Consider the following 72,089-nt stretch of genomic DNA (forward strand, 5'->3'; position numbering starts at 1 on the left):
TCTTCAATTCAAAACCCCTATTCTTGAAAGAGCAGAAGAAAAAGCAGCATTAGGAAGAAAGACCTATTCTACAGGTTTACCAGTTCTTTTATCTGACAACTAGAAGTTATGCCAGCTCCACTACGACAGTTTCTGGAGTGAAATAAAGTAACTTTCAAAGATCTTTCCATTTAAGCCGTAAAAGCATTAGCTGGAGAGCTGGAGAAACTGGGAGTGTTTTGGAAGCTGAAGAATCAGGAAGTGGAAGGGTTACTTGATTTTTACATTTTTGTTTTATGTTTTAAACCCAATTTGAACTCAGGCACTGAGATTCATCCCACTTGAAATAACACAGTTGAAATAATTGCTGTTACTCAGAGCTGCTACGGGCACTGATGGACACAATTTAAACTACCTGATGACTGTGGTGGGCAGATTACCAGGGAGAGGACCACTCACTGCTGGGGCCAGAGTGACTCTTTGACCTTTTGTGGAGCACCTGAACAGCCTTGGTTATGTCCTGCTCAATCTTTAAATTAGTCACAATCACCACCCATACATTTACGTATCTGAAAAAAAATTAAAGAAAAAACCTCCCTGCAATTTTTCAATGTTTTAGAGTTGGTTGTCATACCCTAAAGAAAATTTTCTTCTATGTATTGCTTTAAAAAAATTATGTTATAAAATAAATATTGGCAGCAAAATGCTGAAGTTTAGGCATCCAGAGTCTCTCTAAGCAAATGCTGCATAACAAGCTGCCAGGAGCCCAACAGCTGCATCTGATTTTCATAAAAGGGAGCAGATTGCTTCAGCTGCCCCCCGCAGGAAGGTGAGGCCCAGGGTGTATCCTGGCAGGCACAGCTCCTGCTGTCCCAGCCATCCCACGCACAGGACAGAGTAATCTTACATCATGTCCCACAGTCTACCAAGCCCCTCTCATGTGGAGTGGGAATTTCTCATTTCCCACACATCTGACTAACTAGGGAGTGAGGCTGTGAGAGAAATAAGGGCGCTTAGCCACTTCCTAATCCATCTATACTCCATGGATACAATTAGAGAGGATGGAATATAATAATTGACTAATACAGCCTTTTTTATGCGCTCTGAGAAGAAAGATTTCCCTAGACATTAATAGCTCATCTAGGTGTCACTTTCAAAACTCTACTCAGCCTGCTCAGGAGGACAAAATTCGAGGAAAGAACTACAGTGCACATCTTTAAGAGGATTTCTTTTTCACCCAAGTCTACAAAATATTATTTATGATTCCATGACCGCTACCAGTTGCTGATGATATCACACTTGGCTTTTTTACATCTTTTCTGCCACCTGATTTCCAGCTCTGAGAAATCCTACACTGCAGCAAAAGGCAAGAAGATGTCAGAAAGCATGTGCTATGACTTATCATGCTCCAAACATGCTGAGAACACAGACACTATGTAATGCCTGATAGAGTGCTTTTGCATTGGGACATCAACAGCTTTTCCTTTGTCAGTAGTGCTAAATGAATTGGAAGATCACTGTGCTACAGCTTCTCAGTCAGGAGAGCTGTCAGCAGCTCTGTGATGGCCATCTGGGGAAAACAAACGCTTGGCCCAAAGCAAGATGACGTAACAGATGAGAAGCACTGGCAGGGACATGGTGGATTATATTAAAAACCTATCTTATTTGTTAGCTAGCTGTAGATGACAGCATTGGAGTGCACAATAAAATGCATTTATGATGCTCCGTAAATCCCTTGGGTTCACCACACTTGTCTACATTGTGAGCTCATTTATTGGCCAGGAATGAAACAGAAGTCAGTTGTGTTTCATTCAAGATTAAAATTGTTAGTTAACTATATCTCAAATAGTAGCTCCTGCACAGTGCAGAAGTCTGTCAACTGTATTTTGCCTTTTTTTGGCATGCACATTTTCACATAAATTTCCGTGTACGTTTTTTCGGTAAGAGAACAGAAATGTTTTCCTGATTGCACCATATGATAATGTTCAATATGTATTATTTTAGTTCTGCACAGAAAACGAGAAAACCCAAACAGCAATAACAAATGCCAAAACTCATGCGTTTGCTACTACAGTTTTATGAAGAACAGAACATTCTTTGTACTTGGCAAGATTTAATCATATTAATAACAAATTAATCTTATTAAAAATAATATAATCATTCCTACAGAAGGATGATCAGTTCATGGCTATTTCACAAGCATGCAAACGTTATCTGGTTGCTTTTCTTTTCCATACAATGTTAGGTCTTCTCTGACCCATAGCAGAAGAACGCATGCGATATGGATCCCACTTGGTAGCTAAAGAAGAATAACTGTTTAGTTAAGTAAACTTACTTCAGATTAATGGAGATCCTAAGCTGGCAAAAAAAAAAAAAAGAAAAAAAAATCAGTTAAATCAGTTTTGCCCAAACATACAGCACAGCAACAATATTGATTAGGATGCAATGAATCAGCAGACCAAGTTGATTGCATTCCTTTTTCAACATGACACTGAGAAATCTTCACGGTTTTGGCCCAACGAGAGCCTCTTCTGACTGCAGAGATGGAAAAGGAAAAGGAGACAGATCCGTGATCCTACTTGTATCTTCACTATTTTGAAAACACTCAAAAATGGACAAGCACTACAGAGAGTATTTACTGCGTTCAGTGTTGGCCCATGCTTTGTGATGTGAAAGTCTGCACTGAAGAGCCTCAGCCAATAGACTTTTGTCCTGGCACTTTACAATACATGTGCCGTGTAACAAAATCCTATAAGTTGAAATGCAGCAAGACAGAAGGTGTAGTCTGCATTAGTAATCAAGCTTACATGTACTCATAGAAAGAAGAAGGAAAGTATCTTGAATAGATTTAGAGGATCGTGGGTCTGTCTCTGTTGAAGTCTGTCAACCAGGACTTCAACAGAAACACAGATTTAATTTACAGCTTTCTCAATTGAGAGTTGAACAGTATGGCATGTTCTGAAAATTAAATGTCAGGGATTAAAGACATCTATTTGTTACGTGTGAGCTTGTTTTTGGATTTTTTTTTTTTTTTGGGGGGGGGGGGGAGGGTTGCACATTTCAATATGATTCACTGAAAAAGCTACTGGAAAACACACATTTGCATAGCTCTATTTGCTTGGTCTGTTTGTTCAAAGTTACCATAGTTTTCAAGCACCTTCCTTAACAGAATGGCAAAACCCAGGTAAAAATTAGGAGCTGTGTAATACACAGTGTTTCCATAGTTCCCAACAGTAAATAGTACCTATGTCCCTACAAAGCAGGATTTTCCTGTGATTTCAGAGAATGCAGGAGAGTTTATTGCTCTGGTCTGGAACCCAGATTGGCAGGCTTTTGCTGCCAGTTCAAAACTGACCTTAAACCAATAATTTCTTCCTCTCCCTTTACAGGCCTATTCTCTTCCATTTGCTTGTAACTTCTTGACCATTTATGGTGCTCTACTCATTCATGAACAGCTGTCAGTTTGCCTGCATTCCTTCCCTTCCATCATTGGGATCAGTTGAGGTTTTGTTCCTAATCACAACCTAATTGGCTGTTTAAAATGCATAATCCTCTTCAGAAGATTACTGCAGCAGAGGCTTCCAGGAAATGCTCTTGCAGTATTGAAGGTCTTTGGCAGGAAAGCTTGGGGCCTTCTACCCAATTGCTCCCACCACATCAACAGAGACATTTGGAAGAAAGCACAGGCAGCTTCCAAAAGTCTTCTACACCATGACATTTCCTCTGGAAAGCAGTGGTGGCCTAAGGCTGAGGTCTAAGTTTACACTGATACTTTGGAGGAGCTGTTGTAGTATAAGAACAGACTGGGATAATAGATGTAATAAATTATTGAACTTCATTCAAAACCATTGACAATATGCATAGTTTAAATAACTTTATCAAAAATAGAAATAAAGTATTTACAAGAAACTGCATGTCTACCATCAGTGCTTTTTCTTACCCAAAGACTGAAAGATATGATACAAAAATCTACTAAAGTTCTTAATCAATGAAGAGGAAGAGAAAAGGTGAGGAGAAAAGAAAGAAAGAGAATTACAAAAGAATTAACATTCCTAACCTGCTAAAGACCCAATAGCCACTGTTGGAAAAGGGATATCTTCTATAATAACCACATTTATTATGCATTACTAGTAAAATCCTGACAGGTTTATCAAGTCATTATACAGAAACCCTACCACTAGTGCATGCTCACATACCAAAAGCCCACAATCTAAATTACATGTTTGGGCATTCATTGGATAAGAATATTCCAGGGGGGAAGACTGGTGAAAAAAAGAGAAGAGATAAAAAGAAGGAATCTCCTAATAACATGAGAAGAGTCAGGCATATCTGCAATTCTTGACAACTGCATTATTTCTATCATCATTATCTAGACTTTACTGTATAAGCTCCCTGAAAATACCTTGGAAAAAGGATACCTCAGAATCCCCTGATCTTATGAAATGATGAGTTTTAATTGCCTAAACCAACATTCTCTTTCATAATTTCTCTTTTTACAAAAAATCCTAACAGACTTGAATGTTCAGGACAGAAACAGGAGAACATTACAGATCACAGCAAATTTAAACAAAAACTAGTTTAAAATTTAACTGAACTAATGCAAGTTTTTGAACTGACTTCTTTGGAGCTGGGTGTTCTAATGGACCAGAAACAGCATGGATGGAAAATGAGGGTGTGTTTTTGGAGGAAAGGTTATGATGACACTTAAGAGTGACATCTGGTTTACCCAAGAATAAGTGCCAATAAACACCTTCAGATGGAGAATTGATCACAGGCCTCAGCAATCACGCTGGAGACATGTGAAATTTATTGTAGGCCTGCCTGTTATTTACCTCACTAGAAGAAGCACAGTGCTAAAAAGCAAGAACAAACAAACAAGCCAACCCACCAGCTCATGGGGATCTCAAACAAACTGAATCAGGAGATGAAGGCAGCAGACCTCATTCAGCACCACGACACAGTTGACATGGTGGAGTCTCTGGTCTGGCTCACAGTTCACATCTCTGACTCTATGTGTCCAAGGCAGTGGGGGCCTGGGAACATTATCTCCCATCTTTTGATGCTTATTTATTTGATTTGCACTGGAACAGCAAAGAACAAATCCAAAGCAAAGTAGGTCTCCTACAAAGTTTACTAATCAATGTGGTTGGATGACATTTCCAGGTCTCAGAATTCAACTTAGGTGGGTCCTTAATTAATTTCCTTGCTGAATTTGGCCAAAGCCTTCCTTGGTGGTGTGCTCACCAGCAGGAGCCCATACTGCAGCTACGAGTACGAAATTGCACAAATGTGTTCTAAAAATTAAGTTCCTAATGAAGAAGTTGAACAAACTGACCTGAAACAGAGTCGTCAGTGCTTCTCAGGGAGTATTTAAGCAGTGCCAAGAGCAAGGAATTTTTTTTCATGCTGGCTCTATTATAAGCAAAGGAAAAGTCTTAGAACAGTAAAAAAAATTATGTGTCCTGGTTTCAGCTGGGATAGAATTAATTTTCTCCTTAGTGTCTGGTACAGTACTGTGGCTTGTATTTAGGATGAGAATAATGCCGATAACACGCTGATGTTTTAGTTGTTGCTGAGCTGTGGTTACACTAAATCAAGAACTTTTCAGCTTCTCCTACATCCCTGCCAGCTGGGGGTGCACAAGAATTTGGGAGGGAAGACAGCTGACCCCACCTGACCCAAGGGACATTCCATAACATACAGCACCATGCTGAACAATAAAACTGTGGAGAGTTAGCTGAGATGTGCCAATTGCTGTTCGGGAACAGACTGGCAATCAGTCAGCAGATGGTGACCAATTGCATTGTGAATCACTTGTCTTGGATATTCTTTATTCATTATTATATTTTTCCCTTCCTTTTCTGTCCCATTAAGCTATTTTTATCTCAATCCATGAGTTTTACCTCCAAAACTGAGGTATCAGACTTGTCACTCAAAAACTCCCAACTTTTCTGTGCTTCAAAAAAGAAGTTTTCACTGCAGCATATATGTTTTTTCTAGAGTTAGAACTAATCAATGGTTTATCATGACACTCTTCATTCATCTCAGCAATGCCATCTGAACCAGCATGGCCAGAGAGCTCTTCAAACAGGCTATTCTGGAAGCATTTCCCTAAAGAAATCTGGACAGGTGGAAAAGAAATTTAATGCGCCAAAGTTTTTTTAAAAAACAAAGCATTTGCTGCATGCTAGGACAGAGATTTTGACTGGATTGAAAAATTATCCACAAGGAGTGTTCAGACATTGAGCCATGATAGATAGTCACAATAACTCTAATAATGCAGCTGTTGTTGACACTACCAAAGTTTACATATCAATTTATGACAGTGAGATGTTTCAGTATAGTATTGCTTAGTAGCAATTAGTTTTATTTGGAGTGATTAGGTGTTCAGTTACTTACAGAGGCCCAGGGTGTTAGGAACTGTTCAGAGTTTGCTTGCAGATTTCTGCCTTGAAAAGCCTTTGAGTATTACAGATATTTCTTGCAATCCAAAATACAGGGGAAAAAAAATCATTGTAACAATTCTTCCAATAAAAATTGTCAGACAGACTAGAATTAATGAGATAAGGCCAAGTTATCAAAAACTAAATTAAATCTCAGTGCTCTGCCAATTTACCAAAGAGGAATTGGTTTCAGCCAGAGCTACAGAATTGGCCCTCCTCCACCTGAAAAGCATTTCTGGGGCACATGCAGAGAGGAGGTCAGCTACAGGTAGACAAACATAAAGTCACCCTTCTTTTCCTATGCAGAGAATCCTTCTAACCTGTCATCCTGATCTGTTGGGAGAAAATCACACACCCATCCAGATAAGGCTCTGTTTGTGCAAACAGACCAAAGCTTTGAGCTCATAGGTACTGCACAAATCCAAAGGGGACTGTGCTAATGCAGTGGATCCTGACCACCACTCCAGGCTGGATCCTATCCAAAAACCCCTCAGCATAACAGCAACAGCATTATAATAATGTTACCACTTGTACAAGAGGGCTGGACATTTTCCTGTGGAGAGCTCTAAATTTCATATACAACCCAGTTCCCAAAGAGAGGGGGTGTTTTAACCATCCCATTAATAAAATCATAATTACCAATTTGCTCAGGTGCCAGTGATGCTGAAAGTTTTATCAATATAAACTGTCAAAATTATGAAATCCCATATGACTAGATACTTTACCAGTTACACACATGCATTTTGATGGTACTGCATCTGCCTCTGGAACAGAGACCCTTCCCTTAGTTAAACAAGGCATGAATTAATAAGATTAACATGGTGCTACTCTAATAATATTTGCCCTTGTATACCACTCATGGATAGTATACAGCATGTGATATACTCTAGTTCTCTGCATGTTAATTCCAGGTCACAGTTTAATTAGTCCATGCATAATATAGTTGAGAGACATCTATTTCTGATGTAATTGCTTTGTGTTTTAACTCATGAATAATTTTCCCCATCTCTGTTCTGGGCATGAGAAGACTATTTTGGCCCTAGCAAAGCACAACAGCCTTTAGAAATCCTTTGCCAGTGATGAGAAACAAAAGTGCCATGGTCTTCTGCCTTACATTCCCTTCTCCTCAAACCACTCTCTTAAGTTTCAGCTAGTCTGTGACACATAGACACTCATCTCTAGTGATTTTGGCTGTCTCTTTTCCTCCTTTTAAAGTCAAAATTGTTTCCAACACAATCTTTGGACCATAGCTGAAGAGTGGCTGATGAATTTCTTGTGAAAATAAGACCTAGTGTGTTATACAGAAAATTGTAAGCACTGACGCTGAAGCTTTAAAATATTTTACAGAGAATAGTTTCAAGAAGCAATCTGCGAAGTCCTCAGAATGAGCCACAAAATACTCACAGATATAAAAATAGTATTTTACTGATCTCCCTTCTATAATTTATATAATTTTTCTTGTATGAGACATGGTCTCCTGACTCTGTAGTAATTAGGATTAAGATTTTAAATTATTCAAATTACTATTATTTAGTCTTAGAAATAAAAAGTTGTTTAAAGTAATAATATATTAATTACTCATAAACAGATATTTAATGCTGTGATATATTTGTATCAATTCTTCTAAAATTAAGGAATTTCTGACTAAATTAAAGGCATCAAAACAGAATCCATTAAGTACAAAGACATCAAGAAAACAAAAATCTGAAGAGTCTGGGAGCATGACATCAAAAAGAGAGGTATATCCATATAATTATTCAACACCAAATGTTAATCCAACGAATAAAAGCACTAAGGGTTTAAAGTAATTTGGCTAGCACACAAAAATCACTTTGCTACAATGATCACATGCTCAGACTAATTGCACACCTGGTTCTATAATAAACTCACAGCTTAAAACATTAAGCAGAGGGTTAAGACACTGATACTGAAGGTGATAGGACACAATTATATGTTAACTGTGTTTTTGAGAGGCTTTTTTTAAACATCAATGCTAACTTGATCTACAGCAATCCAAGAGTCAGACTCACCATGTTCATTGGATACATACTTTTTTCCTGTTAATACTACAGTTTGCATACACATTGTACTTGATGGGGCTGTAGGGGAAGAAAGAAACAGAACAAATAATTGATGCAATATATACATTTTGTTTGTTTAATATTAAGTTAGTCATCACTACTTTTCTGCATTTTTGTGGTCACTGGTGCGGTTTCTCAGACAGTGTTGTTCTTAACACAACCTGTGCCTTGAAAAGGAAAAAACAAGATGTGGATTTCTGGAGATGTTCTATCCCTCCTCATGATAATAAGTTGCCTCTGAGGACGCACTTTAAATCACATATCTCTAATTATAAATTGTACCTTTACTTTGCTGTTTCCAGATCCTTCTATATGCCTTTGTTCCGAACAAGTGCCACCTGTTTCCAATAGTGAAATACTTTATTAGTCAATTGCTATCAATTAACCTTCAGAAACCACACACTGCATTACAAAAGGATTATGAATGTAGATCAGATCACAGTCCATCACAGGGAGGGAATTAGGTGTATACATAATCAAAGTCCATTACACCATATACTGTGTGTAAATTACCACAGCAGGGCAGCATCAGTGTTTCCACTATATCTCAAAAACCCTTGGTGCATACTAATACTTGGAGCTTCTCTTGCAATGAAGGGACCTAGAAGTAGCTAGCAGTCTAAGACCCTTGCTATTAGAATTTCAAAGAATTTTATTCTCCTGTCTTTCATCCACACTTCATATCAAAGCAAATGTGTTTCTTGTGCTTAAAGAGAAATATTCTTCCCCATAAAAAAACCTCTTATCTGTTAATGAAAATTATTTACATTACACAAAGAATTATGAACCTGAGATCACAGACCTCTTTTGCTACAGAAATTAACCCAAATTTGCATTACATACTAAGTATGAAGAATCCTTAGCTTTCTACTTCCCATGTTTTCCTGATTTTCAGATGCCACATTTTCTTTTTGTTCTTGTGTCTGCCAAATCAACAAATAGGCCTGAGTTGGTTGTCCATTCTAATTCCAGTGCCATAAGAAACCCTCAGCAGCAGTGACGTCAGCTGACAATTAAAAACATAACAACTCTCTGTTGAGAACTGGCAAGGGATGTACTCTGTGATCCGACACTCCTTCATTTCTAAAATGCTGCCTCAGCTCTTAAGCTGCATGATCCCTGTTAACACCAATACAAATTGAGAAGCTGAACTCAGATGTAATGATTGCAAGCTCTTAGAGATCACAGCCCTGCTACCAGACACCAAACTGAATGGACTGCAGAAACAAGTAATAGCAAAAATGTTATTAACTGCTCCCAGTAGTCACTACTTTGAGAAACAGATTAACCCAAATACGTTCTCTCTCTCTGAACCCTTGTGATAAAACAACATGCATGTGAAAAATCATCCTTTTTCTGCGGCTCAAGATTTTTGTGTCATCCATTGTATTTCTTGCTCTGCTTCACTCCTGACATTGCCATGTTTCCTCAGCTATTTGTAGTGTTGGTTGATATAAATAAAGTGAAAATCAAATGTGTACCCCTAAAAATAATTTCAAAGTAACAGGGTTTCTGTTACTTTGAAATTTCTGTTTAAAGACTATCCCAGACCCCTGGAAACAAGGGACACAGGACACTGAAGCCAGTGTGGCCCAGGTCTGTCCTACTTTCAAGAATCCTTACAGTGTTTTGAGGCAATACCAGCTGCTTATATGAGAACTGCTCTTGTAAAGAGCCATGACAGAAGGTACTTCCCTAAGATGAACGAACCTCAGGAGTTGGGCATCTTAGAGTGGAAATGTGGCTACTTTCTCGCATGTAGCTTCACCTCTTTATCTTCAAAAGCAAAACCAAACTGCATCATTAGACCTGATCCTGACAGAATTAAGGCTAACACATTTTTCTATCCCACCACACAAATGTATCCCACCACACACTTCTCCAGTTGTAATTTATATGTAAGTGTACAAGTGTATGGAGACAAATAAACCACATTATCACAGGTACCAAGCTGACTAAAACCCACACGAACATGAACCTACAGAAGGAAAAAGTCAGCAAGAGGAAAACATTATTTCTTAAGGTTCAGTTCCATTTAATTGAGGCAATTTTTGTTTCTGAAGAGAGAAGCAAAAATGCAGTTAGAAGACCTAATATATGAATGCCTTTTGTATGGTTAAGTGGAGATAGTACAGTGTTCTCTATTTAATCTTACTTTTTGCTGTCTTTCTGGTATAGCACAAATGAGAAATTGATTTTTTTTTGTTAAATATCCACGTGCTGAAATTGTAGCACTGTTTAACTGATAGTAGAGTTGTAAGTTGCATCATTTTCCACTCTCTTTTCCTACAAGGTTTTTAATGTCTCTTCCTAACAGGAGCTAGAAAAATAAGATTCAAGAAATGCAGTGACAGCTCAGACTGTGGATTTTGCTTCATACTTTCAAACTACTCAGTATAAGGAAAACACCCCAAAACATGTTTTTCAACTTTGTGGTGATATTTAGCTATGTTTTTTCACCCTGAGCATCTCCCTCTCTGTCCTGGTCCTCCCCATGAGTGGCTGAATGGAGGCTGGTGCTTGCACAGCTCCTGACCTGCTGCATCCCAGTTGCAGAGTTTTCTTGTGGCAATGCTGAACACACATGTGTCAGTAAATGTGCTGCAGAGGTACATGACTGGAAGCAAAACTGTGGGTGTGGGGAACACAACACACATTATGGAGGCTGCTGTTCAACAGAGTTTTCCCCATGCCCCAGCTGATATCCCTGTGATCTGTAAACAATGCCCACCAAGATCCAGCAGAGATGTCCTTGCTGTTGAAGTCAAAGATAAAATTCCCCCCTGTACTGGGGATGACATTTTAAGACTGGGAATTCAGGTGTACTTAATAAGGCTGTCATTTGCCATTTCCCAACTGGCTAAACCATTTTTCCAGATCTTCATTCCCAATTCACACCACTGTAAATGAAAGGAGAGCTATGTACTTAGCCACTTGGTTAAAAGCTAGCCATAGTAGACCTACAAAAATAGATGACTAATAATGAAGCAATTGATGAACATAAAAGTAACTCAAATGTTGGGTAGGGATGCACGTTATGCAATGTACACATAGCTAGGCTTCAGCCTGCAAAGAAATGGTGCAGAAAACCTTTCTTCCAAAATCCCAGGATTTGATGCACTTCCCATTGTCTTCACACATGAATACTTCAGTATTTACATCCCAAAAGTGTGAATGACAACAAAACATATTCTAGGGCCTGTCAAATTATCCTGCTAGAAGCTCTGAAGGTAAATCTCCAACTATGCAATGCTCTAGCACATCGTTCAGTCATACAGACATTAGAACTTTATTCCAGTATTAAAGCTGCTAACTTACTTTGGACATACCCTTTTCTATAACCTGTCCCTATTAAATTATTTCACTAGTCCCTAGCTCAGAGCATTCATCTCTCTATTACTCATAATTATTTCAATGTGCTCCCTTTTTGCCCTTTTCTTTCCACTAAGACAGCTGTAATTATGAAGCTGTTTCTTGCCCTGCACATCCTTGCAAGAGCAGTGGACCTCCATCAGGCTATGTTGTTAATCTTACCCATAATGACAGAACTTGTAATATTATGGAATCAAATCTATTTTACAGCTCGTTTTACAGCTCCAGGGTTAGTTGTAACAGTGACAGCTCCTGTGAGATGAGATTAATAGATCTTTTACAAAACATGTAGAGCATTTGATCTGATAAGGTTTTCTGGTAGTTTTAATGTTCTCCATGTCTTGTTTTTTTTTTTTTTTTTTCTATAACTACTATATTCCAGATAGAGGTGAAAAAATGTTAGTTTTTATACTGATGCCTGAAAAAAAAGATTCCCCACACTATCTCTTTTTTATTTTTTTGTCTAATTTTTTTTAACTGCACAGAGGCTTCAAAAGTCATTATGAAGGTTTCTGTTTTAATTCTTTTAAAGTCTGGTCTACAACATTAAATGCCTTTTATAGATTTCCTGACAGCTTAATGACTTGGACTTGTAAAATTTTTTTTCTTTATTAGTGATGCTGAAAAAAACCCTAACAACAGCACCGCTTCTAACAGAGCAACAAACAAAAAAGCCCACCCCAACTAAATGGGGATTGGACATAAGGAATTTCTTAAGTCTGAATTTAATATGCTTGTTTTCAGTGGCAGGTAGCTTTAGGAACCAATTACAAGTAACTTAAGTACATTGAAATTGCCACTGTGACTTACGTTTATGGGGTGTGATACGAATAAAAGACCAGCCTGGATTTTGAGCAGAATCATTCTAGGCAGCAGATCTGAATCTCTTTGAACTCTGGGGGATTTAGATGTAGGCTGACATTTGTGGCTTTGGTACCTCTCCACAAGGTTTCACAAACCCTGAATATCAAACCAAACTTCCTCAGAAACTGGAGTTGCTCTGATCTACCTCGGAACATCATGGAGGCAGTAAGCAAGTTGGGTTCAACAAGTGGTTTACTAAAGTTCAGTGAAGGATTTTAAAATTAGAAAACATCACCCTAGATGTAAAAAAAAAAAAAAGTTTATGGTTGCACAAGCAAGAAAGCCTATGGTTTATAGAGGGCAGAGTTCATGCAAGGATTACAAGCTGGTGTGAGAAAACTCATTTTAGATATCATGTACTTTCTCTTACTGAAATCCTTCTGTGAGACTTTGTGTTTCATAAACTGAACTAAAAAGATCCAAAGACTCTTAGCTTTACCAGAACTTTTCATAGGTGTTGTATTTGAAAACATGACTGTTAGTGCACAGATGCAAGCAATCCTTTTGATTCTTTTTCCTAGGACTATCCTCTTAATCAGCATAATAATATCATCAGATTGGCTATTATTCATCCCAAGAAAATCCTATTGATTTCACTGGGGTAGTGTATGACTTTGAACATCTACAGATGCTGGATTATACTCTTGGCAGCTTCTTATGGATCTCTTGCATCCTCCTCTAGTTTCCACCCTCTACGGAGCTTTCCTCGGCAGATCCACGTCCTCCACAATGGTTTCACCCAGAGGTCTTTGCTCTACCCATTAGAGCCCAGGCATCCTTTGGGATAGGAATGAGGCCAAAAGACAATCAAAGGTCGTTCTAACATCTATTACTGGAAATTGTGCCTTGTTATGCTGAAGAGTCAATTAGCTGTCAGAAATGCAATTAAAGCAAGCTATGTTGTGTCTCATTAAATCAGATATGAAACAAAGAATAAATGATTTAATTTTTTAAAAAAAAAAAGATTATCCTGGTCTCAAAAACACCTGAGCAGCTTCCATGAATAAAATTTATCCTGGAGCTATTTAGGATAATATTTCCAAAATATTGTGTGTCCTTCGACTCATTAACTTAAATAAGAGCTAAGTGGCTGAATCCTTGTGTATTGCTTAGAAATTTGGGATAACAGGAAACAAATATCTCTTTGAAAATATAGCATTGCATGTATTTTAATTGCTATATTAGCACTTTTTCATCAAGACAGGGCTAGAACACAGGAATAAAATAGGTAATCCCTGAAAGGAGCAAAGGACAACATGTACGAGTGCAGCACAAGCAGTCAGCAGAAAAAGTCAAAACTGTTCAGCTATCAGCACATCTAACTAATGCCCTGAAGATAGAAACTGATATGGGAATAAAGACATATACGAAATTCAGAATTTTCACAAATTTCATAGGATTCAATTAATAGAATACTCAAGATCTCACTTGTACAAAATATCTGAATCCTTCTTGAAGACAATTCTATACTTCTGGAATACTACTTATTTGAAACAGCCTGTTTCCACTGACTTCAGGCTTTAGCAGATGGAAGACCTAGTAAAGAAGCAGGTATGAAGAACTGGGAATACTGTCAGAGGATGTGGAAGAAACATAATACTATCACTTATAATTTAAGGTAAAAATTAATAAGAAAAAATAATATTGAAAAGATGGATCTGCACTATGATTCCCTCTTTCTTTTAGTTATAAAAAAGTGGTAGTGGGAGGACCTAGTAGTCTCTTGTGCCTCCCAGATACTTCAAGCAGTATCTGGTTATTGGCTTGATATGCCCCAGATGGCTGATAAGGACTGAAAACAAATAACACAGCAACAACAAGTAATTAAACATGGCTAACTGTGCTTGTTTGGACCCTTTTTCTATTGTGGATGTCTATTTTAAAACCTTTTCACCACATTAGTTGTAAATGTTCACATATCCTAGAGCCAGGAAATCTGCCAGGGCTGAAAGGGTCCAAGCAGTCACAGAAGTGTCAATGAGACTGCACATTTTCAAGTCTTCTTTTGGCCCATAACTATTTCAGTATTACCTGGATTTGGGCATTAATGAAAATCTGTCATAAAAGGCAATTTCTCAAGAAGGAAACAAAACCAAAGCCACGGATCTGGGAGCAAGTCATAGTTTATGGAGTATGGCCACCAGAGGTTTGAGCACTACATCCCTCTTCTGTGAGGGGGAATCGGCCTCCCCAGGCTTCTTACATTGTTTTAGGGGCCATGCAATGGCACCCTGATCCTTATCCTCAGAGCATTGCAAGGTTGTCATCTAGCCCTCAAGGATTAATTTGGACTAATTTAGCTCCTGCTGCGCTCAGAGGGGGACATGGTTGTTGAATCAGGATTTATCTCACATGTACGTTGCAGCTTCTCATTGCTTCCAGGGAAGATGCAGCAGTAGGATGCAAGACCTGTTGCTATCTTCCTACCAGAGGATAGACAAAGACACTTGGGATTGTGTCACCCACTGGAAGAGGCAGAAATGCTACTTTTGGAGGTTTTTTGCTGCGCTGACAGGAATCCTCAATCTGACACATTAAGAGAGCTGTAAATACATGATATAATAACCTGGCATTTCTGTGGGTAGCTCAAGTCTCACTGCTGTTACAATGGGCTTTGTTACCTGCTGATGGTTACTGCAAGTGCCATATGAAACTATGCTCAGGTCACTTGGATCAACACTTTTCTCCATTTTTAGCTTTCACCACCCTATTGAACAAAATGTTTATGACAGGCCCCTGGGCAAGTAAAATTTATCAGTTTATGGTAAATCTGTGGAGAATAACACCAAAGATAAACACAGTGCTTTGGTGACCTTTCAACAGGATGGGCTAAGTCAAATACATGGGTCAGCTGTGGAGAGGGATCAATGACAGAGCTTTCTTTCTAGCATGCCCAGTGCATGTGGCCACAGCAGTTTCCTGGGATCTCTGTTTTGAGGAGCAAGACAGGAGATTTTAGGTCTTGAAATGAATGCAGCAAAATAAGAAAAATGGGGGTGGGGGTGTGATATTACTTCAAACCATTGCAGGACTTGTTTGTTAAGTACTGTGCTGACAATCTCATGGGCAGTGATTTGGGCTGTGAATCTGCTCAAGGGCAGAGTATTATCTAGGGGATTGGGAAAACATGGTGTTATGCAAGTGCTCCCAAATGCCAGGTGCAGCTCAGATTGATTTCTTTATTTTAAATAATAAGCGTAGTTAACTTTTTACATTGGTGGACTCTGGTTACTACTGTTGTTGGAGGTAAACAAACATTGGAATTTCATTAAAGAGTATTACAGGACAAAACTCTTCCTCCCAAGCTGAATAGGACTGGTAAAGAATGAAAATACTAATCTTGCATTTCCACTCTTGCTTGTGAACAGTGGTAGCTGTTTTCTGCCCCTCCAGGCGAAATGTGCAGCTACCCATCTACACTGAGGTTTTCTGAGAGTCATAGAAGGGTTAAAACTGTCTGCAACCCCTCAGCATACCCCTTGTATCCTTTCCAAATTGTGTTTCACTTCTGTATGTTTCCAGTCATACTGAAATCAAACAACTCTTTAGCTCCATTAGAAAGACAAATTCAGTGAGAAATCCAGCTCAGTTTTAAGGCTGGGGATTTAGCCAGACATTCAGATGAGCTTAATTCAATTTATACTGCATGTAATTTAGCTATAATATTTCTTCCTCTTTTTATCTCATTCTTATATGCTGTCAAGAAAAATGTACAAGACACCTAGGCAGACTCTAATGATGTGTTCCTCTTGTCTGTGACCCCTGCTAGTATGGAATCTCTCACAAGCTATTACTCTGTTTAACACGTGCCTAAGTTTCTTGTGTACCCCTGGAAAGTCATTATGTTAATTGCAACGTTGTACAACTTGGGTTTCTTAAATGGAAATATTTTAGTAAACTATGCAGTTGTCTCTGTATAGCCTCAGCATAATCTTCAGATTAGGAGAGAAATGAAAAATCAGGAAGCAAACTGTCCTTCATTTGCTAAAAGTGGGTCTTTCACTGCTAAGATTGTAACTTTTAATTAGGCAAGAAATAAATATCTGAGAGTAGGACAGACTATAAAACTGTGATTACCTTTTTAAATTACTGCTAACAAGCAAATTAGCTGCAGCGCAGAATAGCAGCAGATCAATAGGAACAGTAAAACTAAAAAGATTTTGCTGATCGCCTGTGTCTTTGGATGAAAACTGTAAAAGAGGTCCCCACAGGCTTCCCAAAGATAACCTACAAAAGAATGAGACACAAAGGGTATTGAGCTCAAAGATGCTTCAATTTCCCTAGGTAGTGAGAGCTCGTCCTATCAAACCACCTATTAGTCACAAACTCATACAACCAAGAACTCTCAGGCCTCTTGAGATCTCCTGTCATCTTGAAAAAGGTAATACCAATGAGAGGCACTAGTTCCTCTTGAAGCATGTTCAGTTTATTATTTTTCAATGGCTCAAGCAATTTATGATGGTGATGCTGCCAAGACATATAAATAAGTTTACACAGCTACTCTTTAGCAAAGATCTGGTAGCTTATTGTAAATTAGTTAACTCAGAGAATCAAAACACTAAGTGGGCAGAAATATTTTAAAATCACAAGATTTTGCCACAGAACAAAAAACCCTTTATTTTATTTTTCGGCTTTAAACGTTATTGGCTGACTTATCATATCAATGGCTTATTTATAAATGTTAAGCATGATTGTTTCAAAAATAATTGTAACTTTGCTGCATCCAACTTTGTTACAGCACACTTTTAGTTCTTTCTGAAAATGCTGAATAATGCGGCTATGTTTTCTAAAAATGTCCATTCCTCAATACTTAATACCAAGGTTTGTATTTGAGAAGTGGAAAATATTGCCTTGAGATACCTGAAAGTAGGTTTTATATTTTTCTTTTACTCACTGTACACTGTACCCAAAATAATGCCAACAGAGAAAATACTTGTTTAGCTATACAACGCAGTTAACACTTTTTCAAGAGCTATGTTTGCATCTTTGCATATGTATACAATTTAGGCTTTATACAAACCACAACAACAGGTTTATCTTCGAGTAAGTTAAGTACACACAACACAAAATACCCTCTGTCAATATGTTTGCTCATCAGGAAAGTAATAAACAGGCTTAGGAAATCTTTCTGATAGGATATTAACTGCAATTAAGACTGAATTAGTTATATGGTTTACTGTCAGAAACTGAACAAACAGCATCATCATTTCAGGGTGTTGTATTGGCAATGTTTTGCATTCCTCCTGTTATTCTGTACAGGCTGAAAGGAAGGAATAAGGCTGATATTCATCATCATATAAATAAATAATATTTCTACTACTCCAATTAATTTAATTTATTTTTTCATTTAAAACCCTCCTGCTTATTAATTAGTCAGAATATGTTTTAAGTATCTGTTCTATCAGTTGTCTTTCCTTGTACAATGTACAAGGAAGATATGAACATATCATCAATTAAAAGCCCCATTGGCATTTTGAACTCCTTTTAATTACCTTAATTGGGTTGTCTGTTGTGTTCCACAATGTGAAAAATACTAAATGCTTTCAAGTTCACCAGATACATTCAAACATAGGTGATTTCCTGAAAAGAGCTTTTAGACAATTCATCAGTCCAGTACTGGAACCTGGGCAAATGGGAATGCTGTAGGAAAAAAAATAGTGCATGGTCATATATTTAAAGATATAATACTTCTGGTAGCACAACAGTAAAACTTAATTCTGCCATTTGTTACATATTGAGCACTTGCTTTTGCAAACATAACAGAGCTTATATGCATTTGCATATTTGTTTCTGTGGTTTAAAACCACTGAGGAAACACAGTACGACAGGGCAGCTGCAGGAAAGAGAGAGAAATTTTCAAAAGACAGAAACCCTCTACGGAGCTGCCCACTCGGACAAGTCAAGAAATTACTTGAGTCGACTGAGGCCCTCTTTATTCTGGCTAAGGCTCCTATCCTGTGCAGAGCTGATGTGGACAAGAGGGGGCTTTTCCTGATGGGACTAACTCTGCCCCCATGCTATCAGCCAGGTGGTGGTGGAGCAGCATCCCCAGCAAGAGATGCTGCAGGCCCAGCTGAAACAGCAGGCAGGCTCTGGGGTCAAACTCAGGACACTGCTCTGGGGGTGACTCCCCAAGTATCCACAGACCCCATGGACCAGAGGAGAGCCCTTAAACTGTGGTCAGACATCACAGAGCCTGTTAAAATTCACAGTGAAGGGAGAGGTGGATGAAATAAAACAGTGCCAAATGTCCTGCAGATATGAAAAATGCTGACTAGGTCTCAGTCAGTGGGGCAAATAATAATTGTGATTCAGAGGTTGGTATTGCCTCCATGGCAATATTCAAGGTATGCTTCAATTCATTTTTAATATAAATATCTGTGTTACGCTATGTGCCTGTGGTTTCATATTCCCGAGAGTGAGACTGGGGAAGAAATACCTGTAAAGGTGACTACAGGGCTTAATTTTTAAGTCCCTAAAGCCTGGGAGCTTTAGGCATGGGCTTGAGCCATATGTTTTATTTATTTTAGGAAGGGTCCCCTAGACATATTATTGAACCAGCCTTGGTTACTGTTATTGATATCTGACATAAGGTTATACTTAATCATCAACATTTAGTACTGCTACTATGAGGAATCTGAAAAATTCAGTCTGACCAGCCAATCTACCATTACGGGAAATCCTTTCCAGACCCCAACAGGCAACTGCATAAATAAAGCACACAGCAAAATATCAAAGAAATGAATAAGCTGTCATATAAACAAGCTAGCAAGAAACCACACTAGCATTTAAAGTAGGAGTACAGAGATCTATGCCATGAGAATGAGGCATGTGAATCAGGACAGCAAATGCTCTTTCTTGCAAGGGATCTGACAATGGAGGGGCAGGCAGAGCGCATGAATTGGAAGCTCTGACTCTCTCTTTGTAGTCATGCACTTGAAACAATAAGCAGTACTTTTTTAAAAACAATAAAGGAGCAAATATGTGGTTGTAGTGTAGGACTCGGAAGTGTGTAGGAGAATAGACAATCCCCTTTTCTTGCCTATAATTTTATGGAAGGAGTTTTTGACTATTTCTGTCTTAGACCCATGCATTGACCATTCAGAAAGCAGATTTTTGTTTTTCAAAGTTATTTAGGTGTGGATTTCAAGAACTGGCAAATACTGCCATGGACTTATATGCTCTGAACTAAACTTTCCAGTGCAGTGAGGGAGATTTCAGGAAAACCCTCATGTTCTATAGCCAGATGAATATTGTATTCTCCTTTTTCATCCCTTCAGGGGTGACAACCACACACACCTTTTAAACATGAACAGAGCTGAACAGGTAAGTGACCAGTTCACCCAGTACTACAACTCTACACCACTTGTGACAATTATTCGTTGTTTATCTTAAACTGGATTCATATTCCCAAATTTTAAAAAGTCAAGGAATTTTACATTGCTGGAGAACAAGTTATCCTTATCTCAGGTCAGCAGTTGAAAGAGAATAATCTAAAAGTGTGAAACTAAGTCGTGTCCACACTGTTTACTTCAGAAAAGCACTTAGTCCAGTAAGCTCAGGCCAGCCTGGTATGTACTCACCTCAACCATGTAGGTTCCAAAGTAGCCCTTTTCCCATATCTGTATTAAATACCACTTCTCTTATGGCTTCAGTGTCGCTTAACCTGCTTTCCAGCTGAGACTCAAAGGTCATTTCAGGTTTTCTGAGAGTTTGAGGGAAGTAGAAATCGTGCAGATCCTGTACACCACAGCCACATTAAAAAAAAAATTAATTAGGAGACCATTAACAGAGGTTTTAATCACAGTGTGATCATCTCCTTTTCCCACAAGCTAAGTCTTTAATTACTATGTATTTGCATGGGAGTCTTGTATCTTAGGCATGTAGCTGTAAAAACAGGAGGTTTTTGTCTTAGTTTTTCACCACTAATGTTGATACATTTTTATTATTGCAGTAAAAAAAAGAATCCACAAAATGTCTAAAGAAATCCACGCTGAAGTATTTTCTAAAAAATTAGTGGGAAAATCTGTCAATGGAAAGTTATTGTGCCACTGAATGCGGTTTTAAAAATAAAATAATCTACCAGATTTATGTTATTGCTCATGTGTACTTTAATTTTCTTCCAAAAGGAACCTAATTCTTTTAAGGAATAAGTTTCACAAGAGTAATTTCTTTCCTTCTCACACAGAAAAATGTTTGATTTGGGAATAAAAAATGAGTTATTTTACCTGATGTGATGGATCACATCTGACTTACTACAATTGAACTTGAATCTCTGCAAAAAGGGGGAAATACCTGTTTAAATGCATGACTCCTGCATGATGACCTCCTTGTTTCGTTTCCAGCAGAAGCCAGTGGGAAGAGCTACATGGCATGGCAGAAAAATGGAGAACGAAGGTTGTCTCTGTCATTCTGCCATCAAGTTTTACGTTCTACTTCACTAAATACCTCTAATTCAAATTCCCAAATACCAATCTGATTGCCAAATGATAGTGAAGAGCCTAAATAAGCTTCATAAGTACATTCTAAGTATTTAATTTTCATGCTTACCTCATCTGAAATTTCTAAACTCAGTTCAAGACCCTTATGTGTAAAGATAGGGTGAAAACAGGTTGATGAAATAAGTTGTTGATGAGTCAGTTATGGAGAAGAGGGATTCGGGAGGAAATGGATAGAGGTTGTACAGATAGAAATGAAAAGACAGAAATGAGGGGGCAATAACAAATATTGATAAAATAATAACTTTTTGAAGCATTTAATTAGTTTTGTTATTATTTTCTATTTCATCACTGAGATAAAATAGGGGAGACAGTACTCTATCTACCCTTGTCAGGAGTGGCTGTGGTAGACTACAACCACCTACATCTATTGACCTCTTTAACCACTCCCATTGGAAGCCATAGAATATTACAATTACAGAAGCAAGCTGAGAGCATCACAGAAATGACTAAGTTTGATTTGAACCGCTTATCATGGGCCCCTGCACTATGTACCTCAGCCATAAGAGCAAGGACTTCACCTGCTCACACAGTTGCCTGCTGGCAATGGATGAATATTCTTGCAGAGTCATAAACAAGGTAAGTGATTTTCTGCACATGCTGTAAAATTTGTGCATTGCAACTGTACTCAGCAAGACATCACCAATTTTGCAGCTTTCGATTCAGTTGATCCTGAGCACTTCTCCTGACCTTCTAGTTTTTGTGGCTCCTCTGCACCTGGTTCTTTTTTCATCTCTTCAGTTTTCTTTTGATTGTCCTCTTTGGCAGAAGCCTTTTCATCCATTTCTCAGCTTTCTGTGGAGAGCCTAGATAGGGCAACCCTTGAATTTCCTCTATTTTACACCTTTACTTGGGTGTTGGAAACACTTGACTGAGAGGACTTGCCTTTTGTTCTCTGTTTGTACAACAATTATTCAGACAAGTTCCTGACCCATAACTCCTCTCTGATTCACGATAGTAGTGAAAAGAAACAAGAAGAAACAGTAACAATAACAGGAACAACAATAATAGAAGAACCTAAGAAGGCTTTGGGTATTTAATACTAAGCACACTTCATTGCATTTTTCTGGGATATGATATAAAAAATCACTAGCAATGCCAAGAAAGTGGTGTGTGGGTAGGGGTGTGTGTGTGGTGGAAACAAAGCCAAATTAAATAAAAAATAGATTAGATGACATTTTATACCTTCTTTTTACAATAATTCTGGTCACAAAAGAAAAAAAAAACCTCAAATACCCCTCACACTCCCCCTGCTCCCCAGTCCAAACAAACAAGCAAGAACTAAAAGCAAGGAGCAAAAGAAACAGTCATAGGAAATGAGAAGGAGAAATGCAGATGACACACAGCATGTCAGACAGAACAATAATACAAAGCCAGGAAATTGTTGTCCTCTAGTGATGACTTTGGCCCACAGTCATGCTTATCCCATCTACCAATATCATTTGGATAGTTAACTGTGATGCATGCTATAGTTTTACTTTTTATATTTATATTTCTTCATTTTTATATGATTTCCACTTGCAGAGCTTTAGGAAAACATATTTTTCAGCAATTGCTTCTTTAAGGTGGATGCTGCTCAGTGAAGAGCTAGCTCACTTTTATTGCCTTTCATCTCCTCATCTCTGACATCAATGAGAAATAATCATCTGTGTAACTACCCAATACATCCATGAGAAAAAAAATCTATGCCAGAAAATAATATTACAACATCCCCTTAAGCAAGGAAGTTGGTGATGCAGGCATCTCTCCGTACCTCTTCTCTGCACCCACACAAGAGGGACAGAGACAGATGAGAACCTGGCTTTGAATGCTTAATTTGTATAAGTCTCTTTTGGCTTTTACTGGCACCTTTATCCCTGGTGCTTACCTTGCAGCTTTTTTTGTCCCTTGCATCTGTTCATCAGAGCAGATGATAAGAGATTTTTCATGACCAAGTCTTGTGGAATTTGTACGCATATCTGAATGCATGCATTTTGAAGCTCAGGCAATTTTTTCCTCTGTTGAGTTTTTTGGAATCTTGTCTGTAATTTAAAAGAAAAAAAAAAGGAGAAAGAAAAAACAAGCTAGGAAAGATTAAAATAACAAATATTTTGAAAATTCAGGCTCACTAACAAATTTCTGGAATGATTTCTTGCCTTTAGGTTTAAAATTGGGATGTTTCAAAGTAACATTAATATGGTACACAAAGGCAAATCCAAACATTCAAAGGACATTAATGCTTGATGTACAAACACGCATTTAAGGAACAGCAGGAATTTTGGACCAAGTAAGAGCAGAAATAAGGAGAGACAGCTGGGAGAGGCGAACAGGAAGGCTTGAAATTTTGTGCCAACAAATGATAAAGTACTGTTTTATAAACCTACTTACTTTATTCTCTATTCAAATAAAAGAAGCATTTTGCTACTGTCAGTAATGTTTATGCGCTGACTAAAGCTAAAAACACACTGGCTGTGTGAAGTTCAGTTTTTATTCAGTAGAGCCTGTGTAAAATTTATGTGAAAAAAACCTATCATACCATGCTCAAAGTTAAGTTTCTTTTTAAAAATAAATATGAGAGGCTGACCCTTGCAGCCTTTCTACACATGAGTAGTCACTTCAGGTCAGTAACAACCATCCAGGTATTTCAAAGCACTGCACACGCATTCATTTAGAAATGGGAAAATTTAGGCAAGTCCAGCAAAAAAGGATTTACAGGATCAGGTCCTAATTTTTATCTGTCATATTGAAATGGATTTAAAATTAAATACCTTCAAAAGCCTGAGGTAAAATGCTGTACATATACTTATGAGTTAATCAGGCTGTAGAAAGGACAGAAGACAAACCTAAGAATACAACAGCAATTTCAGTGTCTGTTCGTAAGCTTGGAGTTTAGCATCCATATTTTACTGTCCAAAGCTTTCCAGCTTTCCCTTGCCTCAAAATGCACTTTAAAATACAATACTCAGCTGTATGTGCACAAATACATGTGTGTAAGTTAGGCATAAAAAAAAGAGTGTTTCTGTATAAGGTGAAGAAATGGATATAATTTCATTGGTATCACAAGCTGCAGATGGAGCATAACATCATAAGGTAAAACATAGGAGGTATGTAGAGGTACATTTTTATAATAGGGCCAAAGACAATGATGACAGCCTTTCTTAGAGCTATTTACTAAGGAAAGTGTATATCTTCCTTTATGGCTTCTTGTGCCAGCAGTTTTTGAGCAGAAGTTAAAATCAGTGATTCGCTCTGTCTAAGAAGATTGGTGGCTTCTGTATTACATTCTACAGAGGGGTCCAAGACACACACATGAAACTGCATCTAAAAGCCATCATAGTAGTCCAGAATTGTTCCATGATTTTATTTCCATGAATTACGCCCCTCCTTTGTTGCAGTTCCCAATAGTCGAGTTTTTTTAGAAAACCATTCCTCTTTTGCAATGAAGTAATGCACACGAAGAGACTTTTTCGTGAACCAAGTATGTGTATTTGTAAGCTTTATTACAAGCACTATGAATCTTGGGTACTTTGGCTAGAGCTCTAGGAAAGGTAACTTTGTGCTCTTGAAAAAACATCCCTAAAGCCCTTCATGATCCCAAGTCTGAGGCATTATGTGTCATGGAGCCAAGCTGGCAAACAAACAAATGGAGATGGATCTAACTTGGGGCTGTCAACACAGTAGCAAGAAGAACATTCCAATGGTAAAATTAAATCATATTGAAGCTGTACTGCAAATGACATTTTAAAAGCACCAAGGAGAGGAAAAACAATCACTATTGGTGCAAGATGGTAAACAGCACCATTAATGACAAGCATTTCACTAAAAATTTTGTCTGTGTTTAGAACAGGATTTTCTTATACTTGCACTTTAAATCAATGCTCACAAATGAACATGAGCAACATTAGCTCAGGTTTTGTCCCAGCTATTAAACAGAACCAGTAAAGACTAAAAAAATTTGCCATGTTGGGAATGAATACTGCTTTCCAAAAAGCATTCTGATGTGCAGCTACAGCCCTACAATAATCAGTCATCAATTGGTCATAGCAAGAGCTTATTCTGCCATTATACAAAGATCTTCATTTAATATATGTGCACTGTTCTCAAGAGATAATAGATGAAGGTTTCTTCCAGTGAATAAAGCAATAGTTTCCATGGAATTGAAATGTTTAAATCCAGGAAAATACAAAACAGGAAAACACAAGGCAAGAGAAAAATACCAAAATATGTAGATTGAAGCAGCACTGGTAGGATTCCTATTATTCTATTTCTTACTTCATTTAAAAAATGCAGCATCCTAACTTTTTGATTTAGGAAAGGGAAATGTATATTATAATCCATACCAAAATATACTTGAAGAATTGAGAATTTAATATTCCTTTCCAAAATGACAGGAAATATGGTATTGATCCAAATTTTGTCAGTGGAAACTGATCCAATGAAATGTGTACCCTTTCAGAGTAAGCAGAGGGCTATTTTAAACTATGGAAAAAACCTGAATTTTATTATTTAGTTGCTACTAATATAATTTAAGGTAAAGGTTATGTATCTAAATAAAATACAAAAATCCTCAGAATAAATTCAAAATCAGAGTACAAAAATGGTTTGAATCTGATAATTTTCAATATTCAAATTCATAACTCTTCAGATCTCCTGATAATAATATCAAATCCCCTGGAAAAGGGAGGGGTTGGAAGGAGAAAAACCCCCAACATTTCTGATGTTTATTTTTGAAACATAGGCGTTTTCTTTCCCTTAAGTGAGCTTACAACCCTGGCACCTATTCTGCACCACTAAATAACAACTGGATGCTCATGCTTGGAAAGCTGGGTGAGGGAAGCAATTTAAAATTTATTTTCATAGTGGAAAATAGGTTTTGCCAAAATAGTTTCAGTTTATGAAAGGAGAGAACAGCTGTATTTGGTTTATAATAAATCTTTCACAAATCAGTAAAAGCAAATAGACAGCGCAACTGTAACCCATAAAAGTGGAAAATATTAGACAACAGACAGTGAAATTGTTAAACTTTCCCACAGATGCTGTTGGTAAAATGCCTCTGCAGAATTTGTACATGATATGTGCATGAAAATCAAACCTGAAGGCAAGAGGCATTGGAATGAGGCAGAATTACTTATTAGAGGAATATCCTATTAAGGTGGCTATTCTGGGTATTGAGGAAGGTGTCTCCAGCAGCTTCCTGCTCCTATTACTGAATGTTAGTGCAGAATAATTACTTGCTTGCCAAAAATGAGAGGACATTGACCCTGCAGACTTATTGAATTCGTGCTGCTTGCCTTCAGGCCATGTCGGGGGTTATTCAATTTTGCCTGAGGAGGACAATCTATTATGAGAGATGAGTCAAGAAGGCCCCTTCCCTGATTGCCCCCCAAAACCATTATCGCAGCGTGGAGGGGGCATGAGCAGCGAGTGGACGGACAAGGCAGCGCTGATCCCGATTACCGGGGGACCAGACACAATTTGCATTGTGAGCAGCACTGCAGCTCTGGGCAATCAGCCAGGGCCGGGGCCGGCAGGCGTGCGAGCGCCGCGCCGCTAATTGCTTGTGCTTGGCGTGGCAACCTTCACCCTCACGAGGAGTTCGTCTGCACCTGGGTGAATATTTTTATATTGACAAAGAAACACAAGTTCTCCCCAAAGGGAAAAGCCAATATTTAGGGTGCAGTACATTTTTACACTTCTCATGCTGCCTCTTTTTACTGTGTTAGTTGTTTGGTGTTGATGTTTCCCAGCAACTTTATGAGACAGAGTCAAGTCACAGCTTCATTTAAAATGAACGGACTTTTGAAACCAACGAAAAGGTATTTTGATTAAAAACCAAAGCAACCAATACAAACAAAACCCCAGAGGATTAATTTTTGTTGGAAGATAAATGTGTGATCTTTTGTGACAAACTTGCCCCACCATCAATGGGAATCTTTCCAGTGGGTTTTAATCACTTTCAATCAGGCCACTTTTTCACATAAAGGTTCTGTTCTTACAAGATTTTACAGGTTCCTCAGCTTTGAAAAGAGGAGTGCTGCATTACATACCTGAACACAGTTGCTAAATGTATGGTACTAATTGGACATGCAAAATAAATCAATGTTTTCCTATTCTCAAAGGATACACTCTTTCCAGTGTTGCCTGCTGCAGGTGAAATTGATCTGAATCCTGACTCAAAGCCAAATGAAGCCACTGGAAGTGTTCTGTGACTCATTTAAATGTGTTTGGTTTAATTTGAACCACATTAAACTTGTGAGAAAGAGAAACTTAGCACAGAAATACATGTGAAAATATAGGTGTCAGCAAAGGAAAATGAAATTGTTTTCTCAGTTCTGTTAAAATAAAGTGGGGGATTATCCTTCTGTCCTTACACACTGTTTTCCAATATTTTGTGTAGTTTGGAATTGTCCTAACACCTATGAAAGCCTGAAATCTTTGTCTAGGTTTGAAAGTTAGTTAAAAGCTATGGCTAGCAAGCTTATAAGATTAAAGGAAATATGCCTTTTAACATATCCTAGTAACCATAAAACCCCCCATTTTCTAATGTTGTGCTGTCTACTTTGGTATAAATGATCATTTATAAAGAGAATAAAAAACTCCAGTGTTATCTATCCATGGTCCACCAAACCAAAGAGCAAGGCAAAGAGAGTACAAATATAAACTAATTTATTCTGCCATGGCGACTGGTCTGTCACTGGTGGGGATGGTTTGATGGGCACAGTGTGTATCTATGTACAAGTTACCAAATTGATTCCTTGATTTCCTCTTGAAACCTCAGCTTGGATTACATGAGGGCAAACAAAGGAAGATGAAGACATTGTGTCAATCTTGTTTGCAGTGAATAAGAGCAGTCCATATTTAAGGGCGTGGTTTAAAGCCTCTAGGTGTATTCAGACTGATAAAGTGCGTCCTTTCCTCATGAAAACTCAATCCTATAATTAACTGCTCTCCTTAAATTAATAAATAAAAAAAAATTAAACAGCTCATAGTAATTTTCCATTCACATATTTCTTTCCTGAAGCAAAACAGTAATCATCAGAGTAACTACCAGGTGCATAAACACAGATATTGAGTGTCCCTTGGGTTACCTGGGGTATCCCTTTCACCCAATTATTGTGGAAGGGCTCTGACCTCCAATCCATCGTGGGTAACCTCTACCAGCCTCACATTGATTGCTCTGGTTGGGATGTCTAGAATGACACAAGGTAGCTTTGTTTGGCCACTTGATTTGTATCATACAGAAATACTATAGAACTGTAATGAAGCATTATATAGTATTAAGAAAACACTGAAATGCATTCAAAACTTGCTCTGAAACAAAGTTTTCTCAATTTACTCTCCATCTTTTCTGGAGTGAGCATTCCTCTAACACCAGACAGCTTCAAAGCACTGGGACGATTTCTGCCTGAACTAAACTGAGGCATCTCTGGCCAACATTCTCCTTGTCACATTTTCCATGTGTCCCAAAGTGGAATATATCCCACACACTGCATGATAAAAAGTTCTTGAGCACCATATTACTATAATGAGATAATGATTATAATAACACTTTGCATTCTCAATTGCTTATTCAGTTGAAAGTTAAGTCCCAAGTTACATGCATGAAAGAACTGCATTATTAAAGAAGACTCCATTTTAATATTTACTTACTTCTGAGTGCATGACTTGGCAACCACCATAACATTTTTTCTACTAAAGGGGTTTTCAGGGCTTTGTTCTCTTTGAGCAGGATTGGAGAAAGCTCTGAATGGATTTCCTTTGTTTTATTTTCAGGCATGCTAATGAAAGAAATTTCTCTGTGGAGCATCATAGAGACATCCAAAGGTTTCTTCAGCCATGATGAGCTTTGAGGTAACTTGTCCACACAGGAAGATAAGTACAGCTAAGGGCAGGGAATAGACTTAACTCTTTTAACACAAATCCCAAGCAGAAAAGAAAGAAGCAACTGGCTATTGCACTTTGCAGATCTAAAAGCGATGGACCCATGACAGCTGAGACTCTTCCTTGTCAGCAGGGGAGAGAAGCATAAAAAGGTAACTTTCCTGACATCCTGGTCTTCCATGTTTGGCCTCTTTAGGCCTGCTGAGATGGCAGAACATATTACCTGAGGAGAGGCATGGTGCTGGAATGGCTCTGCATTTTGCATTTGCCAGCATAGAGATTACCTTTCTAGCATATTTAGCATGACCTACTAATGTTAAATAGTAAATCCCAAATCTTTTGTGTAGTCTCTACACAAACCCCATCTATCCACCCTTTCCACGGAAAGCACACCTATACACATCTCCAGACAGGGTTTGCCACACTCTGATCTTTATGACACTCTATCATATGATGATATCAGAAGGTTTTTCTCCAGGTAAAATACATTTCTAATAATTCATTCTCCACTGCAGGCCTGCCCTACCTGCTCTAGAGAGATCAAAAAGCTTCAGCAAAACCTCAGTTTTGTTCCATTACTAAACATGCAGCTTTTCCTGCATGTTTTTCATCTGTTAGCATGAAGTGCTAACAGATAGGTACTGTAGCAGAACATTTCCATGGCCTCAGTAACTTCACTGTAGATGCCAGTATTTTTCAGATGATAGTCACTGACCGTGGCCCCTGGAAAATGGACTCTAGCCCAGATGTGTACAGCATACAGAAAAGAAAAACTGCAGGATGATCACATACCTTTAGAATGGCTGTTTACCAGCAATATATACCTGTTTATGGCCAACAAGACAAAGCTTTAATGAGTCAGGAAGTGTTCCCACTTCTTGAATCTGTGTCATGGATATTTTAGAAGTAAGTGCACCAGATAGATTTCTGTTCTTTTCCTGCCATATTTTGCTTTCTTTCCTATTAGGTGAACAACCTTAGCAACATCCCCAACACCTCATCTTGAAAAATTAGTATTTTGTAATATTTCCTTTGTGAGAGAGTCAGATAAACCAGAAATTACAGGAAAACAGAGACACATGGCTCAACTATGCCTTTTAGTTACAAGTCTCTCAGGAAATTTTTGTATGACTAAAGACAAAAGGTTTTGGCTGAGGAGGTGATGATGCTGAGCTCTGTCCCATAATGCAGACACTCAGCCCTCCACATTCTACTGTGGCAAAAATGGCTCTTTAAGCATTTTACATAAGATAAGATAAAGTTACTCTTCTGAGGAGATTGGCTCTTTATTTTCAAAAGCAACCCCCTTCCTACCATTCCAAGTGACTGGAACTCAATCAGCACCTCATCTGGAAGGATTGACTTGAGACATTGATTCTTGAGGTGCTGGATTAAGGCAGCAAGAGCAAGGCAGATTGATCCCATTTGTAGCTTTTTCTCTCAGCCTTTACAATACAGAAATAATTTTTACATTTTTCAACACCTTTTCTCTTTTAAGAAAGAAAATGCTTTTCCAGAGATCATTTTAGATGTGCAGATATAAAAACGTATCTTTGAGAATTTCAAGGAACTGGACAACTTAAAATGGAGTAGAATTTGATAATTCAGTAAATTCACTAACCCTTCAGTTTTATTTGTGGTTTCATATTAAAAAAGGATTTTTTAAAAGTATATATTGGAAATAAGTTCTCTTAGACCATCAATATACTCTATTAAGTAAATTACTGTTTAGAAACTTTTGTTTACAGGGTTGTCTATCTAATGCAGTGCAGTAAGTCCAAAAGAGCTGTTATATATTGCTACAGAAATAATTGCCATACTTTACTCTTTAAAGCATGTTAAAGCTCTAAAAAATTGACTTATATTATAAGATATAAAGATATCTTTTTGTACCAGTTCAGAAGAGCAAGTTAACAGAAAGGGAATGGGCCCTGTATATGAGAAATACCTGGGAGCAATGATGAGCAGCACAGAACCTACAAAGAATCGTTCTTCACTGTTTCTGTGCTAGGGGGAATTTGGCAAAAATAGAGGAGATATTTTCTTCCCAGCAATCCCTGCGTGCCAGTGAAATCTTTGGGAGCCATCATCAGCCATACGTTCAAGTAGAGCATAAATATGTTAAACCTGTCTCTGCAATGAATAAGGTCTTCTGGCACTGCCTATGTCACTTCTGGTCATGGACCATAATTCTGAGCTCAGCAGTGTTCACATACTTCTATTTGGGACAGCAGCAGTAAAAACAGAAAGGTATCTGGTTTCCACATGATATTTTCTGGCATAGATGAATTTTGTTCTGCATTGGAGGATTAGGATTAGAGTACAGACATAATAAAACTTCAGGGCTTCTTTTCCAGCATGGGTTCTTCTTATTAGAATCACATGGGGACATAAACGGATCATAAAAATAGTAAATCTGTTATTATTTCAGTTATATTTATTATTCATACACAGGATATATTGTGAGAAGAATTAATTCTGGACATGTATCAGCAAAGTGATATTAATAAATAAATCACTCTCCACTTGGTTTCTCAGACATAAGACTTGCTTAAGTAAATAAAAAACTTGAAAAAATCAGCTTTTGACTACTTGCAGGATTCCAAACAGCACATCAAAACGTGAGGTAAGGTGAAGTCCTATCTAGGGCAGGACTGCTGAGGTTTGGACACATAGAAGACAGAGACACTTAGCTAGAAAAGAAGGCCATCAAATGACCAGATTGAAAAGAAAACTTAAAGAAAACTTAATTTATGACAGTAGGTGAATGAGGGTAAGAAAGACCCGAGCTTATCAGGAAGAACATTGTCTCCTAGGTTTAGACATAGCTTGGGTGAGAGGCCCTTGGCTGGTCAGAGATGGGTGGGGTGAATAGAACTGACTGACAGGCTGCTGTTGGAAAGTTGCAGCTACCTGACTTGCTTGTAACAACTGAAACAGGAGGCAGTGGCAAGAGGAAATGCACGTTATAAATCTTTGCTTGAGAGGTGAGGACAAAACATGTCTGAGGAAATGCAAGAAGATTGGCCAAGGAACCAACTTGAATAGAAGAAAACAGATCCAGAGTAATGAAGTAGAGGTGACAGCTTGCTTAAATAAAATCGTCACTCAAAAGACAGAAATAAAGACAAGAATAAGGTCCTCTGAGTGTGAATATGCACTTCTGGCCTGACTGCAACCACAAATATTGTAATAGAAAAATCAGCTCAGCATTCGTGATTTGAAACAGAATAACCAGCTTCAGTACAACAGGGAGAAAACCTTTTGAGCTCTTTTCCTCTCCTTAATTAGCTTCTTTGACAGTATTTTCCCTCTGTCCATAGTGATTCTCTGATGTTTTCTCCCAAAAGTTTTCTCTGGGCTCTTGCACTACCACTGAAATGCGTAAAATAACTGTAGAGCCAAATCATATCCCAGAACTAGCTGTCCAGCCTCGATTCCCCAAGGAAATATTAATTTCTAGCACATTGCTCACTCAGCAGGTTAGCACGTTGCACTCAGATAACTGCAACCCAGTGAATCTCTGGAGGACACAACTGACTTTTCTCGCTTAGAAATTTAGGAGAAAAGAAGAATGTCACTTTGTGCTGTTTACAAGATAAAAACTGAAGACCTACTTCTGTGGATTGCCACGTGAGGCATCTGAAAGCACAAAGTAACCTGGTGAGATGTCAGGCTGTGCACACTGACTGCTGTGTTCAGACTTTTCATGTTTTGATCAAGTCTGAAGCAAGTGTCACAACTCCCAGTGGCCTCCAATTACTGGGCAGCCACAGATGAACTTGCAGGAAGAAGCACTAATCCTAGGAAAAAGAGGGATCTTATATAAAAAACTCTTCCCAGGGAATGTGAATTGTGCACAGAAAATGGCGAGCAGAAATAAGGAAGGCCAAGTATTTAAAATGTGCTTTAAACCAGGACCTAGCAGGATAGTGGCTCACAATCTACACATCAACAGTGGGAAAATGTGATGGGGCAGGTGGGTCATCTCTGTTATCTGTGTCACTTGCAGATGCTGTAACACTTACAGGCTGCTAATTTCAAAAATAACTGCATAAATGGGGACAGGAATGGCATCCAGTCTAGCAAATGCTGTCTCCTACATCCTCCCCCAAGCCCAACACCTCTCAGAACAAGCAAGAGGGTTCACCTCCCTTTTCTGCCACCAGGAATTCTCAGGGGTTCATGCTTCATGTTGGGTTGCGGTCCCCCTGCAGCCCCTTCATCAGTTCCACCCCAACCCTGGGACCCCAGACCAGAGGAAAGCTCTTCACAACACTGCCACTGCCAAAGCAGCCACTAAAGCAGGGGACAGCTCCTAGCTCACATTCTTCTCCCAGAGCCTACTACATTTTTCATTTTGAATTTATTTGCTAAAAGCTTTCAACCTTGTCCTACTGTACACACACTAAATACAATTGCCATGTCTGACTATGAGCTTTGAATGGAGTCAAATTATTCTACAGAATTATTTTCTGTTCCTCTCACCTTTGTCAAGAGGCTGTATGAATTCTCACCATCAGAAACATTCTTCTGTTCAGGCTCAACATTCTTCTGACCATTCCTCAAAGGACCTTTTAAAGAAAAAAATAAATTAATTAAAAATTCCTTATTTTTAGTTTTTCCTTTTAATATGTGAACACTAGCCCCCTTGCTCAATTTTTTTTTGCCTAATGTTCATATAAGTGTATGTGTGAGTAAACTGGCTTATAAAGCATCAGGCTAACATTTGGCATTGGAACAGTGTAGCAGAAATAAATAGCTCCAGCTTGCAGATAACATTTGTATTGACCACTGATCTATTGAACTGTTATATTTAGAAGGATCATTTAAAGGAAAATCTCATAGGCTATTGAATTTGAAGCTGTTCCAGCTACTCTGCAGGGCTTTTTTTCCCTTTCCTTTTCTCTTCCCTGCAGTGAATTCTCCAAGGCAAATGGTGTAAAATATTTTGCTGGAGGGGATACTTTACTTTCAAGATTTATTCCTTTGCATCACAAATATATCAAGGAAAAAAAAAATCAAAGACAATAGCATAAATGTTGAAAGAACTGGAAAGTTTATTTTCAATCTCATTGTGAGGGTTTGACAGTGAAGCAGGGATTTTTTGTTTTGTCATGGAGGGAGGTTTTATGATAGGCAGCTATGATCAAACTGAGATAAGTCTTATTATTTTATTTTAATATTAGTTGTTTCTCCTTTGATGCAATGTCAAGGGAAGAACTGTCCTTCCTACTTAGACATCTGCTACAGAGGAACTGTCTGTTAATTATCTTGACAGATACAACATGCAAGTTTGTTTTGATGAGCTGTGATCGATAAAATATAAAATATATCAAAGTGTTATTTGTACAAGTCTCCTTGGCATGCTAATAGCATGTATTTGGAGATGCTTGGTCTCTGCTTTTCTCCTATCAATAGTTTGTATGTTGAGCTAACACTTGGCTTCTTATTTGCAATATGATGGTCAGATCATCCCGCATACACCCTATTACCATCTGCCTTTCTTTGAGGGGAGAAATATGTATTAGACTATTTAATAGCCTGCAATATCCAAACCTGTGGGACTGTTTTATTGGTCATTTCACCTTGAGCATTCTCTTCCTCTTTACTCCTTTCCTAAAGAATCTTTTGTGACTTTTTAGCCTTATCAAGTGTTGATAGTGAAAACAAACAAATGCATCTTATTATTAAAGAGATTCTTGCCAGGAGGTAAAAGAAATATGTGTTCCTATGAGATTTGCTTACATATTCTGTGGATTGTAGATCGTATAGCTTTACATTTATTGAAATTGTCTTTTCCCCCTGAGTTCTGAGAAAATATGCCTAAAGCTATTATCGCATCTATCGACTCTGTGGGATTTAATGGACGTGGCTCCTGCTCCCAAGTGGTTGGAAAATGACCTCTATGAAACAAAGTTCAAGCAGAGTGAAAGCTCTGAGGCTGAGATTAGAGACCTGTCAGTTGCCTGGTAGGATAAAAGTGTAAAATTATATGTGACGCTCAGTTCAGTCACATCAAACAGCTCAGAAATGTTTACTGAATGAACTACACAGTCGCTAATTGCACTTTCCCCTTAAGTATTCACATTATCATGGGCAACAAATACCCAGAGAATCTGGAAAGGGAAAGCTGCTAATAAGTATGCAACAATTACACCAGGCATGGTTTTGCACCTTAATTTTCCTACAGTAATTATTTATAGTGAAGAGGCAAATTTGGCCAGTCATTACATACAGTATCTCTGGTTTTGATCTGAAGAGAGAAAAAAAAAAAGAAGATAAATTTTAGGTGAAAATATAGCAAAACAAGCACAACTATGAGCAATAAAATAAACACAGCTTCCTCAAAACTTGGTACAAAACATTGCTTTAACCCAGGGACCCTTAGTGACCAGGTTGTTTGGAGTGGTCACATATATAATGTCAAATGATTACAGCAGCAACTAAAACCTGATGAATCAAAGTGATCAAAGTACATTCAAATTACTCTTCCACTTCTTTCTGGAGCAAATGCATTAACCTTGCAATCTGTGGGTTTGGTTTTTTTCATTACTGCAACTTCCTTATATTAAAAAATTGCCTTTCTCTTGATATTCGCCGAAACCAAATTTTGTAACAGTGCAGAAGACTGCAGGTGAAAGGGTCTCCTTCCATAAGTAAGAATCCTGCACTACATTTTAACTATCACCCACAAAAACTTCTGATGATGAATGGGACCCAGAAAGTAAAAGCATGAGGGCCCAGAGATGTCTGAGCTGAGCTTTGTAGGGCAGTTGTAGTAGGCTGGCCTGAGACACTTCAGGTGAGAAGGGAAGGCAAGGACAGGGCAGGCTTTCCCTCTGTGTTCACATGCTAGAAGACACATTCCACCTCATCCACTTACAAGCCATTGAAAGCCCATTGAAGCATCAAGGTAATTAGTAAATCCACAGAGAAAGAAACCTGGGATATTCCATTTCCAGTGGCAGACAGGTAATGAAGGAGTCAAACATGGGGCTGTAAGAAAGAGAGGTAAGTGCTCAACATCCTGCTGTGTGCTCACGGTGGCCATTTAATGCATCCTGTTGGGTTTTTCTTCTTTCTTTCTTTGAAAATTCATTTTACACATTGGAAATACCATTTTTTTCTGCTCAGTAATTTTTTGTAGCCATATTCTCTAGTTAGGAAAGGAACAATTGATTTGTTTGAAGGAATAACTACAGCACTTAGAAAATTATGCACACTAAAACTTAGAGTTATGATAAAGTGCTGAGTCATTCTAGAAGAAAACTTTTTTTTGCCATCTGAATATTTTGCTGTCTACTCAAAGCACAGTTTACTTAAACTATATTACCTTAGGAAGTTTAGACAACAAATTATTTCACATAAAGATACTTGCTGTAACAGTTATCATAGAGTAAATGTAGCTTTATCTCTGAATTTAATATATATATAGGTTTTTTTTACTCTGATTAATTTTCACAGATAACAATTAGCTTTTTCCTGACCTTTTTTAATTCCAAATTATTTAATATCATAAAAAAGACTAATTAACAAATTCAGAACAATAATCTCCAATATAGTCAATAACTCTCTAGTGAAAGAAAAGTATATTTTCTTTTCACTTTTATATGATCTCTAAAACATGTGCTTAATTAAAATTGATCTCTCTTACTTGAAATCTTTACAGAGTGACTTAGTGAAACATGGCCTCAAACACAGTTATTTGAAATTACATTAGCAGGAGATCTAAGCAATAATGTGTAATTGCTGTTACATAGTGTCACTTACACTTACTGTTACTGTCTCAAGTATTTTCATCATGAAGAGGTATACATGGTTTTCAGCTGATTTTTACAGACTTCTAGATTAAACCATGCACTTGGCATGATGATCAGAAGGCGGGACAATTTAGTTGCATTTTAAAGGGGGAGGACTTTATTTCTCAATATGGATATTCTGGAGTGATGGGAATCTGGTTCCAAGTTCTGGGGTCCAGCTCACCCTTAGAGGTCACAAGGGGCACATCCCACAGTATTTTCCCTATTAGCTGAATTAGCCACACTATGAACTCTGAAGAATTAACCTAAGATGGCGTGATATTCTGCTTTTAAAGTATGTATGTTTAAGGCTCTGTAATAATTCTTAAGTGAAACACATTTAAAAAAAATCATTCCTTAATTTCTTCCTGCGTCTGACTCTGAATAGGCAGTAGTATCATTGATTCATTACCTTCCCTAATCTCTTCTGGAATGCTATTTTATGCTTGGTCAACTACCAAACTTTACAGATTTCTCTGTTTCATTGACAGGGGTGTTATTTCTATCAAGAAAATACAGAAATGCATGCCAGAGAAATTAAAAGTGTACTGCTGTCAAAACACATTAAGAACATAAGAATATTTTCCAAGACATCCAAAGTAGCTCAAAAAAACTGGCTTATGTAGAGAAACGAATGCAAATATGTGGAAATAAAAGGAGTACCTCTTCTGCAGAGCTTTGCCAGAAGGAGGAAGTCCCACATCATTGCCATTCTCTAACTGATTAGCTGCACTCTCTCCAGGTATTTTGAAGGTAGATGCCTGAAAGACAGTTTGACATGAGAAATGCAGGTCAGATCATGTAGCAGCCATCCCCAAGAGCAGAGACAAATACACACTCTGGACTGGCTGATGCATGAAAAATACCCCAAGTTTCTCACACATACAATCTCTTTAGAAATTGTGTCATTTTTACACTCTACCCGATCAAATTTTGAATGAGTGGGATCAAGACAGACTGGACAATTGGTTTGGTAAAAGGCTTGTAAATCTTGATGAAATAAAGCACTTTTTACAAACTATGCACATATTCTATGGCTAGAATTTAAAATCTGTAAGGAAAGAAGCCCTTTTAGAGAAGGAGATTCAATTCAGACTTTGCCCTTTATGGACAGTTAGCACAGCTGTCCCTGGGCAGAGTTTACAGTGTCCTGAATCTCTTCATAACTCTCCTATTCTTGATAGCAAAGAAAACAATAATCCCCCATACTCTATTTTTTGGAAATGATTATCTTAATCTTTACCTCCAGTCTCCTTGTGTTCTCCCTTTCCACTATTCTGAGGGTGTTAGCATTAGTAGTGAAAAACAGCTCCTGCTAATCTCAGGACAATGGCAAGTGGATGGGATGCCAAGGGACTTAGTGATGGATCCCCAAGTAAATGGTGACTAGGAATTCTCATTTGGTGCTCATTTCAGTGGCAGAAATGCTGGTGTATCAGACAACATGACCTGAGGCAGATATCGTAAGGATTGGATCCCAAAAACACAAGTCTACCTTTTGGTTCTTGGAACTTCTCCTACTTGACTGACAATTCCTGTCCTCTGCAAAAACTGTTACAAAAAAGACATTCTCAGACAAAGGGAAGGTAATTTTAGAAGATGGAAAGTGGCTTTAGATGTTTCAAACTTTAGTTTGCTTTTTGCAGAAATGGTCTTTAAAAAAAAACGTATGTGAAGAATATGCCCTGGGCTTAACTTTCCGTGGATAAGAATACGATGAGTTATGTCTTTGCATCATAGAAAGGTGATCTTTCCTCTCTACCAGTGCTATAAGCATCTGCAAGTCTGTATCCACAGGGAAGAATTAATTTATTCCCAAGTTTGCTCATTAGAGTATCTGACTATAACTTTATTTATTTCAAACAGAAGTTGCCCTCTTTTTGTAGCAGATATTGAAATTGAAAAGAAGTTCCTTACACAGATGCTATTAGAGTTGGGGAATATCAAGTGCAGACTGCCTCCCGTTTGTGCTGGAATGAAGCACAGGCTCTACCCCGGTTCTCACTGAGAAGCTGTGACTGGCTAATTGACAACCTGAGAAGGGACAGAATGAATCTTCCAAAGGATTTCCTTTATATGGAACATAGATTCAAATATCACATGATGAAAACAAAGAGATAAAAAAGCATTCCCTTTGCAGATGGTCAGTCTTAATTCTTCCCTCCCGGTAGCACCATGTCCCCCACCTGCTGGCCCAGACAGAGCCTTGATGATCAAAGAAAACTTGATTTGCAATGCCCTCTCCTGCCTCCTCCATCTTTTTTTTCCTTAAAAAAATAATGTCTGATATTCTTTCCCACTTTACAAAATATTATTTTCCTTTGAAATTTAGCTTTAATATAATTCTCATCCTTATCCTCTTCCTGTACCTCTGGATGAACCTGTGGATTGCTTGCACCATCAGAAGAGAGGGCACAGCAACCTCACTGCTTTCCTTACCATGACTAGTTTGAGAGAATCCTCCAGGCAATTTAAGGCTGGCTTCCCCCCTGCCACAATAAACCACTTTATAGTGCTCTTATCTGATCCAAGCTGAACTGCAGGGCACGTTTCAGTAGCAGCTTGATTCACTTTCTCCCTTCCCTCAAGTTGAAAACAGAAGGACATTAGTTGCTGTATAACGTGATGTCCGTGTCTTGTTTCTCCTATTATCTGGACTAAGTAAATCATAACAACAGCAATGTAGTTGCATGCTGATTTAAATGAAGAAATATGGTTTGATGTTAAAACAATTCCTCTAATTTATATATAGCAAAGCCACGCACAAAGTCTTTTGTCAATGACATCCCAAATCAAGATGTGCAATCTTGAGAAATTGTTTGATTAACTTCCGCCTTGTAAAACATCTCCTTGTGGCAAGTACTTAAGCCTCTAAGAGCTGCCAAGTTCAAGCCAGTGTGGCTCGTGCTATAAGTCTTCCTGCAGCCCTTTGGGCCACTCCGTAACGAGAGCTACCATTTTGCTGTCACTGTCACTTCGCATATCCACTCTCTAAAGCTCTGTTTGTTGTTTCATTCTGTTCTATGTCTCCCTTAGGAACTTCTTCATTTTAATATAAATAGAGCGCTTCATCATGCAGTGCCAATGACTCATGGAAGGTATAACTCTCAATATTACTGAAAATGATGCATACAGATGAATTTGGCCAGCAGATCGCAAACAAAGGGCCTTAAGAAAAAGGGAAAAACTTCCTAATCCAACAGTATGGAGGGTAAAAGGTTGAAAATAATAAAGGAAAGAGGAAATGAACTCCTCACTCTGCTAACCATTGGTTTGATTATAATTCACAAACATCAATGGAAGCAGATAGTTAAAGCTTTTTGCCATATGGCACAAATACATCATGCAGTATATATATATATATATATAAAATATATTTATTTTCTTTATTGTTGATTTCTAAGTGGATTTTTTGTTAAACATGGAAATTAGTTTTCCTTCTGAATCAGGAGGATTCTAAAAACTTGAACCATAATTATAAGTAAAAAAATTCTACTTGTTTTAGAAAACTGTGTTTTAGAAAAACATTAATTTTGGAAATTTTAATATTTGGGGTTTAATGCTTAAAATTTTATATTCTTTTCAATTTTTCCTTTTTCTAATCCACACTTTTATATGGTATGATCAAAGATTTGCTAATAAGATATGACCTATTAGTATTAAAATGGAAAAATTAGGGTAGGATAGGATAGGATAGTAGGATTAAGAATACCCAGGCAGATCAATGCATGAACTTTGATGTAATATGTGTTGAGAAAACACAAAATGAAAAGGCAAATTCTAGCACTTTCATAGTAACAGCAAAATTATAATAAGAATAATTAATAATAATAATAATAATAACAGTAAGAGTAATAATAGTAATAATAATAAATCTAGAGTGTCCTTTATGTGGTAGCTGAAATACATTACATTCTGGTCATCTAATACTTGTAACACTTGCAATATTTCAGAAGAGGTGAATGAAATCAGGGATCAATTTAGTTCTGCAAATTCTATCTCTCACATATTGGTGTATAAACCCAGTACCACTGGCAGATTGGATCTAATCCCATTCTGTAGAAAGTAACATGAGGGGATCAAATAATGGTTAGGTTTTACCCATGCAATAGTTTCGAATAACTTCATTACATTTTAACCACCTTGCCCACAACCCTTTGGCTTTAGCCTCTTACTTGGACAATATAACTGTTTCTATTATATCCATATGGAAATGCTTTGTGGATCATATCAGCTCATGCTTGCATATTTAACATGGTTGTTCCAGTTTAATAGCTAACTGCACAACAGTTCTTAGCATTTCTGTTCCCTTTTGTGCCCTCTACAGTGAACACTCAGGTTCTCTCTTATTTTTACTGTACTTTTTCAAGGGCTACGTGTGCAGAAATATCCCAGTCATTTGGAATTGCTAATATCCAGTTACAAATTCACAAGTGGCAAATACGCAACCATGAAATTCAGTAGTTACAAAGCAGAACATTTGTACATTGTAAATTCCTGTGCATTTCTTAAGTTGCATGATGGGGAGCAGCAGGTGACATTATCCAGTTTTATGTGCACTTTACCTTTCTCTAATACCCCTCTCTCTCCCTTCCCTCCTGCGGATGCTGCTGAAGTATAGAGTTTCATTCATTCACTTTAATGCTGAAACCCATTACGCTAAAAAAACCTTCCCAGAGATTGAAATAGGACTAAAACTGATCCAGACTTTTATCAGAATAGGTATATTTGTGTGGTTATATATGTCCTCATGTCCTTTGTCAGTCTTGGCACAGGAAGGCTGCCCAGGGAGGTGGTGGAGTCACCATCCCTGGAGATATTTGGAAGATGTATAGGTGCAGCACCTGGGGACATGGTTTTGTGGTGATCTTGGCACTGCTGGGCTAATGGCTGGGATCAGCAACCTTAAAGGTCTTTCTAACCTAAATGATTCTACAATTCTGCATAGTTATGTAGATAAGGGTGGGCACAGAGGCAGGATAGAGAGCACATTACGGTGTTTAATGGGTGTGTGGTACTTACCCTTTCTGCCATCTACCCTTTCTTCCCCTCACCACAGAACCAAGAACCTCAAAGGTATTGGGATATGTAAACTCTGGACACTTCAGTGGGGCAAAGAACTGTTATTATATCTTCTTTAGAAATCAACAATACAGCCTGGAGCCATCTGGTCAGTTTATCATCTCCCACTTTGCTGCCCAGTAACAGAATCCTGGGCAGGTTCCATTTTTGCAGCTTCTCCTGCCATACAGGAGCATTTATCAAAACTTTCAAACTTAATACTAGGGTTAGGGCCACTCAAAGAATGAGGTCACTATCTAATGCCTTTTAATACATTTTTTTTAACATAATGATCTGCTCCCAAGTTGCATTTAAAAATCTGTGTAGTCTATATACATCTCTAACAGCTATCATAGAAAATATTGCTTGGTATCTGCAAGATGCCCTTTCACCAGACCAAAACATAGAGCTATGTGATTATTATTTTTAAATATGCAATATTCTACTTCATAAGTAGCCCAGCATATCTTCAGCCACACTACTTGCAAAAATACTGCTTGGTGAATAAAAGGGGGATAGAGTTTCTCTCACATTTATGAAAGATAGTGGAACATAAGCAAATAATGGTATTCAATCATCTTCTAACATAATTTATACTTTTCAATGAGGGAGAGCACAAGCAGATTTACTCAGAAGGCAAATAAACTAGTAGAAATTTTAAAATAACTGTGGTCAAATTCTGTTGTCACAGTGCAAATTAATTGGTGGCCAAACTTAGTTTCAGGTGTCTCAATAAAAGTCTCTTCTCATTGCATTATTGCTGTATAAATAATACATGGTTATTTTTGTGAGGAAATAGTTGTGTAACTCATACTACCACTCTGTGCCTGGAAGTCTTTGCCTCACCTGTGTCAAAACATCATAATCTTACAGCTGGTAATTGCAGCAGAGTGGCGCCTTGAGTTATTTTTGTGGTCAGCATGAGATGGCATGTGACATTTTATGTTATAGTAACCCTCCAAGAGGCCTTTCTATCATAAAGATTTTAATGCAGAAAGAGGAGGGAGTAAAATCTCCCAACATCTCTTTGAGTTGCAATGTTCTTGATCCTCATGTAAAATTAAGGTGATTTGTTTATTTGTCAAATTCATTACTTCAATGCTAATACATGGTGGTGTAATACATTATCTAGCTAATACTTTTAAGGCAGCTTGTCAAAATAAGTGCATATTGCTTCAGTTCCAACTATGCTGGACTTTTGCCCAAGCAGAAAATGAGTAAATAAGAGCAAGATTTTAACATGATGGGTCACACCAGTCCTATTAAAACCCTACCTTTTCGGGAACACATTAGGTGATATCCAGGAGCTCATATTTAGTAACCCACTCATGGACATTGGCAAAAATTTTCCTGTATAGGAGCCATGTAGGGACTCTGGGGTTTGGTTTGCTCTGTTTTTAAAATGCCAGCAGATCAGAGGTGATTTGAGAAACACAAACAAGTGTACTTTTTAAATGAGCATTTTTTAATCTCTAACAACTTCTTAGTAGCCTACAAATAAGCTTATGCTCTTTCAGCTGAGAATATATATCAGGTTTCCTGGAAACCATCCCACTAGGGCATGACTATAGCTCCAGTATAAGCAGTGAAGCACTTAAAAGGGGGCTAATTAGCTATTTGCTGTACTTGACAGATAAAAGATGTATGCAAGCACAGAGAAAAGACTGCAAATATAGATATCCCTGATTATGTTATTGTCCAACATTTTAATTAATTTCTTAGACCACCTTTGTGTAATGTAAAAAGGTTTTGAAAGATGTGACAGTAACAAGGCTGTGGTGTTTCCTTAACTAATCACCATCACTGCAGGGTGCTGGAAATTTTAAATCACGTTTTATATGCTCAGTTCATTGAAAAATTACTTTTAGTTCTACTGGCCTTAATTTTTGCTTTATTTGCAGAGCAGCAATGAGAAAGGTGTGATATGATTCAACTATTGTACTGCCTAAAAGCCATTTTGGCATGTAAATCATCTGCACAGGAGACAGACTGGCTGGTAGCTACAAATAGGGGCAGATGATAAGGCCTGTGGTGTCCATCAGCAACTCTTTCACTGGGTGAGGAAGTAATGCAGCTTCTCTGAGACTTATTTTAGCTACCCATGGAATTAGGAAATCATACTTATCCATCACTTGTGAGCATTGTGTAGTTTTCCACTCCAACAACCCTCAAGTTCTTGGAAAGCCTGAAATGGAATTTCCTCACAATATATTTTTGCTTCTAATTTTAGCCTAAACCAAATGCAAAGTAGCCTACAGTGTGAGGCTAGCCAGGCAAATAAATGCATTAAACAAACATTCTGAAACACAAACGTTTTGGCCCAGGGTTTAGATTCCAGGAGTTAGTGCTCTTTCCTGGTTTACTGTTACAGTTTCACAGGTTCACAATGATACATCATATCACAATGAGACACTTACAGCCACCTTGGCTATAAATCATTTTGGTGTGCTGCCATCAATGTCGCAGGAAGGAAGGATTTGGCCCATGCCACAAAAAAATAGGGTGCATGTGGGTTAGCAGATAGGCACCAATAGAGTAAATAGTAGTTCAGAAACCAGCAGCTTTTTAAGCCTTGTTAATAGCAAGGAGCCAGGTACATTAAAGGAGCCGACAATTTGTTTGATAAGCAATTGATATTTGACAGGCCAGTGACAGCCATGTTGTCAGGAGACCACAGCTCCTGCCTCAGTGTGTGACTTTAAAAACTTCACTAGGGGAAAAATTACAGTCAGGCAAGCAGCAGCAAGGCATAGCCTAAGGCACTATCTGCCAATAACTAAGTCCTAGGGAAAACTGATTTGTGGCTTCTGATCACATGAACCTATAGCCTTCACTATTGACTAATTGTGGTTCATCTGGATGTAGATCTATCTTGGCTAACAAGAAAGCACTAGAGGTCTTCATTTAGTCATTGAGCTGAGTCTCTGGAGACATGTGTGCAGCTGTCTTTACCTTCTTACCAATCAACACATCAAAAGCTGCAGAATATATTTCCACTTTCAGAAATGCAAACTGCAAGTGAGATAAAGTTGCCAAACTAGACTTGAAAAAGAGTGACTGATTATTACTCTCCTCCAAATACAAAAGATAAATCATTTATGACCGTGCAGAACTTTGCTATCTATATAAATTCAGAACAGATATGATGGAATCAATTTATCAGCTGGACAGCCACATCATTTTAATGTAACTGTAAAAGATTAAAACAATTTTAGGTGTCTTTTTTTTTTCCTACAAAGCATCATCCTAGGGAGAACACAAGCAGACAAGGTGAATGCACATTCCCTTGCAGAAAGCAGCCATTGACTGACGCTTTTTTGATTTATCTTAGTGAAAATAGTGTAATAAAAAATAATCTACTTGGTGCCATGAAAATCAGCTGTTAATTACTATGCAAAACATTCTACCTACATTATGCTAAAATTGGGAAAAAATTACAAAAATACTATGGATGTATTTGAAGGCAAAGCTACAGAAGAGACAGGATGAACATTTTTGGCTTAAATCACTTTCTTGACTTCTCTTCTGGTTAACACTTCATTCAATTACAGATTATACTGGCAAGACAGAACACCACCGCTGAAGGGGCTGAGCTCTTTCATACTCCGTCAGTGCCCTCAGAGTTTAAAAGTTCAAGCACTTTTAGGGCTCCAAGATAGTTGACTTAAGGTTCAGAGTCAAGTCACATTTTATTTAATAGGAAAACAATTTGCATCAGGCCCAAATGACCAGGATTTTGTGGTGTCTTAAACAAGACAGGACCAGCCAGTGTGGATCTGACTCAATCTTGTGCTGCCTTTTCTTTTTTGTACTGTCTCAGTAAGCTGGGAGACAAGTTTTTCTTGTGATATTTGTGTTTCCTCCCAGTCCAGAAGAACGAGACCAAAAAAGGTAACAAAAACCGTTGCAGAATTTTAGTAATGTCCATGTGCCATCTTGACTTCAACAGGGAAATGAATATTTTTGCCATATCGCATTCAGCACAACTAAATTGGGATTCACAGTCTGGCAGAGAAGACCAAATTCATCACATAGAATTAAAACAAATATAAAGCTCCTCTTAGAATGTCCATCCTTAGGGTAACTTTGCTCATTTTTAGTTATAGTAGTGAATACATGTTACTGCTATCTTGACCAACTTGAAAGAGGATAATATAACTAGATGAGCAGTCTGGTACTAAGAATTACTGGGAATTTAGAGCAAGAAACAATTTAAATTTAAGACCTGTTCTTCAGGGCAGCTGGTGTTATGTAGGTAAAGCAGAGGAAACTTATGAGTGTGTTTTTAAAGTTCTTAGCTTAACATAACAAATTTCTGCATCTGTCAAGGTGTATCTATTGCTGGTCATTATTATTACACCAATTTTGACTTAGCATACAGATGCACTTTTTTTCTAGTTAAATATATCTGTATATCACATTTCTTTTTGTTGGACTTCCACTGCGAAGCTTTTGCCCAATAGACTTACAAGAAATGACAAAAAACTCTTACAGGGAGGGCAAGCAGTTCAGCCTGTTCCCAAAACTGCCACATCCTTGTGGTTACAAAACCCTCTTTACACGTTGCTTATAATTTTGCAAAATTAACTCCCAAGGATAACATTTTCCACACTGACATAGTTACTCTGGAAAATATCTCTACATCTTGCCTCTTGTTTTTGAAGGACAGAAATGCCTCTATACTCCAAGCAGGGATGGCTTGTTACCACTTACTCAAAAATGCCTTCAGTTGGCCAGATTGGAAAACTTTGTGAGGAGGAAAAAAAAAAAAATTATCACTACTTCAGAACAGTCATAGCAAAAATAGCTTCCACTTTTAATTCTTTTTTACCGTGAATACTCTGAAGGTTTTACCTTTCTAATTGCATTCTGACAGGATGGGCACAAACTTAGGGCAAGAGCAACGTGGAAACATTTCTTAAATTTTCTCTCAAAGGTCTGTTTCTTTTCAGGGTTGCTGCCAGGTCCTGTAGCTAGGAGCAAGGCATTACCAGCATTTCTCATACTCCTCATTAATGCTCTCACAAACCTGGTGGGTATTTAAGCAGAGGAAAAATGTGATGAGCACTTTATAGAGAAAGGGATAGGAACAGAACAGATGAGATTTAGTGTGAAATTTGGAGCTAAATGTTTTTCCACAGAAAACACTAGTTTAGGAAGCTTGTAACTTCCCTCCAGAAATTACAGTTTCATTCAGAAAACTCTAACGGTAACACTTCCTTACTCCAGTTCCGCACTCCTCCACCCCCCATACCTTAGAGTTTTCAGTAACGCAAATTCAATTTTTAATAACAAAAATGTGCCTTATTTTCTCAAATCTGTCTCCTTTCACTCAGTGTACAGGACCAATCTGCTCTGGACAAGGGTCCAAACTTTGAAAGCAACTGAAGCTGTAGTTGCTTCATCCATTACAAAAGTTACCAAATCTGCAATAAAAGGAAGGTGACCACCACAGAATATGACAAGTAATCTTGTCTCATTGTCAGAACAGTTCACACTGGTGAATTAACTTCTTCAGAAATATCCATCTCTGAAAGAACCCCTTTCACAGGCAGGCATGAGCCAGGCATTGCTATCTAAGCACCTGAACATGACCTGAAGGTGCTGATCTGCAGAATACCCCACTCCTGGGACATTTTATGCATTTTATATACATAGCATATATTCTAAAGAAAAGAAAAAATGTAAAAGTAAAAAGAAAAAATTTCTGAATGAGGAGGCACAAGATTTCTTTAACCTAAATAAAAAGTTTTTCATAGGAGTAAGAGCTGATGATGGAATTGTTTGCTTACAAATAAATACACACAAAACAAGGATACAAGTTATTGTGTTCTGTTATCTTAACCCCTCTCAAGTGTCTTGGAAATTGTTTTGCAAACTGGATGGCTGCTTTATGAACAAATTGACTTTCTTCCCATTTGGAATTTGAACTCTCCAACTTTCTGGAGGGAATGCACTGAATCATTCCGTGATATTCTGACAATTTAAAAGCAAATGAAGGAAATACTTGGCACATCATGCTTTTTTTTAATACCTCTGCAGCAATTTTAAAATTTCTCAGCCATTTCTACTCCTAAGAGTTGCACATTTTGAAGTTACCAGAGAAATAATTTCCACAATAAAGACATAAATCTACTATATAATATAAGCCAAAATGTATTTATTTTTTATATCTATTTGCAGAACTCAAACTCCAGAGACATAGAACATAAAGAAGGAATATGAAAACTATAAAAAGTAAAGCGTGGATAATTTCACCATGCTTTATAAAGGAGATTGTGCAGTTTTGGTAAAAAGATTTCAGCAAGGGAGTCTTCAGAATTAGAAGATGCAGCAACAGGCTGGCAGATGCCAGTGCCTGACTTGGGAAGATAGGTCTGGCGAGGACTAGAGAGCTTTTGGAAGTTTAATGCAGGTCAGATCTCCTCTACCTTTCGCAAAGAGTCTTTAGGAGGCTGGAAATATATGTAAATAACCTCTGCCAGGAATACAGAAGCCACAATACAAGCCCAAATCCTTGTTGGGCACAGTTTATGCTTAGCTGTGTTTAGAAATGGCAGCTTGATATTCAGTTCCATTTTTCCCAAGCTCATGTCATCCTTTTGCAGGAAGCCAAGTCAACAAGGCCTGAAATACTCGAGGATTTCCCCTTTCATGTGCTGAGGAAGACACAAGATCAGGATTTGATAATAGATGCCACTTGAAATACCTAGGGCACACAAGGTGTTTTATATGCAGACCCACGTTCTCAACAACTTTCTCTTTTTCTATCCCAAGAATGCAGCTAAACTATTCCCCCCAATATTTTATTAATTTTTAGAAATGTATCAATAAGAAGACAACTCCAGCACTTTCAGCACAGCAGACTAGCCATAACAGAAGAATGATTATTGTAAATGTGCCATAGCTTATAAAACCTGAAGGTATTACCTCATGAACTGTCTCTAGAGAATGAGTGACCCCTACCTACAACAGCTCCACACAAAAGCCCATTAAGAGGGATTGGCCCAAAGATCTGTAGTAGGACATTCCTTGTGCCTCTGTGGTCGCTGGGACCAGAGGCCACAGGTTCACCCACCTCTATCTGCATAACACATTGTCACCACTTCTCAACCAGTCTCATGAAATTCAGAGCCTTCAGAAGAAAAAATTAGTCCAAAGCACAGAAACTAATTATCCAACCACTACAATTAACATTCCCACTCTGTTTAAAATACATCAGGTGATTTGAAGCGACCACTATTAAGCATTGCAACCAAAGAGATGGATTTGAGGACTGGAGCAAGTGTCCTCAAATTCACACTCAGCATGTGTCTATTGGCTGCCTCATTTTTATATGCTTCTCCCCTTTTTCTTAACTCTGTTTACCAAGAGATGTTTCATTATTTTTTTCCTCTGTAGGTACAGTTTTCCAATTATTTTCTGCCTTCCAGATTAAGTACCATATAAGAACAAAAAAAGACCCCACCTAGCTTTGTGAAGGAGACGTGTCTTACACTTTGCTAACATTATAGCCAGATTTCACGGTCATGGGAAAACAAAACACCCCAAATGGAGCAGTTATTAATTCAATAAATCCAGCTGCTTTCAGTGCTCTGGGCAAAAGGCAAAGTTAAAAGCAGCTGCTTGTTGACGACATGTGCGACCTGACCAGGGGAAGGTAGCTGTTTTAGCACATCATCCACCACTTTGAAGGCTGACTGCACTCAATTTCTTAGACAATCTACACACCATTTTCAGTTCTGTACCTCCATAATTTATCACAACAATACCTCAAGCATACAGATTGGCGGGGGGGCAGGGTGGGGGATGAAAGCAATTTACAGTATAAAGATGAAAGAAGCTAGATGGCTCAAGAAGACCTACTATGTAAATCATATCCACCACTTAAAGGAATGTAGCCATAATATTCTGGAATTAATTTTTTCAGCATTCCTATATAGGTCACACAAAGGTAAATGTAGTTTCCTCCTCCCCCTACCACTATATCTGGAGTTGTTTATCAATATGTTAAAGAGGAAATTGATTCTAACTCCCTTTCTCTACAAGGACAATAAGAACCTTATGTATAAAAACTTTTGATAAAAACAACAGCAATTAGTGAAAAATTAGTGAGCAATCTGTCTGTATGTCTTCCCTTCAGATTTTTGGGGACATCTTTCAAAAATTACTTTTCATGATACTCAAGATTGAGAAAGGAAAATATTATTTTCCCAGAAATAGTCAAGATAACATACAGTGTATCCCAGATATATCTCTCCAATTTTTAGCTAACTTCAAAAAGGCAAAAGTTATGTGCAGCCTTCCTAACATTTCCACTCTGCGCTTTTTAAACCATTATTTTAAACTTGACTTCAAGCAGAGGTCTATATTTTCAGATGGTTTTCTAAATTATAATTGCTAAATATGTTTGATTAATCAAAGGCATGTTCTCTGATGGAAAAAAAAATCTTTTTTTACAAGGCTATGTGCAAATACAACTTTGCTTTTTTATTGATGGTTTGGTAGCAATCTTTTGCACACAAGGATTTATTTCTGTATTCACCAAGTGCACCATATATCCCCAGGAGAACCAAAAATGTGTGTGCAAATCTCTTTACACAATTTTACCTCTCCTCTCAATGATCAATGACATATTTATCTGAGAAAACTCAGAATTTACCTACATTTACTGTGTGCTTCCTAGTCCTCTAACTGCAATCTGATTCTCAGTCTCTTTCCCCTGGGATCTACTTTTAAAGGTACAAGCATGTTAACAGTCTCAAACAGCTGCTATGGAAAAAAATCATCATGAATGTGTCCTTCTTCCTGCTCAATTGTAGACTTAAATCTCAAAATACACAGAGGCTGAGTTGCAAGAAGCAGTTGTAGTTACAGGATTAACTCCAGACACCTCCTGTTCTAGCAGGCTCGAAGTTGGGGCTTATGTGAGTGGAAAGGTGATACAAGAGATATTCATCTCTTGCTTTTCACACTGGTAGGTCCTGACATTTTGGGTCAAGCAAACTTATAATGAATGGGAAAACTATTTCAAGTTATATTTAAGTATTTCTAAATATATTCTGTGTTTTTCTCTCCTCCCTTCAGGCAAGCAATTTTAAAGACAATAGGTTTCTCACAAGAACACAAACTTAAGACTACATTTCAGTAGAATATGAGGACATTCTTAATGTGGGGTTTCACACAGAAAATGTAACCCATTCTCATACAGCAGAAACAGAGGATAACATATTAGCCTTTGAATGGATAATCCCTCAAACCATGCTTCAGCCCAAATCATGAGATAACCTTCTGTGTGAACAATGTACATATCCCACTGACTGTCTAAACATCATATTTCTAAAGCTATCCTTCATTGCTCCCTACCTAATGCACTTTGGACACAGGCTATTCAATTGAACATAACCATTGCCTCATCATTCCTTTAGCAAAGTATATAAAACTGCGTTTGCAACACTCTGACTCCTAGATGCAATCACCCACTCCCAGTTTGACTCCACTGTACCACAAAAATTGGCTTAAAATTAAAATTTTCCCTTGTTTTCTATCTACTTTTGATATGTCACTTTGAATCTTCAGATTTCTTTGGATTCTCATGTGGCGAATCCCTTCTGCAAGACCCTGACAAGCTTGCCCATGGTTAACTCTTATCCACCAGGCTACCTGTAACAAAACTGATGTATTGTGGGGACTGATCATCACACCCCATTTCACTGATGCTCCACTGGCTGCCAGTGAGTGAAACACCAAACCTAAGGCTGACAATATCACAGGCAAGCACTTGCCACCTTGCCTGGCTAAATGATTGCATTCAGTGAATGCAAACTGAACAGGGAGTATTTCACAGTTCTTGTCTAAACAACAAAATCTGTCCAGACAATATTTCTGGCTTTCTATAAATCCCAGACAGTCCAACGTGCCTCTTCAGCCTTTGCAAATAATCAAGTGTAAACGGTTTTAAAAGGACTTCTGTTAAAAAGCATTTGATCACAACTTTCAATTCTGAAAAATAGGATGGCATCTCTTGGATCTCCACACTAAATGGCAAAGATCATTCCATACAACAAATAATCCTGTGCTATTGAATGACTAAATCCATTTCATTATTTGTACAGTAGTGGATGAATTTATATAAATAAGAATGAATTTGTGCCCCAATACTCAGCTTACAAGTGTGCATAATTTAGAATTTTACTAATAAACCCACCAAAATTTAACAAAATTTTTGCAAACTGTCATATGTTCTTGCTATATGTTACATAGCTATATGCTATATGTAACTAAACATTCATTTTTTGAAAAATTGCTTTTATAGACAGAAATACGGAAAATAAAGTCTCACCTGATTCATAGGACCATATCATAGCCTTAGCTTGAGCATGCAGTGGGCTGGCGAAGGTTTTCAGCCACTTTCCTTACATTAGAAGGTAACATTCCATTGTCCATCACCCACACTGTGTCTGGCTAGACTGACTGGGTGGATCAGAATACCTGGGGTATAGGCAGAATGAAAAAGAGGAGCTGTCATAAGTGCTGTCACAAGGGGTCTAAAGGACAACTGGTCAAGACTGATACACATGTTAGATTTCGAGCACTTACACTAAATTCACAACCTCACTGTTCAGGTATGAATGACCTCCCACAGCACTTGGGACAGTCATCTCTGAAGAAGGGAGGAGCTGGCTGTTTATGTGCAATGAATTTGTTCAATACCAAGCCCAACATGATTCAGGAGCTTGGAATTCATGCAGTGCTTGTGTCTGCAGGGCACAAATCTTGACTTTGCCCCTGGCATTTCAGATGGGTGAACATACCTGCTCAAGCAGATAGCAACAAACACACCACACCTCTTGTATTGTACAGTGCCACCTTGCCTGCCTGAGTGCTAAGGGCAATGTGAAGCTGCTCATCAGCTCTTCCTACATGCCAAAGTTTCAAATGTGGGGAAAGACAATCAAGAGTGGAGAGAGTTGTAACAAATGCTTGTGGCATTTGTCACTGGAGTAGGACGCAAAGTCTTATGGCACTGTCAGAGCTGAAGCCCAGAAGAAGCTGATACTCTACCTAATTTCACATTGCTGACTGAAGTGGTGTGAATTTCCTTCTCCCTGTCACAGATGTACAAAAGTAGAAGAGGAAAAAAAGGAGGAGTTTGGGGTTGCCTGTTGGCTCTTCAGGACACAAGTGTGCTTTGGCAGCATGAACTTCCCTTGTACTTCTGCGTGAGTCAGGAGGAGATGGTGGAGACTGTCTCCAGACCTTGGTCAAGCCCAGGCAGAGGGCATGAGGACATGTCACAAGCCCTCCTGGGAGGTTGGTTCACCAATGTTCCAGACTTTCTAACTTCTGTAGCTGCAAAGCAGACAGTCAAAACACATGGACACTGTTGTACCAATCTCTCCTTTAGACAGACATGCACACTGTTGTACCAATCTCTCCAAAGCAGACAGTCAAAACACATGCACACTCTTGTACCAAGAAGATTCTCTCCTTTAGAATCTTCTCTGCTGAAATAGTTCAGAAGGCAGAGAAGTACATTTTTTTCCTTCTTATGAAGAGTTTGTACTCATTTCAGATGAGTTTATTTTCTCATATGGTGATTGCAACCACTCATTTTCCATATTCTTGGACTTTACTTTTTCCCACTTTCATGATCCTGTATTTTGAATGCTTTTTTTTCCTCAATCTGGAAAAACTGAATCTTTTTCATGCTCAGTTGCAGAAAAGTCTTTGCTGCTTGACTACTTCTGAAGTTCTTATTTTGCAATTCACAGCAAAAATATGTAAATAATTTGCATTACAATTATTGCCAAATAATCACAACATGAATGTTATATTTCTGCTGTCATAGGACAGCTGTCAAAACTTAAAGATGGGAAAAACAACAAGGAACAAGAAAAGCTCAAACCACAGTCATTTGTGCACTTTAAGTAGCAGCTACTAGGAAAAGCCTCCATTTGCAGCAGATTTTGTAATATAAAATTTTCCATGCAAGTTCAGAGGAGGAAGCTTCCTCTTAGGCAATTTTATACAATGTGATCACTACTCCTTGTTTATAGTCTGGAATCCATTTTTAGCTCAAATGCGCCTAATTATTATTGCAATACATATTTTTATTTCTAATTATTCCTCTTCTTACAAATACAATCAAATGTCTGAAAGCAAATTTTGTTCTTCTGTTGTTTAGGCTATTGTTGTACAAGGTAACTGTGTGACAAGGTAGATAAGTATGGTACAAGGTAAGAATGTAACACGGAAGGTAACTGTGACACTCGAGCAATCGCACTTTCAAGGGATAGATCGTTCTCGGGATGAGGAAAGGAAATCATGACTGCATTTTTTGCCGTATGTGGTACTAACATGAAAAATCATCTGCTTTTTCTACAGCTGGCTGAACGCTGTGGGGGATCCCCAGCAGATATAGATTAGTGTATGTATTTGTACTTTATTGTTACTGACAAATAACTCCCACTAGCTCACAACAGTTGATGGGCAGTGTCACAGTAAAGGACAAGGCTTGACTCCTCTATTATCATCAGTTTAAATTTGGTCTTTTTTCCTGTGTGATTTCTAAAAATAATATTTCCAAGTGCTTAAATTATGTTTAAGCTGATATATTGAATGCCCCTGAAGACTTACTCTATAATAGTTTTCTTTAGAATTAGACACTAACTCCTTCCCCCCACACACACCATTTTCCCTTTTCTTTTACATAACAAATTTCTTTTAAAAAATAGAGTGTGAGACAGAAAGCTTATATTTCAGGGAAGAATGGCGTGAGGGGCCAGGAAGGCCGCATAATTGGGTGTGATGTGTCAGTTTCTCTAGTGACTGTCGGGACTATTCTGTCATCACTTCCGCAGCGCGAAAGCGAGAGGGCTGCACAAATCCCCACATCTCCCGCGACCTAACCAAACACTGGAATCTCCTCTAAGAGAAAGTTAGTCAGGAGGTATGCAGGTGTTTTATACATTAACAAAGAAAGCAAGAGATGGGGGGGATTGAAGAGAAAGGCAAAGGATGAGATAGTGTGACATGAAAAGAAGAAGGGCTTGCCAAAACCAGCATATTCCTACAGGTTCTGCTTAGCAGACTGTACTCCCAAAAATAAAATAAGTAAAGATAAAGTAAACCCCAACAGTCTAAGGTTACCCTAGCTAGAGGCAGATATACCTTATTTTACAGCTGTGGGCTACTCTGCAAACACAGCTTTTTCATTATTTCTCTAGCTGGTCCCTTTTCCCTAAAGTCAAAACAGAAAAAACTAACAATACATCACACTTCACCTACCTTCTGAGCAATTTCTGAGTGGGCAGATAAACATAGTAGGTAGTTAAGAGAGACTGCAGCTGTAGTTTTTTCTCCCTGAACCTTCCTAAGAATTATCCCGTCAGTCACAATGAGCAGGATTCATTGCCCCTACCTTAGGTGCTAAAAATACAGACCTTCAGATAGGAGCAGGTAATCTCTTTATATTCAAATTAAAGAAATAGGCAGATATCCATGATAGTTCATATGACAAATTTTAGGTATCAGTCTTAAAAGAACAAATACACCCTAAGAGTGTAATTTGATTTTGATTGATTTTGGAAGAGCGTAGGCTCGTTGCCCAGATGCAGACATCTGTATATGCAGTGCATTACAGTCACAGCACATGGTGATGACTCCATGGCTCCTTGTATGAGAGAGACAACGATGCATCTGCATTCAAAGAAGTAAACAAACGAACATCTCGGTTTGCTTGTTTCTGTTTTAACAAATTCACACTTAAACCATGCCTAGTTTTGTGGAAGAACATTTTTATATATTGTACTTTGGTTTTGCTACACTCCTCTGCATTTATGCTATGCTCAGTTAAACAGGAATCCTCACTAAAAGTTATGGTCATGATCCTCCCCCTTTCTAGTTCTGGACCCCTAAAGTCCCAGAATGTAAATTTAAGTACCACAAAATCAAATTATATTCACTGCATGCCTACTGGAACTCGATTACCTACATTTTCTCACAAAAATGTTTCTTTGCCTTGGAAACAGTCCCGTATCAGAATGAGTGACATTAATTGATATAATACCAACTTTATTTCAGGCACACAAGGTGTGTTTCAACTTGTAGCAAATCATGGACCAGAAATTGCTTTTTGCCTTTCTGTACCTAGACAATTCCTGATTTGGATAGTAAACTAGGCACAGACAAAGAGGAGGAGTTTATACTTGGCTCCTGTGAGTTTATCAATGAAGAAATCTCCCCTATATTATGTTTCACTGCTTTCTTTTTCTTCTTTCTTTGGCACTGCAGAAGTTCACTTCTACAGGGCAAGCTGTTTTAGAGCCCTTGAACCTGAAACAAGAATTGTGCTTTCTAGCACCTGATGCTGCCATGATTTATATACTCACATGAAATATTCACATGCAGTGAATCCCTCAGATTTCCAGAACATCAGGAATATACAAAAATTAGGGATATGCTACTACCTTTGAGGTGCTTAACTCCTCATATAAACTTCAACTCTGTGGACTGACACTATATTTCACAAGGGTCTAGGAATGGGATTTCAGGCCACCATCTACTGTTTTGAGTCTCATCTCTCACACACAAAGGTAACTGCACAATAAAAGAGCCCAGAAGGAATTACAGATTTTGAAGTCTATGAAATAGTGTAACCTGTGACAAATCAAGGCCCAGAGTAAATTTAAAAAAAAAAAAAAGAAAAGAAAAGAAGAAGGCAGGAAAAAAGAAAAGAAAAAGAAATAAAAAAGGGAAAGAAGAAAAAAGAGAAGAGAAATAGAAAGTCGTAGAAAGAAAATGGAAATGTATTGTAACTATTATAGATCTTTGAAATAAGAAGAAATTTGTAAATGGAAAGAGTAGAGTGTGTGCAACAGTGCCACATCTCAGGCCTGTTTCAAGGAAGAGTAATCTCTATTTTTTGAAAACCTCACACCTTTAAGCTGGGGAAGAAAAACATACCCAAGAGGTTATCTGAAAATGAGATTCCTAATAAATATATCATATGTAAATTATTTCAGATACTGCAAGAAATCACCTGAAATAGCACTTAAAGTTCCAAACTAAAGTTAGCCTGAATGCTCTAATTTGAAACAAGCAGATAAATTCCGTTTAATTTTTTTTTTTTTTGTGCACATTTTTTGTTATTAGGATGGGATTCAGGAATGCATAAACAATTTTTCAGTAATAGTCCTTTGATCAGAACTAGAAAGCCTGAGAAAACTTATAAGAAAGCTTGTTCTTAATAGAGGAACTTCATCTTCATTGGAGCAAACAGCACCCAGACACCAGCAGGCACATGAGAAATACTGAAATGAGCACAGCCTTGTATCTTGCAGTATTTGAAAGACTTGCATTTGAAGAGCATGCAAAAACAGAAACAGATTTTCTTTCTACTCTCTCTCTCTGCATTATATATTAGATTATTACTGCCAGACGTGAAACCTGTGGAATTTGCAAAAAGCTTTCTTTATGGGCATGACAATGAATAGGATGAGCTCCAGAAATACTATGCCGCTGGGTATGTGTTCTGGGACAGGTGTCCCAACCAAAGAAAATTTCTTATTTGACTTTGCTAGTCCAAAATGTACATTAATCACCTGACAGGGTCGCGGCAGAGATCATAAGATTTATCAGTTCAAATATGAGACATTTAGTTCAAACATTTCACATACAATAGGACATAAAATTATTATTTTCATATTATAAAAATGACTGTAGGTGTCCCATTTGGCTTGCAAATCTGCAGCCACAATGGAGTTGAGAGGTTAAAAAAAAAAACTCTAACACCAATAATGTCTCGAAACACGTCATACATGGGAGAATTTCCATTTGAGAGGGAAATCATCCAAATTTAGGGAACACAAATCCTTTTTTTCAAATGCCATAACTATTGATTTCACTACAAAATACCTTTGAATTAATTTCTTTTAGTACAGGAAATATTTATTCACTTAGCGATTTTATACTTGCAAATTCTACAAAGTAATTTCCTTTAATTTCTGGTTTTAACAAGAGGGAAGCCTGCTTGACTCAAGCATTCATGGTCATCTTGTGTTCAACAGCAAAGCTGTGTGAAGGGACTGTGAAGGCAGAAGCTATAATTCATCAGTAGTAATATGGAGCAATGAAACAGAACAAACTACAGAACAGAGGTAGTTGTGTTTAATTTCATTAAATTTCTATTGTATATATATGTTTGTATCTATTAAATGTAGTTTCAGTCATTTTGCCATTTAGAGCAGAAAAGGTTTTATCTTAAATAACAGTACTTTTAGAACTGTTAAAACTGTTAACTGTCCATTTTTAAAAGGTATCCACATGTGTACACTAGTAGGTGTGTATGTTGTTACCCCTCTTGTTTAAACTAGGGATATTCAGATTTCATTAAGCTAATGCAGGAAATATTTACAGTATTTACAAAAAAACTTTCTGGAGTAATGGACTTTTCATAGACACACTTTTCTAAAAACCCACCCCAGTAATCAGAATTTAATGAATACTCTTGCTAGGCTGATTCCAAGTAATACAGGAGTGAAGAAACAGTAATCAAAAGACGCAGTTAAATAAAAATTTGATATTACTTTTTGTTTCATAACATAGGCTATTGAATTGCATATAAAGGGATACTTAGGATAGAGAGCTTCAGGGACAATTCATTGCTATTCAACATCCTTACTGAGACAAGGATTTCCAATTTTGAGGAATCATATTCCCACATATTTTATTATTCTTGCTAAAGCATAAGCCACACTAAATGGCAACAAAACTGACATGCTACTCACAACTCAAACCAAATGTAAGGTCTGATCCTCTAACTTAGAAGCCAGCTATTATCTTCCCAAAGATCTTGGGCAGAAGTAAAAGTCTATCTGAGCAAGATGAGTGCTGACTGCAAAGTAAAGCTGCATACAGCTTGTCCAACCATTTAATCAAATTTCTCTGTGCTCAGAGCAGAAGTAGAAACAGTTCTCTGGGCCAGGTAAATTGGCTGGAAATACATTAATTTAATACAATAAATTTTTGGAAAGAGGATCTGTGCCAGTTATTTTCAAAGCAATCTTCTGCAGAATAAGAGGCCATGTAATTAAAATAAAATATTTTTAAATAGGAAAACAGATTTTAAAAAAAATTCAAAATGGAGGACATTTGTCAGTAGACATCCATAGGATTCTGTGCAGATCAACTACCCCATAAATTACTTTCAAAAAGAATTTTGGCACCACGAAAATTAATCATTTCATCACAGAAATATTTAATGATTACAATATTGGGAAAGAAAAACTTACTTTCAAAGAATATAAAATAAAACATAGACAGGAAAGGCAATCAAAATAATATCACAATGGATAATAATGTCAAATTTAAGGAAGGCTACTGTGGACACACAGTGGACAGTAAGTACCAGCTCAGTGTGTAGCAAAAGGAAAAAAAACAGGTAAAATATTTATTTTTTTTCTGTAAATCATAGAGGGTAGTATAAGTCATTAGTGTAGCAGCCACTTCTTGAAGACTGGATGTTGTTCATAAAAATATAACAAAGCTTAAAAAAATACAAAAAGTGTACTGAAGATGACAAGGAATGAACAAATACACATGTGCCATTCTCTAGACAGGTTAATTAACTAGAATTGGGACCCTTCAGCCATGTAAAAACATGGTACAAGAGAATTTGTTCCCTCTTTATGTTCCCAAGTAAAAATTTCCACTGTCTCACAACAGAGAACTAAGGAATATCAAATTACATTAGGTAGTCCATTAAAAATAAGCACTTTACCAGGAATTCTTTTTTCTCAAATAATCAATGATTACATTAGTTGTTTTACCTAAGTCACTGCTGCATCATGCCACAAGTGTAAATAGAATCAAATGCAATTGGACAAATTTAATGAGATTTAGTAAAATGCACTAAAATACACTGATGTGGTAAAGCCTATGAAAAGAAATCTCTGAAGCTTGAATCATTAGAAGATAGAAAAGATTCTCTACTGGACATTTTCTTGTACTAATTTACTGGCTATTGTCAGAAATAGGCTAACGGACAAAATGTCCTTCTCATGCGATTCAAAACAAACACTCATACTCTCTGTCAAAACACCAAGAAAACCAGTTTATTTTTGTCTGGTGGGACAGAAGAACAAAATATTAGAAAACACAAAACCAGCTATATTTTCTAGAAATATATACAGTCTATACATTTCCACAATTAAAAAAAAATCCACTTCAATTTCTTGCAAGTTAGAAAACGTGAAGTATGTTCAATGACAATTCCCTGAATTTTCAATTTGCTTTGAACTGGTCTTGAACACAAGTAAAATTCCTCTTTCTCTGAAACTGAAAAGCTCTGTTGGGTTACAAGAACAGATTAGCTGTGACTAATCTGCACTGGTTTCATGGCTGTCCTTAGGTACCTACTTCTTTCTTAATTGTCCATGGTCAGTAAATTACTAAGCTGTCTCAGAACCAGCGATATTCTAATATTTCTTTCTATATTTTTTTATAATACTTCATAAACTTCTGGAACACTAATGTAACTGGTTGATGCAAGTTAAACATACAAATAAATAGATAAAATTTTAAGTCAATGAATGAACTTGAACTACGTTTTCTGGTACACTAATGGAAGTTACAGAAGATCATAATTTTAGCTTAAAACCCCACTAATCCTGGGAAATTAGAGAAATCAGCCAAGGCTTTTTCCACTGACGTATGGCTTCCAGACCTCAGAGAGGCTGAACAGGGAAACAATCTGTTCACTCTGTAGCAAAAGTCAGCCTGATTCATCAGAAGTTCTTTTCCTATTCCCTGAGCTTCCTGGGATCATCACTACTCAAAAAAACTGACAGAGTTTGGTCATCGTTCAACACTGAAGCTGCTTAAAAGTGATAAATGTCACGGTTTTACCAGCTACTTCAATTTCCTCAGAGCAAAACCTTCTATCCTCTGTAACTCTTTGCAACTTGATGTTTAAATTATTTCATTACTTCTCTTTTGCTAGGTCTAGTTATATTATCTCCTTTCTAATAATTACTATTAGTTTCTATGATCCCTAATAGTTAAACAATTTCAAGCTACTTAAAGAACCCAAAGTTACAGATACTGGTACAGAACTGACTGTGGTCTTTGACACTACAAATACTTTCACAGGACTTTCTCCTTTTTTTTCAACACAGGAAATGTGGTACCATTTCTAGTTTTGTTTCACTGATTTTTTAATTTTCTAAAACTTTCAAGTTTTTTTACTAGTGGTATTATTTTCCTTTTTATTGTTTACTTTCCTTATAAGTCAATAGTGATGTTTCTGTGACTTAGACAGTCAACTGTCTATCGGTGTCTACTTGTAAAATTCAGAAGGGGCTGAGACTGCTCAACTCTAAGTTCTATCATTTCATTTTCATCCTAACTCATCTTTTCCACTAAGGAAAACTACCCACTATGCACTACCCACCTATGTCCAGATGTTGCCTTCTCTCCAATTTCAATCCTGAAGGGACATTTTGCCTTATTAACCAGTTTTTCCATGTTAATATTGTCAGAGTCAGAATTTGCATTAGCAATTCTTCATTTAGCTCTTATTGCCCTTTATACTATGGGAATTTCTCTTACATTCCTCTTTCTCTAACTGAAGAATGACTATGTTACATGAGACCAGTGGTCCCTTCAGTATCAATCACTAAAAGCCTTTGCTGAAAGGTGTGAGGAAATTGTGCTATACACCCTTGTAATGAGCTATCAAATGTGGAAGTTTCTTCCTCCCCTACTTTAATTAAAGTTTGACTTATATTCGAAAGCTTGAAAACTTAAATCCCTGCCCTAAAATCTTTTCTGACATAAGTCTGAAAATTTTTCTTAGTGACATACACTTCCATGAAACATTATTTTAAAGGCAAGGAGTTAGGATGCAGGAGAATGCAATAGTTATACAGACACAAATCTGTATAATATATTGTAGAATTAGAAATACTTTCATGTGATGGTCTAAATGAATAATTTTTATGTTAGGAACAAAACTTAGGAATTTTATGCCTCTTGCAAAATTTACTTCTAAAACATAGAGAAACATAAACATCACCTAGACCTCCTTTTAAGAAAAAGTAATACAATTATAAAAATAACTACAAAAAGAAGGTAGTGAGTTAATAGTAGAAAGGTTTAAAACCAGGAACAAGTCTTATTGAAACATACTTTATTAAAAATCCAGAAATGAACTTCAAATAATTTTAATTATTCACAGAGAAGACTCTAGCTCAAGTGTGTATTAAAGTACTTCCCCCTTATTAGCTCTTGCATTCCATTAATTACTTTTTAAACTATTTCCTTACCTTAGTCATGCATCAAGGAATGTTGCTGCTTCCAGTTTTCCAGCAAGGATGAGGGAGATCTGCATAAATGTATCACTTCAGAATAAATGCATGCAATTTATTACAAAAATTGAATAATAAGAAAAAACTCTATTTATTTTATTTTCTATTTGTACAGAAACAATGAGAAACACAGGACCATGCAATTAAATTATCTGCTGAGACCAAATATTGCCTGTACTGTTTTTGAATAAACAGCCTGTCTTTGGCCCTCTTGTCTTCCTCTCTCAGCAGTGATATTCCCAATAAGTAACCATTGAGATTCAAGAGTCTAAATGTTTACAGAGAGTAACCACACATACTGTCTTTTGAGCTGTCACCATTATGTCCATATCCATAAAAAGGGAAGTCTGAAGCACCAAAAACTTTGTTTCCAGTATGTCTGCTAATACATGCATATCTCCTTTTTAATGCTGCTTTTCCTGCATTCAGAGTGAATTTGTTTTGATTTAGTCTTGTTAATTTATAATGGATTTCTGAAAACTATGCAACTTCAAAGCGAAAAACATCTGCAAACCTTATCCTTACATAGACTATATTGTTTTTCTTTTTCTTATAATTAGTAACCCTACAGAATCATTATATAAACTAAAACAGAGAGAGTAAACATTTTTTCTCTTTTATATTTTTGATTGGTCAATTTTTATACCTGTGTACCTGTACCATTGCATGTTATACTACATGTAGATCCACAGAATGTTTCAAAAGGGGAACTCAAAAAATATGTTTAACAGCACAGAGAAGTGATCATTGAGCAAATCACTCTGCATAAGTTACCATTTATTTTCCATGAAACACAGGGTAAAGCATGTTAATGTAAAGTACAGATATTGCAAGGCAGGGTAGTATTACAGTGTGCAGGAGAGCCCCGCAGTCTGCGGCAGCCTGAAACCGTGCACAAGTGCTTACAGCTGCAGTGACATGGTGCTAAGCATGTTTTAAGACTAGTCCCAGTCGAGCGGCATCTTATCCAACCAGAAACAATCCCACAATCCAGCTCTTTTTAAGTGATCATCCTTGTATCATAACAGATTTAGGTTGCAGCTACTTTGGATTATGGTTAATCTAACCTTTATCCATTCACATCTTCACCTGAAACTTACAAGGACCAAGAGTCAATTGCCAGGGCATAATTCACAATGACACTGATCTCTCCTTCCTCACTCTAATTATCTGGATTAAGAATAACACTTTTGAGTAATTATTTTCACATTGGATAAACATTAAGCTTTCCTGGATTTATCTGAGCTTTTTCTTAACATGAAATAGATCCGAGCAGGCTTATAAGAACATAACTGACAGCGGTGACAGCTTAATCAAGGAAACCCTAAACAACTAAAACAATAGGAAATGTTTGTTTCACATTGTTTTGAATAATCAAGAGCCAGTAACTTGATAACCCTCTGGCAAACTATCTACTCATAGACCAAAGAAAAAGCAATATCCAGGCAGATCAATTACAGTGACTCGTACTGTCTTAATAAACATGCAAAATTTTCTCTGATGCAGTTCCAGCTCAAAAGCAAACACGAGTTTTTACCAGTGGCAAAAAAATGTACAGGACTACAAAGCTGCTGATTTACGCGACAGGTATCACAGGGATGAGAAAGAAAAAAACATATTACCAGTCTGCTAAATTTATAATTAAAATGAATCAGTTACCAGCTGTATCACTTCAGATGACAATTTCTGAAGAGACTGTATTGTCCATCTCAAGCTACACAGACTCCCCAAAATTGATATCACAAGCAGGCTAGAAAAATCTTCCAACCTTGTCTTTGAAACTACCTACGATCATATACAATTACTCACTAAAAACACATCACAGAACCCAATTGCACTTTGGCTTTGCAGATCCACAGATAACCTCTTAAAGAGCAAACTCCCTTACTGTGTCGACCCCTGACCTCGAGCTCTTTTTCCAATCTCCAGTAGCACCACATGTTTCTTTCCCAGACTGAGCCAGGGCTTGGAGCTGCAAGGTTTCAGAGGGGTAGCAAGTGCTCCAGCTATCATAACTTTGAGGTTAAGGGAGCACACTGCTAATATCTCATTCGCAAACTTTAATGCATTCCTTATACTACTACTTAATTTGGTTTGAACATTATTTATGAAGGACTTTTCTGTAAGTATTTTTCCATTTGTGGGAGGCTTTTAATAATTTATAAGTAATAATTTTATTTGGCTCTTAAAAGCCTTTAAAATGTTCTGGCTCAATTGAATACTTTAGCAGCCACTGGAAACTGAATTACAAACAAAGAAAAGTATTTACATCTTAATTTTGGGAATTATTTTAAAAATTGATCAAATAAGGGGCACAGACAATTTTGTTTAATAACTTGACTTTCCTGGGGCTCCACAGTAGGAATTAGACCACTGTGATTTTCTCTTCTCATGCTTAGCAATAATACATAGAAAAACTAGGCTTTTATAGGGATTTATGGTTTCTGTGATTTCTTCATCATACCAACAGTGGAACAGTAGCTATGGCAGAACACTTTGAGTTGGCTTTGAAAAAACAGAGGACAGAACACCACAACTCTGGGCATTTAGCTGTGGCTGAGGCAAAACAATAAGAGTGATATCAGGTGCAACGTCTTTCTCTGTGCACATGGAAACCCCTGCTTATATTCTGGGATTATATTCTGGATGTGCACATATATTTATCTTAATGAGATATGAACAGCACCCACGAATATTGACATATATTCACCTGCATGTTACTGACAACTTACTCTGATGACAGGCAAGGACTCTTGCACTTTTGATATCTTACCCTTCCCAGACAGAGAGAGCCTTTTATTTTCCTTTGAATGCAGGGTCTTTCAAGTGTTCTCTCATCTGCTTTGAATGGATACTGGAAAATGGTGTCCTAATGCATTTTACAATAATTCCTAAGGGAGCAAAAGGCACCTGAAGACTTTTAAATGATCTAGGAACTGACAATCTTGGAGATTCCTCCTGGTGTGACAATAGAGCTACTTCCTAAACTGTAGTGTGCAATATCTTTAAGGTTGGAAACCCTGAAATCTGTAAGAGAATAGTTGAGATTGGAAGGGATCTCTGGAGATTATATTGTCTAACCATGCAGACACGGTACAGAGAATTTCTGGGTGTACTGAATACATATTTTTATCTGGAAAATATTAACTAATACTTTAACTTTTTACTTAAAATCTATTCAAAATAGTTCACTTCTTCAAAAATCTAAGGTTTCCAGCAAAGCGTAATAGCTTCTACAAAGTTCCTAGATTTTTACTTTAAGCAATACTCTTTCCATCCTCTGTGAAAGATGACTTTGAAATCTTTTGCTTTCACACTTTTTTTTCTTTCTTCTAATAGATGTTACTTCATTATTAGGCAGATGCACTCCTCATCCTTTAAATTACACCTACTGTAAAATCTCCCAGGATCATTCACCTACTGAAATGAATATATTCATCAGTGAGTAAGCTTCTTATGTTTTCTCTTAGCGTGAAGCAAAATGTAGATATGCTGGAAAGCAAACACAGACTAAAACAATCTTGAAAACTGGTGAAACACTCTAAAATTAGTTAGGAAACGTGTAAGGTAGGTATCGATAACTACATAAATGGAGGTTGAGAAATAACTGGTTAGGGGTGCTTTTTATGTGGACCAGTTTCAGAGTGTTCAAAGACAAGAAAGACAAAGCACTATCAACATAGTACAAGAAGAAATTTAGGAAAATCTGGACTAATTTAGTTAGGAAGAGAAGTAGATTCTAGGTCTTGAAATACCTGAAGACCTTATTCTACTCTGAGTCTTTGTTGGATGAATGAGGTAGCTAAAATTACTTAAAGAGATTAGATATTGGAAAATAAAAGGAGAACAAAAATTGCAGTAGGCTGTTTTGAGGAATAAAGCATCTCATACACCAGGGATCATGGGGAATAGATTGGACAGAAGTCCATCAAGAACAACACCATTACAGAGGACTCTTCTGTGGGTTAGAAAGGGAGTACATGACAACTACTTTTAGCCCTATATTCCGAGACTAGAGTGTTAGCTGAACTCCTGGAGAGAGTGAGTGTATGCTGGTTTTGGCTGGGATAGAATTTTCTTCAGAGCATCTGATACAAGGCTGTGCTTTGGACTTGTACTGGAAGCAATGTTGATAACACAGAGATGTTTTTGTTACCCCTGAATTCATACAGAGTCAAGGTCTTTTCTGCCTCTTGCTCCACCTCACCAGTGAGGAGGCTGGGGGTGAACAAGCTGAGGGGACCCAGCCAGAAAAGCTGACCAAAATGACCCAAGGGATTTTCCAGACCATGAGGTGCCATGGTCAGCACATAAAGCTGGCGGAATAAGGAAAGAGAGGACATTCAGAGTAATGGCTTTAGTCTTCCCAAGCCACCATTACATGTGAAGGAGCCCTGCCTTCGTGGAGGTGGCTAAACACCTTCCTGCCCATGGGAAGTGTTGAAGGAATTGTTTGTTTTGCTTCTCTTGCTTTTGGCTTTGCTCTAGTTTTTAAACTCTCTATCTGAACCCATGGGTTTTCTCACTTTTGCCCTTACCATTGCTTCCTCCATCCCATCAGCGGAGCATGAATGAGGGGTTGTGTGGTGCTTACCTGCCAGCTGGGGTTAAACCACAACAGAATGAAACATCAAATATCCTTCTTGGCCTGGTAGAAAAGTGGTTTTGATTAAAATAATTTTTCTCAATAGAAAATTAATTGATGACTGAGTATTTTTCCATAGATCATGTCTACCTGCTCCATAGCACATTCAAGACAAATATTTTCACTGCATTTGTAATAATCCTGAGATCACTAAAATTTTCCATCCTATATTCCCTAACTTGGTTTTCTACCTCAGTACTTTCCCAGTGTAGACCAATCTTTTTCACTTAATTAACATAAAGGAAAGAATTCATAATGAAGATGTTTCATACATACCTTGTTTAAAGACACCTATGTGTTATTTGTCCACACAATAACACAATCTAATTCAAATTTATTAATTCAGACATTACATGGAAAACTGTGTCAAACCTGAATTTTGGCTAGACAAAACCAGCTGTGGGACTGCTTATTTTCCCCAAAGATGTCAAAACATAAACCACACCATTGTGGTCAAACAGTGAATCAATAGTGCAGGTGCTCAAGAAATGCTTATTTTTTTGTCTTGTATTTATAGAACTAGTCTGTATTTTCTACAGGGCAAAAATTATTCTCTCCTACCCCTTCTTTCATACTGATTTTAACTGGAAAATTTAAGAATTTTCTGATGATTTCTCATCAGATATTAGGAAACTAAGAGGGACTAAGCTAGAAGGAGCAAACAGCTCTGCCAACGTAGCATTGGCAGATTTCCTTCATGATTTCCTAGAGGAGGAAGCTTTTAAAATTTTGCCAGTACAAAGGGTGTGCTTCTATTGTCAATGGAAAGAGTGCAGATTGATGTTTAAGTATTCCTCTGTGTAAGTTCGGAATAAATTTATGAGCAGATGCATGGATCCATTCAGCAACTCCTGAAAATATCAGCGCTGAATTTGATAGGGAACATCACTGAAAGAGATAGAAGGGCTGAGTAGTTGCATTCTTTTACCCCTTGGACAGGCTTAGCACTTCTCATTATTATTCCGCAGTTCCAGTGGCACAAAATTTTCTAGCAAGGAAGTAGTCTGAAGACAGATCCTGACAACAATCCAGAACATATTGTGTTTACTGACAAAAGGAAACATTTTTCTATATTCATGAAGAAGCTAGGCAAACTGATTAAGATGTAAGAAGTGTGCTCAAGTTAAACATTTTTTCATGACCATATCTACCTTCAGGGAACCATTGAAAATATGGCTACTAGGTTTCCAGCAGAGGAGATTGATGAGACCTCAGAGAGGATGGAGGCATGGGCCATTTTTAGTTGAATCACCATGATCCCCATTCTGTACAAGTGCTCCAGAGAGTGGTTTTATTGAGGGGACTGGGTAGGAGCTGGACAGAAAGACTGTCTGGTAGGAGTATTTGCCTGATACAGAAGGCAAACACCCAAAAATACTTGCTCTTAGCTAGGAAGGACTTGTGTCCCACAACCTGAGCACTGAAAACTAAATTGCTGACAAAGAATTTCTTCAAATTCAATGGCAAATGGTAATGGCAAATTCAAGACTGGCTGTTGTGGACCAACATCTCATTTCTTTCATATGAGTTCTCATCTCTTTAGTTCACCCTAAAAAGTCCACATAATCCTGACAGAAATAAAAGACCACCCTCAAAAGAAAACCTTACAAAGCCCTTTCTGGAGACTGTTTCTTGAGGACAGATGCAACTTAGCAGCTTAATGTCTCAGGTACTAAAATAATACTTCCCACTAGAGAAAACAATCTAGTACTGTTCTCAGAGAGGTAATAAAATATCTGATTATATGAAACAGCAGTCTTGTCTTTCTGCAGGAACAATGAATAATCAAGTTCCAGTTTGCAAGCAACTTCTGGAACACAGTCCTATTTTAATTCCAATCTCTTGATAAAAGACATTCAATTATTTTTTATTTAGGGAAAAATAAGTCTTTCTTGACACTTTCAGAGGATAAATAACAAGACAGAAGAAATTTTGGGGTATTTTTGTTTGTTTGATTAATTTTGCTGGAGAATGGTGTTATTGCAACATATCCACCCTGATATAGTATTGGGTTTAGACGTAATGATACATAATCATCCATGTAAGATACCATTATTATTTTTATATCATTTATACTTTGTCAAAATATATGTCCTTTGGGTGAGGTTCAGTCATGGCACATTCTGAATAGTCCAAAATTTCAGAACACAAGATGCAAGAAATAAGAAGTGAATTAGCAGGACCCGGGAGAGAAGAAATCTTCTCATCAGAGTAGCAGCAAAGCAGGGATAGGGATCCAAACACAGTTACATGCAGGTTGCAGTTAAATTTGAAACATAGGTAATAGCACTGCCATATTTCTGAGAAGCACTGAACAGAGCATCCCACCAGAATATTTTCTATCAAAATCTACTGGTTTTAATATATTAATGTATATAGGCAAGATGGCTAACATTCTTTTTCAATTAAAATACCATATATAGCAACTATAAGAAGGATAAATTCAACTTGTACTTAGAAATGACAGTTGCTTATTCTTTCACATCATCAGCAAGTCACCCACAGGTGCAGAGAGCTTTGGCTTTCCAGCCACAAGGATTTCAGATGCTAGATTTAAAATGACATCTAATAATGCAGAAATGAAAATTATGTGTCATGTATTCCTTCATATAAAAAGAAACACCTATCACTAAGAGGTGGACAGCATTTTTGGGATGGTGGTGGTGTTTCATTTTGATTCAAATCTTTTGTATATAATTGCTATTTCAGTTAGTAATACAAGTGACATGTAGTCTATAAACAAAAGGTTCTCCTTTCAAATCTAGCCCAGCATCCTCGAGTTTAACATATGCTTCACAACAGGCTGATTCAGAAACATTTTGTTTCATATACATGCTTTATATTCAGAAAGCATTTTGCAAAATGTTTCTTGCTGCTCAAGAACCCACTTGCTTTGGGTTGCGATTGTTTTATACCAACAAAACCTTGTCACTCTCATTCTCTGCCTCAGGAAGTGGTAAAACTGTGATCTTATTTCAGATATTAGGAATTCCAAATTGAAAATTAATCACCTTGGACTTTTAAGAAGTTGCAGCTATCATGAAAATAACTTTGAAATCAACCTTTTTTCATGTCCACCTGCCATTTTTATAAAAGTCAAAACCATATGTGCTTCCTCTTTGAAGTCTGTTTTTGCCCTCTAATGATAGCCTTCACATTCCACTGTATTGTTCTGTTAGCTATAGCTTTCCATCAGCCAACGGGGGGCAAGAGGGGAGAAGAAAAAAAAGAAAAAGAAAAAAAATCAACAGCAGCATGACAAATGCTTGTGCAGATGTCTGATGCTGATGTGATAAATGACTATAGTCTATGAAGTTACAAGTACAAAATAATGTCAACAAGTTGCAATGATAAAACAGCCCATGAAATATTTCAATATATGTTCAACAGTCAGGGCAATTTCTGGTTTGAATTACCAATCAATTTTTTACAGGGTTGAAATTATTTTTCTTACAGAGGAACCATTGTTTATGTGGCTGGGTTTTTTTCAAATTTCTGTCACAGTCTTCACATTGGTAATTCTGATTAATGTGCTCTGATTCCCTTATTTTCTCAAGGCTTCACATTTTATTAGGAAAATAAAAGCGTTCACAGCACTTAAGAGTCCAGACTCTATGCTGGGCAGAATGAAGCTGTCAGTGCTGCAGCACTCGCAGTAACTCACCTTTGAGGAGCATCAGAAGAACAGAGGTTTGCTGCTCTGTTGGTGCCCATTTGCGAAAAGCACAAAATGTAGAGCTGTGTCATGTAGAACACAGGATGATTTTGGTCTCTTAAACCCAATTATAAATTTCTGTTTTTTCTGTAAGAAAAATAAAAATTCATTGGGTTTTCTTTTTAATGATTAAAGCAGATGGGCAGGAAAATCAAATGACTAGTTGCTTTCATTTGTCATTCCCAAACTGCCAACAGAGCACTGAAATCTAGCATGCCTTATCCTTCATTATAATCTAGTAATTCAAACATGCAAACAGGGTGAGGGGGGAAAAAGTAAAAAATTAAAATAAAATAAAAAATAATTGAGACCAAAGCACAAAGAATTCATCGTGTGGCTGGATGCAAAAGCAGGCATGCATGAAAGAATCACATGCCCCTTTAATTGAGAAAACACATTTTTCTCAAATACAAATTTTAAGCTGCTTTAGTCAAACCTAGGTCTGTGCAACACCACAACTGATGTAAACCACAAAGAATTACCCTTTTTTAGCTGAGAGGTTTGTGCCTTTCTAAACCAAGTCTACTAAACTGACTTATTTATATTCAATAAAACAGGTGCATGACAATTTGCAAGTAAGCCATAGTAAGAGATTTTGTGATATTAAACTAAAGCCTTTGTATGCTGTGCTACTCAATGAAGTTTGTAACTTCTAAGTTTTACCCCCAACAATGGTATAAATTATCTGGATGAATCTGGAGGGTAACTAACCATAATGGCAAAACAAGAAAAGAGTGCAGTATTTCCTTTTGAACAAATGAAAACACGGTTCATTCTGATCGGTTTTTTAACCAATGTCATCCATTAAACTTTTCTAACTAATAAAAATATCAAGAATAAAAACACAGATGAGGTAAGAATGGAAGACCATTGAAGTTTAATTCAGACTTTGGGAAAATCTCAATCATTTTATAGATGAAATAAGCCTCCTTATCCTTTTAATGAAGGTTTAGAAAAGACAGTGTTTTTTGCAGTTCACAGTGTCTGCATACTCTGTCAGCCTCATAGAAACTATTTTTCATAGTAGTCTGGAAATCACAAAGGAAGGACATCCAGTTTTGACAATATCCTCCTCAAAACCTGTGCTCATAGAGTATCTGTGCCCACTGTACTCCTATGAAGATCCATTTGTTCCCTACTTAGAAAGGAAAAAAATTAAATCATCACTTTTTCACCTCCTCAGTCCTGCTTTTTTTTTTTTTTTTTTGCCATAAGGGAAAAAGTACATGTCTGAGGCTGGCTTTAACTGGGATCCAATCACATCACAAAGAGCAGGGCCATTTCATCACATAACAGGAAAAAACAAGACAAAGAAAGAGCAGACTGAGAAATTCCTGTTCCAAACCTCCAAAGAAAAAAATGCAGGTATAGTACACACCCATTTTGTCCAAGCCCAACTG

The sequence above is a fragment of the Agelaius phoeniceus genome, chromosome 4, assembly GCF_051311805.1.
Source record: "Agelaius phoeniceus isolate bAgePho1 chromosome 4, bAgePho1.hap1, whole genome shotgun sequence".
NCBI classification, from domain to species: domain Eukaryota; kingdom Metazoa; phylum Chordata; class Aves; order Passeriformes; family Icteridae; genus Agelaius; species Agelaius phoeniceus.